Source organism: Euphorbia lathyris, chromosome 5 (genome assembly GCF_963576675.1).
Source record: "Euphorbia lathyris chromosome 5, ddEupLath1.1, whole genome shotgun sequence".
NCBI classification, from domain to species: domain Eukaryota; kingdom Viridiplantae; phylum Streptophyta; class Magnoliopsida; order Malpighiales; family Euphorbiaceae; genus Euphorbia; species Euphorbia lathyris.
The window spans coordinates 6,779,188-6,851,276 of record NC_088914.1 but is presented as its reverse complement, the minus strand read 5'-3'; the positions used below and the strand labels follow the sequence as shown (position 1 = coordinate 6,851,276).

At 33.8% G+C, this 72,089-nt stretch overlaps 2 protein-coding genes across 5 annotated transcripts in view; both read right to left on the bottom strand.

Moving 5' to 3' along the window:
* LOC136229947 (squamosa promoter-binding-like protein 2) overlaps positions 1 to 9,624 on the bottom strand; it is an 11,733-nt gene extending 2,109 nt beyond the window's left edge. Inside the window, exons 1-6 of one of the 4 annotated variants that reach the window (XM_066018808.1) lie at positions 9,381 to 9,624; positions 8,865 to 9,160; positions 6,257 to 6,997; positions 4,234 to 4,370; positions 2,284 to 2,544; positions 1 to 28 (exon numbers count right to left, since the gene is read on the bottom strand). The exon at positions 1 to 28 is cut by the window's left edge and continues 377 nt beyond it. In XM_066018808.1, the coding sequence (XP_065874880.1) occupies positions 1 to 28; positions 2,284 to 2,544; positions 4,234 to 4,370; positions 6,257 to 6,936 (1,106 nt within the window). In that variant the 5' untranslated portion in view covers positions 6,937 to 6,997; positions 8,865 to 9,160; positions 9,381 to 9,624. Of the gene's footprint in view, positions 29 to 2,283; positions 2,545 to 4,233; positions 4,371 to 6,256; positions 7,016 to 8,864; positions 9,361 to 9,380 lie in introns of those variants that run through there. The other 3 variants (XM_066018809.1, XM_066018807.1, XM_066018806.1) reach the window with 3 other exon arrangements.
* Positions 9,625 to 39,658: 30,034 nt separating this feature from the next.
* On the bottom strand, positions 39,659 to 56,841 carry LOC136230508 (4-coumarate--CoA ligase-like 1). Its single transcript, XM_066019591.1, has 6 exons — positions 56,257 to 56,841; positions 53,835 to 54,416; positions 50,852 to 51,050; positions 49,177 to 49,322; positions 43,772 to 43,839; positions 39,659 to 40,156 (listed from the first exon to the last, which is right to left on the bottom strand). The coding sequence occupies exons 1-6, from the start codon at positions 56,839 to 56,841 to the stop codon at positions 39,907 to 39,909; spliced, it is 1,830 nt and encodes a 609-aa protein (XP_065875663.1). The 3' UTR covers positions 39,659 to 39,906.
* Positions 56,842 to 72,089: the final 15,248 nt, after the last annotated feature.

Sequence of the window (72,089 nt, the reverse complement as noted above, 5' to 3'; positions counted from 1 at the left end):
TTGCTCGAGATTATTGATTCTTCTAACCCTGCACCGAAGTTAGAGTAACGGTTAGTTTCTGATACGACAATACGATTTTACAGGTTTTTAAGAGACGGTCTGTTTAACATTATTACACTTAAACTTGTAACTTTTTGTCGTTTGTTTGGCATCTCAAAAATTTAAACTAGTAACGTTTTGCCGTTTGGTACCTTAAATTGTCAATTTTGGGCGTATGACATCTTTATTTACTGATTTGGCACAATTCAAATTTGATCCGGCATACAACGTAGAATTTTTTGAAGTTTGCCAAATCAGCAAATAAAAGTCTCAGTCAAAGAGGCCCAAAATTGACGAGTTCAAGGTGTCAAACGGCAAAAATTTACAAGTTTAAGCGTGTGAAACGTCCAAGTATAAGTACAATGTGCCAAATAGTAAAGTGTTATAAGTTTAAATGCGTAATCATATATTAAGCCGATTTCCTTTGATGTGGATTTCAAAGTTACAACAGTAAGAACTTTTATGCCCCGAAATGAAGTTCGGGAAACCATAATGTTAGTAGAGCTATAGTTCAGGATAAAGTTCAGAAACCATAACAAACCTTGGTTGATAATGAACACACGACCCGATTACACAACACGCAAGTTTAGTGTTTGGGTTTAGGTTAGTAGGTAATATGTCATTTTTGGGTTGACACGAATCTGACACGCAAATTTTTGGGTTGGATTAGGGTTGATACGCTAACCCAAAAACAACACGAAATGACACGAATATTTAAAATTATTGTTATATTCTCACATGTTTTTATATGTCACTTTATTAATAATGATAATAAAATTATAATTATTACTTGCAAATATGATTCGAACCTCTTAAATTGTTATAAATACATTACATGACCACTAACATGATATTAGCGGACTTTTCGATAGTTAGTGTTAACATACTAATCTAAAAATGACATAAATTATTTAAAAATAGTACGATATCTTCTTGTATTTTTAAAAGTTATCATTAATATATATATACATAACAAAATTACATGTAACCCGAAAACATGACACGAAAACGACACTAACCTGAACAGGTTAACATGATTGTGACACAAAAGTTTTTAGGTTGGGTTTGAGTTACTCTTTTTAACACGAACCTGAAAATGACACGACACGAACACGACTCGAACACGATAATTTCCAGGTCTAATGCAATGTAGAATTTTTTGAATTTTGCTAAATCAGTAAAATAAAGGTCTCAGTTATAGACGCCCAAAATTGACAAGTTCAGGACGTCAAACGACAAAAGATTACAAGTTTAGGTGTGTGAAAGGTCCAAGTATAAGTACATGTTGCCAAATAGCAAAGGGTTACAAGTTTAGGTATGTAATTATATATTAAGCCCATTTCCTTTGATTCGGACGTCAACGTATCAAGGGATAAGGTACCAAAATAGCCTCAAGGTTTCTGGAGAAGTGCCAATTTAGCCATAACGTATAAAATAACACAATTTTAGCCTTAATATTTGTGAAATGGTGCAATTATAGTAACGGAACTTGGGGCTAAATTGGTATCATTTCACAAACATTGAGGCATCAAGTTTCGTCATCCAGGGCTAATTGTAGCATTTCACAAACGTTAAGGCTAAAATGGTGCGATTTTATACGTTAGGACTAAATTAACACTTTCCAAAAAACCTTAAGGCTATTTTAATACCTTATACCAAGTTACAATAATGTGAAGTTTTATTCAAGAATTTTTATTTCACGAAATAAAGTTTAGAAACTATAATATTAAGGGTTAATTACAAGTAGATACCATGTGGTTACACGGATTTGCAGATGGGTACCTGCAGTATTTTTCTTTACAAACGCAACCTTGTGTGTTTTGTAAAATTTTGCATTTTCTTTTACTCTGCCAGATAACGACCTCAAAATAAAAAATTTCAAGAATTAAAGTTGTTTTGTATCATATTTATTATAGAACCATATTTTTTATTTTTCAAAATAATCATTTTTTGGAGTTTTCTCTCTCTAAACATTAATTTTCTCTCTCATAAAAAACAACACCTAAACGACCTCAAACCTAAAAAGTTGAAAAATTAAAGTTGCTTAAAATATCATTTAACTCTTGAAAATTTTCATTTCGAGATCGTTATCAGCCAAATTCTGACAAAGTGAACCCAAATGCAAAATTTTGCAAACCACAGGGTTGCGTTTGCAACTACATATCGGCGAAACCACAGAGCATCTATATGTAATTAACCCTAATATTAATAGCGGGCGTTTTATTCACGGAAGGTATAACGAACCTTGGTTGAGAACCTCAGCAGTGTTGACTTTGGGTTTGAATGGCAACAAGCTCTTGGAATCATGATGATGCATCGGAATGGAAGGCGAAAGTTCATTGCAAGGCAAATTCAGTTGACCTATTTTTGCAGGCTTCAGCACGTAATCTTTCGTAATTGTGAATTTCGAACTAGATGATGATCCTTCCATTGTTAAACTTGAATTAGGCCTGGCATGAACAAGCTGAGCCCTATTCCAAACAAGACTCATCCGTTGCCTCTCATCTGCCACGGGAAACAAAAGCCAATTAGTGTCACAATTCGGTTTATCGTGTCAAAATCATGTTCGATATGAGGGTTGTCTATGTAAATCGTGTTAGAAATTGCCACACCTAGTTTCGAGGAATTATAATAACTCAGGTTAGTGCAAATTGTTTTTCCTAATAATGATGGATAAATTACATTCATGGCCCCTGAACTATAACGTTACTAGCATTTTGGCTCTTAAACTTCGTGTCGTGTCACAAAATTCTTGAACTTTACATTCTATATCGTCCAACAACAAAAACCCATTAAAAAAATTAACGAAAATGATGAGGGTAATAAAATAGGTATTTGGCATAATTTTTGGTGACACGGATAAGAAAGAAGTCCGTGATGTAGTCAAACTTGTTTAAATAATCATTTCGTTTATTTTTAATTTATTGTTTTTTGTTGATTTGGACTTCAATGTTAAAGAATGTAAAGTTCAAGATTTTTATATCAGAAAATGCAGTTTAAGGGCCATAATGTTAGTATCGCTATATTTCAGGACAACCATCTTGTGAAAAAATATCAAATGCAGGGCTAAATATATCAAAATTGAGATAAATGTGTCTAAATAACAATTTGTGCTAAATACAGGAGCTAAATGTGCCAAAGTTGGAATAAAGGATCAAAATAATAAATAGTATCAAATATAAGGACCAAATGTGCCAAAACTTGAACATAGAAACCAAACGAACTGTTTGTAAGGTATCATGAACCAATTGACCCGAATTTTTTTACTTTGGCTTTAATTATGTACAACTAGGGTGAGATTGAGTTTGCAAATGGGACGGGGTGGGGACGGGTACTTCTTCTCCCATCCTTGTCCCTATCTAGATGGGGAATTCCCATTCCCGTCCCCGAAGGGGAAAGATTGTCCCCATTTCCATCCCCGCCTCTGGGAAATTTTCCCCCACCCCGTTTGCAACCTAATCAGTTCAGTACAATTCGAGAATTCGAAAATCTCCAGAATTGCACACCTAATGAAAAGTCAAAGGTACAATTCGGTCCAGTCCTAGAGAAAAAGTCAACGATTCAATCAAATTCTGGATCCTTTTATTCGGGTATTCGGTTTGGTTTAAGAATTTCCAATATTCATGCTCAACCCTAAGCGATAAAGAGAAATATCAAGAACTGTACTTAATGAAAGTCAACACAACAATTCGGTTTGATCCTAAAAAAAAGTCAACAGTTCAATCTAATCTTGATCTTTTTATTCGGATACGTGGTCCAATTCAAGAATCTCCAAGATCCGCGTTTAGCCCTATGTACAACATAGGTCCAGTCTACCATGTGTTAAGATTTCGTTAATAAATGGCGTGGCCAAGTTTTGAATCCAAAAGGCCGAAAAGGCTTTGATACTGAATTCTGGAACAAATTGACTGGAAGACTTAAGTTGATCAGTAATGTCAGTTAGTGACCGACGGAAAGGGGTGCACGGTAGGTCCGTGGCGCTCCCGGCCACCCGAATCCACCGTGAGAGGAGTGGTTCTAGGTGACCCGAAAAAGAGTCTGAGATGCTGTAATTGCACCCCAAACCCTCTTCCCTAGCTCCGCCACTAAATTAGTAACGCAAAAAGATTCACAAACTGCATTTTTAAGAGAATATGAGAAATTTATAGGATTCTTCATGATGAACAAAAAAAAATCAGAGTTCAAAATCAGTACCAGAAAACGATGAAGAAAGCCTTGCAGGATTCAATTGGATAGTTTCAGGCTGCGGCTTGCGTCTCCTTGCATTGTGATCGGAAAGACGCCGACGGCAGCTTCGCTTCTTTTCATCAAATTCCGTTAGGCTGTGGAACCTTCATGTGTGTAACCCAAATCATTAAACAAGGAACATTGCTATATAGTTCAATCTTAAATGGAACGGAATTGCCATAGCTCTTAATTAACTAAAAACGCCTCACTATTTGACTTTTGTTAAACAACAAGAGATTTCTTTTTTTTTTTTTTTTGATAATAAACAAGAGATTTCTCGTTAAAAATTAAAGTGTTATGACAATTTTGTTCCATTTCTGATAATACGAGGACTGCAGATGTAATTAACCCTCAATTTAGTCAACCACTTGTAGGGTTACGAATGGGGCGGGAATGATCCGTCCCCGACGCAGCAAAGAATCCCCATTTGCGCTCTATCCCCACCCCACGGAGATCTCCCATCCCCACCATGTCCCTCCGGGGTTTCTCCATGGAGATTCTTAAAATATATGGATCTTTAGATGTTTAATTTTATATTGGTTTTTTTAATACATATATTTGGTAGATTGATGTATTATTACTATGAATTATAATTGTCGTATTCATTTTGTATCAAGTATACTAATGTTTTATAGATTATAGGCAAAAAGCATAATTAAGCCCCTGAACTTTACCTGTTTTAAAGATCAAGCTCCTGATCAATTATTTTTCCACATTGAGCCTCTGATCAATTATTTTGTTATGGATTTGGCCCTTATTTAACTTTTCCTGTCGAGTTTGGGAGAGAAGAAGATCAATTTGGCGATTCTAATGCTGAAAATCAGAAAATGGAAGAGGAGAAAACCAAGTTTGGAAGAACCTACTGGAAATTAATTTTTGTAATTTCTTGTTACTTTTTACTCTCTATCTATCCTAATAAATAAATCCTTATTTTTATTTGTCCACGTAAATAAGCCGAATCGTCCTAACGATGCGTGCCACCCAAACTCAACATAAAAGTTAAATAAGGGTCAAATCCATAACAAAATCAATGATCATGGGCTCATTGTGGAAAAATAATTGATCAGGGACTTGATCCTAAAACAGGTAAAGTTCAAAGACTTAATTATGCTTTTTGCCTAGATTATATTACCTAATTGTATTATACGATAAAATTTTAAATTTCAATCAATAAAATGCTATTTAGAATTTGAGTGATAGGAACAGAAGCGGGGCGGGGCCTGGACAACTTTTTCCCATTTCGTAAATGGTGACGGGGATTCCCTATCTAGACGGGGATGGAGACGGGGGAAGCATCCCCACCTCCACCCCGTCCCATTTGAAACCCTAACCACTTGGCAATTGTGGTCAATTGAGTCCAAAAGTTAAAACCTTCAAGTTGGCTTTTAAAGTCAACTTTTCCACAAAATAAACTTTGTGTATCAGTTTAGCCCTTCAACTTGGCATTTTAGATCAATCAGGTCCAAAATGACATGTCACATAAAAACACCAATTATACACGAAATAAGAGTTTTTGCTCTTGAAATTGGCTAATAGGATCAATTTAGTCCAAATCAAGTTTCGGTATCGATTTTGGCCCTTTAACCTGGCATTTGGGATCAAATTAGTCCAAAATGACACATGTCACCATGAGGAAATGACACGTGTTATTTTGGATTGACTTATCCTAGAAATGTGGAATTGTGAACTAAATTGATAACCAAAGTTCATTTTGGACAGACTGATTTTGTGGATCAAATGAAAGGGCCAAATTGACGCTCAAACTTCATCTTGGATAAATTGTTCCGAGTCGAGCTAAGTTGAAGGATCAAATAGACCAATCTTTAGACAAATAACCACCGTTTTTTATACTATTAGTTTGGTTAGATTGATCCTGTGAGTCAAATTGAAGGGCCAAATTGACACTCAAAGTTCATCCCGGACAAATTGTTCCGAGACGAGCTAAGATGACCAATCTTCAGACAAACAATTTACACTATTAGAGCTTTACCTGCTGCATTGCTGGCAAAACCTGCGTTCCAAACCAGCAACGATAACCTTAGGGCACTTAGAATGACTTTCACAGACTCTATGTTTCCGGTGATAATCTTTAGCGGAAGACAGGTCAAGGTTACACCCTTCAACTTGACAACGAATCACCGGCGAGGCCTGATTACCCGACTTGGTTCGCTTCGTCGGAGAAATTGAACACCCAGGAATCACAGAAAATGATGATGTTTTACCATTGTTTCCTCCACAAACATCCTCAAAATATGTCCTTTTACCGAGCTTTAAACCGAGCAAAGGTTCTGCTGAGCCAAGAGAAGCATCAAATTCAGAAGAAACAGCGACTGGTTTCGCTGTAATTGCAGCTCTTCCACCATTGGAATCTGCTGGAATGGCTTCAGCAGGGAATTTCGAGGTTTTAACTTCCCCGGGCGAGGAAGAATTGTTGGAAACAGACTTTGAGCTCTTCGATAAAGAAGCAAGACCTAAATCAGAGGCAGAACCGCCACTTCCGGATGAATAGAAAGAGCCAGAATCAATCCCTCTTTCTCCCTCAATTTCCCACTCGGGGGCTCTTAGCTTTTTCGGGTTTTCGGCTGTTGTTGAATTGAACATTATAAGGTTTTCCCAGTCCCACTGTATGGGGGATTTCGTATTCCACTCCATCAGTGAGAGGGGACTCATAGATTAACTACACAAATTGCAATCACTCGTCGACAATTTATCATCAAACAGATGCCAGATCCTGCGACAATTGACGAAACTGAAAAAGGTATGAAATGCTGAAGAAAACTGTAAATTTAAGCACGGAAGAATCAACAGATCGAAACAAGTAAAACCGTAAAAGATTTGATACAAATACAAGGAACGTGAAAATGGATTGCCGTGTCATAATCGTGCTATATGATCTACATATTTCACATGATTAAATATGATATAATAAACGGGTTATGTCAAGCGGCTTTGTCTCTGTAAATTGTGTTATCGAGTCAGAAAGTGATATCCCTAACATAAACTAAAAAAAACCAGAAAAATAAAATCAACTTTATATTTCAGTAAATCAAAGGGTCTGCCATATCTGTTTTAAACAACAACAGTAGATAGAGCATAAGAACTAGAAAAACCCGGGAAAGAAAATCGACTCTAGACTTCACTGAATCAAAGGGTATAAAAATCCCAGAAAATTTTCAACTTTAAATTTCAGTGAATCAAAGGGTTTAGAAAACACAATTCAATTTCATATTTCACTGAATCAAGGGCTCCAAAAAACCCAGTAAAACAAAAAATCAAAGGGTCTAAAACACCCAGAAAAATTTCAACTTGAAATTTCAGTGCAAAATGGTCTAAAAACACATAAGAATTCAACTTTACATTTCACAGAATCAAAGGGTCTAAAAAACCCAGAAAGAATTCAGTGAATCAAAGGGTCTGCAATATCTGTTTCAAATTACAACAGTAGATAGACCATATGAACTCAAAAAACCCAGAAAAACCTTAAATTTCACAGAATCAAAGGGGTTTTTTTAGACCTTTAGTTGAAATTCAACCTCAAATTCCACAGAATCAAAGGGTTTTTTTAAATCCTTTAGTTGAATTCAAGAATTCAATAAAGGGTCTAAAAAACCCAGAAAAAATAAACAATTCAAGTTCATATCTCAGTGAATCAAAAGCAATATCTGTTTCAAATTACAACAGTAGATAGAGCATATGAACTCAAAAAAAAAAAAACCCCAGAAAAAACTCAACCTTAAATTTCACAGAATCAAAGGGGTTCTTTTAGACCCTTTAGTTGAAATTCAGCCTTAAATTCCACAGAATCAAAGGGTTTTTTAAAACCCTTTAGTTGAATTCAAGAATTCAACTAAAGGGTCTAAAAAAACCCAGAAAAATAAACAATTCAACTTCATATCTCAGTGAATCAAATGCAATATCTGTTTCAAATTACAACAGTAGATAGAGCATATGAACTCGGAAAAATCAACCTTAAATTTCACAGAATTAAAGGGTTTTTTTAGACCCTTTAGTTGAAAATTCAACCTCAAATTCCACAGAATCAAAGGGTTTTTTTTCAACCCTTTAGTTGAATTCAAGAATTCAACTAAAGGGTCTACAAAAACCCAGAAAAAATAAACAATTCAAGTTCATATCTACCATATCTGTTTCAAATTACAACAGTAGATAGAGCATATGAACTCAAAAAAAAAACCCAGAAAAAACTCAACCTTAAATTTCACAGAATCAAAGGGGTTTTTTAGACCCTTTAGTTGAAATTCAACCTTAAATTCCACAGAATCAAAGGTTTTTTTAGACCCTTTAGTTGAATAAGTTCATACCTCAGTGAATCAAATGCAATATCTGTCTGTTTCAAATTACAACAGTAGATAGAGCATATGAACTCAAAAACCCCAGAAAAAACTCAACCTTAAATTTCACAGAATCAAAGGGTTTTTTTAGACATTTATCTGAAAATCCAACCTGAAATTCCACAGAATCAAAGGGTTTTTTTAGACCCTTTAGTTGAATTCAAGTATTCAACTAAAGGGTCTAAAAAACCCAGAAAAAATAAACAATTCAACAGGAGATAGATAGAACATAAGAACCTAAGAACTCACCTTTATACTTCACTGAATCAAAGGGTCAGTCAGGCATAATTATAATCCTCTTTCTTTGATCTAAAACAGTTGAAATTCAAACAGAGCAGCTAGAAAAAATAGCAGCAGCAGCAGCAAAAAGAGATTCCCTTTCAATCCCAGTAAAGATTTTGCAGACATAAACATCAATTTCAATCTCCATACTCAAATACAGCCCACAAATTTCAATCCAGGTAGAAAAGATTCCTCAATTCTCAGATTCCCCCTCAGATTCCCCAAAATCTCAGAAAAAGCTTCATCTAGACCTGCAAAACACTCTCCACCATAGAAAAAAAAAAGAACAAACTTTTAATCTTTACTAAAACTGTTCCCCAATTTCCTGCAATCACTGTGCCAACAAAATTCTCACAAAGAATTCAATTTTTTTTTTTTTTTTTACCGTTATTTAAAAACCCCATCTAACAAACAAACAGTTCCTCTATCCAATTATTTATATCTAGTAAGAAATAAGTGCAAGTAGAGAGCCAAATGTTTCACCTTTATACTACTATCTATCAAAGTGCGATCCGTACACCCTTGTTGAGGCGAGCTTCAATAATTCGCATTGAATTAGCTTTGGGGCTATATCAGAGAAGTAGGGCCTGAATAAGACCCACATACATTCATCAATAAACAAGAAACAACAAATGGACAATAATTAATCACTTTCTTCAACAACCCATCTTTTCAATTCCACCTCATGGAAATTAATTAAAACACCCCCACATAGAAATTTTGAAAAAGTTTTGTAAATTGTCTTTGTAATTGCCTCACTTGTTATTTATAGGTAATTAGACATACAATCATCAAAGTTTTATGTGGCTCGGGTGACCTGAAGAAGTACATAATTCATTAATAATCGACAGTCGAGAATAAAAAAGTATTGGAAAAGAAATAGAGTTGGAAATAGGGTAGGAATTTCCAGAATTCACTTAGAAGGGTGCTTATCGTGATTAGTTGGAAATAGGGTTGGAATTTCCAGAATTCACTTAGAGGGGTGCTTATCGTGGTTTATAGGAGCTAAATTCATATTATTTTGGTCTTTTTACCAAAAAAATAAAATTAAATAAAATTAAAGCCTCCTTTTCTGACGATCAGTGGGTGCTCAAGCCTTCCTAAACCCACTGGAACCATCCCTACCGTTCGGGGTCCACATTAATGGAGATGGGAGGGTTGAAAAAAATTAATGGTTTATAAGAGGGTCCACCACACTAATGGGGATGCCCTTTATGCCCCATGGGGATTCAAGAGCGCGGACGGAAGGGTGCTTATCGTGATTTATAGGAGCTAAATTCATATTTTTTCGTGTTTTACACAAAATAATAATAATTAGAACCCAGTTCACAACAGGGTTTTTCAGCTATCAATGGGTACTCAAGCCTTCCTAAACCCTCTAGAGCGATCCCTACCGTTCGGGGTCCACATTAATGGAGATGGGAGGGTTCAAAAAATTAATGGTTTATAAGAGGGTCCACACTAATGGGTATAGCCTTTATGCCCTATGGGAATCCAAGAGAGCGAAAAGCGGAGATTTTTTCCTGATTCATATACCGAATTAGAGATGAGGAAGGGAACAACTCCCCATCCCCGAATCTCGTTAAAAGAGTCTCTGAAAAAGTTCTTTACAACGCGGGAATGGAAAATTGTATATTTTTGGAATTGGGACGGGAATGGAGATACCCTTTTGTTTTAATGGGATTCCAATGAAGGGGATGGAGAGATTTTTCCCCGATTCATATACCGAAATATTTAGGACAGGGGAAGGAACAACTCCCCATCCCCGAATCTGATTAAAAGAGTCTCCGAAAAAGTACTCTGTGACGCGGGAATGGAAAATTGTACATCTTCAGAATTGGGACGGGAATGGAGATACTCTTTTGTCTTGATGGGATCCCGGGGGAGATTTTTCCGATCTATATATGAGGATAGAGATTTACCAAAACATTGGGGATAATTATGGATAACCATTCCCCTATGGACGAATCATAAAATAGCCTTCAAACGAAAATAGACACGAAAACGGACACAAAACACATAAAATTACTTGAAGAGAAAGATGAAAGCAATAATTTGAAAAGCTAGCCAATAAAAGAAAAACCTAGTTCATAAAAATCTAAATTGATTTTCAATTTTACCCAAATACGGAACATGAAGAAACAAACAAACAAACAAAAAAAAAAAAAAACTACACACAGAGCTACATTACAGTTGTATCTTTTCTCCGGTCCCCTACCCCATTAATGGTTTTTATATCTTCTGCAGCAGGGATGAAAATAAATAAAATCATCGAATTCGGAAATAGTTTCTTCCAATTTCCACTTTCCCGAGGAAAATTGAAAGCAAAAGCATCTTTTCTTCCACATTTCACACTTAATTAAAACTATACACAAAATGTTATATCAATCACAGCCGCAAAATCCCCATAGTTTCACCATTTTTAGCAAAATAATATTACCTTCCTTTTCCCCCTTTTTTTACACAGTGTAAATAAAAAAAGCCAAGTTTAACAGTAAACATGAAAACCGCAAGAAAAAAAGAAGAGACGAGACTTTTCTCACCGATATGAGTAAAAGAAGCAGGGAAGAAGATGGGGTTTTTTTCTCCATTTTTAATTTATGGAGTGGAGAAGAAGAATTGGGTGTACTGAGTGAGTCTGAGACTGGCTAACAGTTGGCTTTTTTTGGACGGGTTTAAAAGGGGCTCGGTTTTTTTGTGTCAGTGACTCAGTAAAGGAGTGGGAGTGAAGGGGTGAAAAGCTGAGGTGGACTGAGTTGATTCGAGTTGGGGTACGAGTTGACTCAGTTGTGAGGTTGACTGGATGTATTGGTCAACGGGAAAATGAGTAGAACTAGGAGAAAAATAGAGAAAATAATTTTTTTTTTTTTGACAGCCAAAATAGAGAAAATAATTGTTACAAAGATATTTGTCTGATTTAATAATATTGGTAGGTAAATGATTTGTGAGTTAATTTTTTGATAAATGATATTTATGATTCAATTAATTTGTAAAGTCAGTTTTTATATTTAAATAATATATAAAGTTAGTTTTTTTAATTGCTCTGAATCATTTTATTTTGGGGTTAATAGTCACGACAATAATTTTATAACGAAATGATTCTATACAAAGCACATAACTAATGTTTACAAATTTTTAAATCACATGAATTGTTTTTGCAAATCTATCAAACCACACGACATATTTTATACTTTTCTCTAATAAAAATGAAAAAAACATAGAGTATGTTGACCGGTTTGTTATGATGATTTTTTTCCATCATCTTTGTGATGATATTAGTGTTGGTCCCTTATAACAGTGCAAGTATAGTTCCAAGGGGAGGTTAGGAACTATTTAAACTTTTTCTTTATTTTGGGCAAACTTCTTTTCTTAAGAGAAAAGGTTTTAACAGCGGCGCTGAGTGATCAGCAATATACTGGCTTAGTCAACTGGTGACTAGGTCAGTTTCTTGACTTGAGTCAGGAGATAGCACTTAAAGTCTATTCCTGAGCTCAGATGTTCGATGCGCACAACTCAGCTTTACCTTTTTACTTGGTCAGTTTTGGTTATTTAAGCAAGCAATATATATAAGGAGTTTAAGGTAAGAAATACGTTACTCAGCAGATTTATCCAGGTTCGGCTTCTTCTAAGCCTACGTCCTGTCCCCGGAACACGTTCCGAGATTTCAAATCCTCTACTGAGCTCTTTAAAGGTAGAGCCTCAAACCTTTTACAATCTTAGCAACTGAGTATAACAAGAGTACCTTCCTCTATACCTCTACTCAATCCTAAACTCTTGCTGAGTACTATAACCGAGTACTCAGCCTCTCCTTTCTAATCTCTAGAAATGATAAGTGTTTGTCCTAAACAATGATTTGCTAAGACACCTTAGATGATTAAATAATCACTCTAGACTTTTACACAAAAGATATTGAATGTAGTGTAAGATTGCTTTGCTTTTTTGCTTGCAGAACTTTGCGTAGAGATTTGGTCAGCGTAATGGCTTGATCAAGTTTTGTAAGTTGAAAGCTTCTGATGGCACTCTATTTATAGAGACGTCTGGGCATAGGTCATTTCGAATTTCGAAATAACCGGTGGAGGGAAACGGCTTCCTGTCGTTGTCATCCTGACTTGCTCAGAGCTCTCGGCCAATCAGATTTGTGTATCTTCTGTTTTCGGTCAGCTCAGCAGACTGTCTCTCCTTTTATGGTAAAGTCAACTGGACAGCATACTGTGTCGTCTGATCTTTACCCAAAGAGGAAATACTTTGTCTGGAAGTTTTCCTTAGCCAGTTGCTGTCTTGTACGTTTGTCGAGTCTACTCAGCAGCTTCATCTTGAAGTTGTTCCCGAAGGTCTTCTAGATCCTTCTGTCGCTGAGTTGCGTTTTGTCCAAAACGACAACGTTTTGACAAACGCGGGCCGACTTGTACTGAGTTGTTTGACTTGGGCTTTGACACTTGTATTGGGCTTGGGCCTTTTAATTCTTGTGTCTTATAAACAATTTAACTCAACATTGAACAAACACATTAGTAGAATAAATCAAAGCATTTAAACTTAGTGTGTTTAGAATATGTATTTCAATTATACTTAAACAATTTTGTCAAATCAAAATTATATGGAAAGGTGTTTCAACAAACTCCCCCATTTTGATGTTGGCAAAACTATTCAGCGAGGAACTCGGTATTGAGCTCCCTCATGATAGTTGACCTATTATACCTAGCAAACTCCCCCGTAAGGGTTGAGCTACTGACTTAGTTTTACTCTAAACATTTATAGGTTTAATCGAGTAAGTCTAAGGTCAGTTTTCAAATATAGATCAGCTTATATAGCATATCCTATTTACTCAGTATAAAGCTGAAGGTTTAAACATTTAGAGTGCACTGAGTAATTTGTTGTTCAATGAGTTCTTAAAAGACAATGTTTTATGAACACATAGGTCAATGTCAAACATGTTATCAGCATTTGATTCAATCAATAAGTTTTATAAGTGTTAAACATAGCTGATTTAATTGAAGATACATAATGACACAGTACACAACAATATATATCATAACTCAGGAATAGAATGAAGGACGCAGATATGATATATTGATATCGGTAGTCAGTGTTTACAACAAAAACTTAAAGACAAGGCATATAGATTACATCGTACTTAGTCTATACTGAGCTAGCCTATTTCTATTTCCTTTTCTTTTGTTGGGACTGACTAGACCCATGCTGTGTTCTTGCTGGTGTTCTCGCTTGTTCTTTCTCCCCCGTTTTGTCAGCATCGGGAGGAGGAATCCTAAAGCTATCGGTTAAGACAGCCCTGGTCAGTTCGTTGGACAGCGCTTTAAGGCGGTCAGCGCTTTCATTTACACCATCAAAAATGGCAACTCCCTGTCCGGAGACTTCAGCGGGTATATTGAGCTCGGCAGCGCTGATCATACTTACTATGAAGGCTTCAGACTTACCAATCCATATAAGCGCATCAGTCAGTCCAGCAATGACTTGATGGAAGGTTTTAAGTAAATATGTGTCATAGTACTGACGCTGAACGTTGCTGTGACGGATGTGATTGAAGGTTTGCCTTGTGATGGACAGCATCTCGTTTTGTTTCATTTGGTCAGTGTCCATCTCCTGCTTGTTCAGATTTAGCAATCGAACAGCTTCACCAATTTGCTCCACTGAGCACTGAGAGTAAGAGACCATTTGCTCATTGGTCTTGAGTTGCTCAGTGTGAAGCTGAGCAAAGAGCATCTTGACCTCAGCAGAGGTTGCATAGCCTTGGTTCGCAACTGACAAGTTTTTAACCTGTTGTTGTAGAGAATTCAAGTGTTGAACGGTTGTCAGCTGGATCTCAGCCAGCTTGGCGATGGCGTCCTGCTTAGCTTGCTGTGTTTGATAAGTGATGATGACGTTCAGCAAGTCCTTGAATCCCTTAACTTCGTTGAGAAGCTGAGTGACCTGGGAAAGCTGAGTAGTCTCAATAGATGAAGACCCAGCAGCAGGAGGAGTGGATTGTTGAAGGTCTTTGATCAATGCTTGCACTGAGTCGATTATCCTTTTGCCGGACTCAGTGGCATTCAGATAGCTTTGAGAGCCTTCAGTGACATTAGTGTGACCGGTAGGAAGAGGAGTCAAAGGAATGACATGGTCAGTGACTGGAAGTGTTGTTCCAATCTGCACTTGGGATTCTGGTAGAACTGAGGCATCGGCAGATAGATGAGTTGGAGAAGTAGCAACGCGAATACTGTCAGTGCTGACGGGGGCGGATATGTTTGGAGTCAGCACCATGCTTGGAATAATAGCATTTACAGTAATCGGCTCAACTTGACTGGTTGAGTTTGCGGAAGTACTTAAGTCGGCATGTTCCTGTTGAGAAGAGATAGAGGCTTGCTTTTCGATGGATGCTGCAGGCTTTCTACCAACAAATTTGAGTTTTAGGGCAGAAGGGTCTTTCGTTGGTTGTTGAACGGCAAAGGTAGGAAAAGTTGATAGTTCAACGGGAGTCTCACTGACTTCTTTCTGACTTGCCTTGATGAGTTTTCTTCTTCGAGGAGGAGTAGGAGGTTTGTCAGCTTGAATAGACTCTCCTGAGTGAGAAGGAGAGGTTTCTTCCTGATCATGATGAGGGAGATCAGTTTGCTCTTGGACTTGATCAACGTTGTGTTGGTCAAGTTCTTGCTCTTCTCCAACAGCCAACCCAGTATTGGCGTGCTCAGCTGCAACCTCACTGGTTGTCTCCTCATTGTCCTCAGCGTCATCCTGACCGCTGGTCTCGTCTTCTTCGTCTTCTTCTGAACTATCACCATCTAGTTCTTCCTCTACTTGGGAGATGAACTGATCATCCAGTTGTACCTCTTCTTCCTGTTCTTCGGACACAATTCCTAAACACTGTGTGTAGTGAGAGTCACCAGGCACAACAATGTTAGTAGGGATAGCATCGAGGGGAGTCAGTGTGAAGGACTTGTGCTTCTTCTGAGATTGCTCATTAGTGTCATCAGTTTCAGGCTCATCTTGCCTGCTCCTTTTCTCAGCTGACTTAGCAGCTGACTTCTGCCTCTTAGCTGGAGACTCAGCATCTTTTGAAGGAGTCCCAACAGCTTTTCTTTTCCGGGAAGCTGGGGCCTTAGTCCTTCTTCCTTTTTGTGGGACAGCAGTTCCCTCAGCAGCAGCTTTACCCTTCTTCAAAGGCTGACCGAACTTTAACGCTCTTAGCGAAGCCGCTGTGATCTGAGATCCTCTAGCTGTTTCTTCATCGGTCAGGTCTACCTGATGATCAATGAGGATCCTGGTGATGAGCGATCCTAGCCTCAGCGTGCCAGTACTGCGTTGGAAGCCAGCGATAAGGAATACTGGCATGTTGATCGGTTTATACGTCAGCATATGCCAGATAAAGCATTGTTCGAAGTTCGTTGCTGAGGTAGTGCAGTTGATCTTCGAATAGATAAAGTAACTCAGTAGATAATGAGCCATCTTCTGGTGCTGACCCATAGATGAAGCTGAGACTTCTCCTGAGTGGCCCTCAGGTTTCCAGAAATTGACCTCGTACCCAGTACCATCCTGATCTCCAGATCTCCTTAGCCTTGCTCCCTCAGTTTTTAACTTGAGCAAATTTCCTAGGTAGAGAGGGTTGATGAAGATGGTTTTTTTTTTCACCACGGTTACCAGGTAGTCCTGGTTATCATTGGCAACGGGAAGGTTGTGGTAAAACTCCTTTACCAGGTCAGGATAGGTGTGATCCCTAATTGAAAATAGGTCAGTCCATCCATTTTGCGAAATCCACTCACAGAAAGGTTGTTCGGATTGGACGAAAGCTTCAGATACCCATCTTGAGGGTTCAACCTTCCATTCTCGGACGTTTTCGAAGACCTTTGAGTAGGTCCTGACTTTTTCAGGCTTTCCCTTACCAGAGGAGGTTTGGCCAGTTTTTCCCTTGCTCGGCGAGGTGACCCTGGTGGATTCCGGCACAGAGGTTTGCCTGGAAGTTTCATCGGAGATGGGCTTAGTGTGGCCAGCATCGGAGATGTTGAAGGTAACTTTAGTCATAGTTTTGGAGAAGAAGGTATGGAAATCTTAGAGAGAGAGAGTGTTTGGTGAGAAAGCTTTCTTTGCCTTAGTGATTCGATAATCGTAAAGAATAAAAAATGGGGAATTACCCATTATTTATAGAGGTGAGGTGTGGTGTGGATTTTATCGAATCCATGTGTCAGTTTTGCCTTGGGATTGTCAACCGACAAAGATCCTGGCATTTATGACACATACGGCGTATACGTCATCCTAGAGGCTATACACGTGCTATTGCATTTATTCTAACGGATCTAACACTCAGCATTTAGAATACTAAGCGTTTGATATTCTGAGTGGTCAGTATTTCATGAACGGATGATTTCTAAGTTTAAAACTAACTTACTCAGTGTGCGGGTTTACTCAGTATTTGCTGTTCAATTAATTTTAATGAGCACACAGCAAAAACAATCATTCAGCATAGTAATTCACTCAGCATGCATATTCATTTAGTTCAGGAATTTACTGAAGAGGATTAAACATACCAATAGCTTCTCTCAGTATGCTGAACTGCTCACGGGCCAGTGGCTTCGTGAAGATATCCGCAAGCTGCTTGTCCGTTGGGACAAAAGTCAGCTTTATCTCACCTTTGAGTACATGGTCTCTAATGAAGTGATGTCTGATGCTGACATGCTTCATTCTACTGTGTTGAATTGGGTTCTTTGAAAGATCAATTGCACTTTTGTTGTCACATTTGACTTCAATTGTCTTTGTTTGAACACCATAGTCTTCAAGCTGTTGCTTAATCCATAGGACTTGAGCAACACAATGACCAGCAGCAATGTACTCAGCTTCAGTGGTAGACAATGCTACTGACGCCTGCTTTTTGCTGAACCAGGATACAAGATAGCTTTCTAAGAAGTGACATCCTCCAGAGGTGCTTTTACGTTCCAGCTTATCCCGTCCATAGTCAGCGTCAGTGTATCCGATGAGTGTGAAATCATGAGTATTGGGATACCATAAACCTGCGTTCACTGAGCTTTGCAAATATCTAAGGATTCTTTTTACAGCAATGTAATGAGATTCCTTAGGGTTAGATTGATATCTAGCACAGTAGCATACTGAAAACTGAATGTTCGGTCTACTGGCTGTTAAGTAAAGTAGGGAGCCTATCATACCTCGATATAATTTGCTGTCTACTGACTTACCATTCTCGTCAGCGCATAGGACAATGTCAGTGCCCATAGGAGTGGATATTGGCTTGCAATTTTCCAAATCATATTTCTTTAATATCTCCTTGGCATATTTGGCTTGACTGATGAAGATGCCGTTCTTTCCTTATTTAATTTGAAGACCGAGGAAGAAGTTGAGTACTCCCATCATGGACATTTCAAACTCAATCTGCATTTGTTTGCTAAACTCCTTGCACATTGATTCGTTAGTTGCACCAAATATTATATCATCAACATAAATTTGGGCCAGCAGGGTATCTTTACCCTTTCTCTTAATGAATAAGGTTGTGTCAGCTTTGGCCCTGACATAATTTCTAGTCAGCAGAAAACTGGTCAGCCTCTCATACCAAGCACGTGGTGCTTGCTTGAGGCCGTACAGAGCCTTTTTGAGTTTATAAACGTGGTTTGGGAATTTAGGATCCTCAAAACCTGGGGGTTGATTAACAAAAACCTCCTCATTTATAACTCCATTAAGAAATGCACTTTTGACATCCATTTGGAATAATTTAAAGTTCATGTAAGATGCATATGCACATAAGATTCTAATAGCTTCTAGCCTTGCCACTGGGGCAAAGGTCTCACCGTAGTCAATACCTTCTTGCTGACTGTAGCCCTGAGCTACAAGTCTTGCTTTGTTCCTGACTACATTCCCTTGTTCATCCATCTTGTTCCTGAAGACCCATCTTGTTCCAATGGTCTTTTGACTCTTTGGATGAGGCACTAGCTCCCATACATCGTTTCTTATGAATTGATCGAGCTCCTCTTGCATTGCGTTCATCCAGAATTCATCTTCCTCAGCATCAGCGAAGTTCTTAGGTTCCTGTACTGAGGCGAAGGCTACATTGCTGAGGTACTTCCTGAGTTGATTCCTCGTCATCAGGGTATTCCCAGCAGAATCAAGGATTGCACTTTCTGAGTGCCCTCTTGGAATCCTTATCTCTTTAGGTAGATTTATGTCTTGTGCTGTCTGTGTTTCAACAATCTCTGCAGAAGTAGATGGGTCAGTAAAAGTAATCTTAGGTTCACTCTTACTCTTGGTCAGCCTTTTTGTGAACGACTCAGTAGCTGGTTCTTGGTCAGCGGTTACTGAGTGTGGATCATCTTCGGTCAGCGGCTGGTATCTACCTGCAGGGTTAGTTTCGTCGAACTCCACATGTACTGACTCTTCTAGAACTTGAGTTCGCTTATTAAAAACTATGTATGCTTTGCTGTTTGTTGAGTAGCCCAAAAAGATAGCCTCGTCAGCTTTTGAGTCAAACTTTGCTAAGCTATCTTTGGTGTTTAAAATAAAACATTTACAGCCAAAGGCACGAAAGTATCCAATGTTGGGCTTTCGTCCTTTCCAAAGTTCATAGGGGGTTTTCTTTAATATAGGTCTAACTAGAGCCCTATTAAGAATATAGCACGCTGTGTTAACAGCCTCTCCCCAAAAATACTTTGGAAGCCTATGCTCATCCAGCATTGTCCTGGCTATTTCAACCAGAGTTCTGTTCTTCCTTTCAACAACCCCATTTTGTTGAGGTGTTCTAGGAGCAGAAAAATTGTGGTCAATGCCGCTGGCTTCACAGAATTCAACAAACTTTTGGTTTTTGAATTCTCCACCATTATCGCTACGGATGTGAGCTAATTTTAGGTCTTTATCATTTTCAATTTTTCTAACCAAATTTGAAAATGTCTCAAAGGTCTCATCCTTGCTGGTCAGCAAGATGACCCACGTGTACCGAGAGAAGTCATCTATAATGACCAAGGAAAATCTTCTTCCACCCAGACTCAGCGGCTGGACTGGACCGAAGAGATCCAAGTGTAGTAACTCTAACGGACGCTTAGTTGAGACAATATTTTTGCTATGAAAAGATTGTTTGGTTTGTTTTCCAGCTTGGCAAGCGTGGCATAATTGATCTTTTTCAAATTTAAGTTCAGGCAGTCCCTCAACTAATTGCTTTCTTGCTAATTTGGCCAAGAGGTCCATGCTTACATGACCAAGTCTCCTGTGCCATAGCCAGGAATTTTCTTCCTTTGATATTAAGCATACAATTTTTGAAAACTTTTTCTCTAAGTCTAGCATAAAGACATTATCTATACGAGGGGCAGTTAAAATTAACTCATTTGATTCACCCTCGTATATTTTACATCCAGTAGCATCAAATATAACTTTTCTCCCATTGTCACATAGCTGAGCTACGCTGAGTAAGTTATATTTGAGTCCGCTGACTAGGGAGACAGATTCAATAGTAGGATTACCTCCAATGGTTCCTGACCCTACTATCTTACCCTTTTTGTTGTCTCCAAAACTTACACTTCCTCCTCGTTTACGCTCAAACATGATGAACTGAGTTTCATCACCAGTCATATGCCTCGAGCATGCGCTGTCAATATACCACATCTTTGACTTCTCGGCACATCTCAGGCTTACCTGCATTGTAACTAGTTACTTTTAGGTACCCAATTCTTTTTGGGTCCTTGCTTGTTAGGTGCAACAGGTAAAGCATCATATTTTATTTTATGGCGACATAATTGGACAGTATGGCCATTCTTTCCACAGAAGTCACGGCTGACCTTCTGTTTAGGATATTTTACTGACTTGTCAGCACCCCAGTGCTGAGCGTGCCATCACACCTTAGTGGTGTGTCCTTTCTTCCCATAAAAGTCACACTGGACTTTTCGCTGGGGATTCCATCTCTGCTGAGTACCTTGGTACTGAGTTCTCAGAGGAATGTTTCTTTTATTTGGAACCATTAGTTGGTTCTGGATAGTTGTGACGTCCTTTCTCAGTTTCTTTGAAACTGATTGGACTTCAGAGACAGACTCATGTATGATCTTCATGTTATCATGCAGAGTTGAATTGTCCTGAAGAAGGAATCTGAGGTCACTCAGTTTGACCTCTTCCACTTCGTCACAGCGCCTGCTGAGTGCTCTAACTTTCTTATTACACTTCTTGACAAGTGTGTAGAGATCACTCAGGGCATTAACCATATCGTTTCTGAGCTGGGGAAGAGTAATTACCTCATTTGATTGCTCCTTATCATCTGATGCGACGGATAGGTCAGCATGCTCAGAACCACACGGCTCAGCAAGTTCGTCAGCCATGAAGCATATCTTCGCTGACTCGGTGGCCTCAGTTTCTGTAGATGAAGACTCATCACTGTCGCTCCATGTAGCCACCATTTCCTTTTTGCCGCTCTTCTTGTCTTTCCTCAGTGTGGGGCAGCTTGACTTAATATGGCCGGTTTGATGGCACTCAAAGTATGTAATGGGCTTTGAGCTGTCCTTTTTGTATTTGCTGTCGCTTGAGTCAGCCTTATACTTATCAAAATTTCTGTAAGGCTTCTTAGAATATTTGTCATTCTTCCTGAACAGCCTTTTCATCTTCCTTGTGAACATAGCCATCTCCTCATCATCAGTTGAGCTCCCGTTAGTGGAGTCAGCTTTCATGACAAGAGATTTCTGCTTCTTATCTTCAGATTTTTCCTTCACCTCGAAGTTTTTCATAGATATCTCATGGGTCAGCAACGAGCCAATGAGTTCGTCATATTTGTAGGTGGTTAAATCCTGAGCTTCCTCAACAGCTGTCTTCTTTGCTTGCCAGTCTTTAGGAAGACTCCTGAGTATCTTTTTGACTTGTTCTTCCTCAGTGAAGATTTTCCCAAGTCTCTTGAGCTCATTAATGATGTTGGTAAACCTTGCATTCATGTCTGAGATGCCCTCATCATTGTTGATCTCGAACAGCTCGTACAGTCTCATCTGCTGATTCACCTTGGACTCCTTTACTTTATTGGTTCCCTCGTAGGTGACTTCCAGCTTTTTCCAGATCTCTTGCGCCAACTCAAAACCTGAGATTTTATTATATTCTGCAGCATCGAGCGCACAGTGAAGCATATTGATAGCCGAAGCGTGATTTTGAAGCTTCTTAAGATCATCCTCTGTCCATTTGGCCTCAGCTTTTACAACTGTTTGGCCAGCCACAACTTCGACAGGTACAAATGGGCCTTGAACTATAGATAGCCAGGCACTCATGTTTGTAGCCTGAATGAAGTTTTTCATCCTATTCTTCCAGAAGGTATAGTTAGACCCGAAGAATAGAGGAGGCCGAGTGATGGACAGCCCCTCAGGCAGTATCTGAGTTGTTTGGTTTCCTGGGAGAAACCGAGTACTGTTTTCGCCCATGGTAGGGATCAGCTTAAGGTTGTTAGACCTTTTACAAAGAGCTTTTAAGCTCTGATACCACTTGTTGGTCCCTTATAACAGTGCAAGTATAGTTCCAAGGGGAGGTTAGGAACTATTTAAACTTTTTCTTTATTTTGGGCAAACTTCTTTTCTTAAGAGAAAAGGTTTTAACAGCGGCGCTGAGTGATCAGCAATATACTGGCTTAGTCAACTGGTGACTAGGTCAGTTTTTTGACTTGAGTCAGGAGATAGCACTTAAAGTCTATTCCTGAGCTCAGATGTTCGATGCGCACAACTCAGCTTTACCTTTTTACTTGGTCAGTTTTGGTTATTTAAGCAAGCAATATATATAAGGAGTTTAAGGTAAGAAATACGTTACTCAGCAGATTTATCCAGGTTCGGCTTCTTCTAAGCCTACGTCCTATCCCCGGAACACGTTCCGAGATTTCAAATCCTCTACTGAGCTCTTTAAAGGTAGAACCTCAAACCTTTTACAATCTTAGCAACTGAGTATAACAAGAGTACCTTCCTCTATACCTCTACTCAATCCTAAACTCTTGCTGAGTACTATAACCGAGTACTCAGCCTCTCCTTTCTAATCTCTAGAAATGATAAGTGTTTGTCCTAAACAATGATTTGCTAAGACACCTTAGATAATTAAATAATCACTCTAGAATTTTACACAAAAGATATTGTATGTAGTGTAAGATTGCTTTGCTTTTTGCTTACAGAACTTTGCGTAGAGATTTGGTCAGCGTAATGGCTTGATCAAGTTCTGTAAGTTGAAAGCTTCTGATGGCACTCTATTTATAGAGACGTCTGGGCATAGGTCATTTCGAATTTCGAAATAACCGTTGGAGGGAAACGGCTTCCTGTCGTTGTCATCCTGACTTGCTCAGAGCTCTCGGCCAATCAGATTTGTGTATCTTCTGTTTTCGGTCAGCTCAGCAAACTGTCTCTCCTTTTATGGTAAAGTCAACTGGACAGCATACTGTGTCGTCTGATCTTTATCCAAAGAGGAAATACTTTGTCTGGAAGTTTTCCTTAGCCAGCTGCTGTCTTGTACGTTTGTCGAGTCTACTCATCAGCTTCATCTTGAAGTTGTTTCCGAAGGTCTTCTAGATCCTTCTGTCGCTGAGTTGCGTTTTGTCCAAAACGACAACGTTTTGGCAAACGCGGGCCGACTTGTACTGAGTTGTTTGACTTGGGCTTTGACACTTGTATTGGGCTTGGACCTTTTAATTCTTGTGTCTTATAAACAATTTAACTCAACATTGAACAAACACATTAGTAGAATAAATCAAAGCATTTAAACTTAGTGTGTTTAGAATATGTATTTCAATTATACTTAAACAATTTTGTCAAATCAAAATTATGTGGAAAAGTGTTTCAACAATTACAAATATGGGATGAGATAGGCTAAATACGACTTTGATTCAAAAAGTGGTTATATTATTGAACTTGTTTAAAATAATATATTTTTTAATTTTCATAAATCTTTTTTTATTTCGCCACATGAATTTTGAAGGTTAATCATATCACTATAAGTAAGTTCAGAAAATCAACGAGATAATTTATAAATTCAGTGAGTCAATCGATTTTTTTAGCTAAATTTAGAAGACTCTTGATATTTTAAGCACGTAAGGTATGAAAAGCATTCAGTCTCCTTAGTGTAAAATCAATTTTACTTACCGCTACCGGAACCCCAACCTCCTCTCCTATCACTTAAGACTCTAACCTCTCTACCTGAACAGGCACAAAAGGAAAGAGTCACACACACCTGGTGATATTATTCGCTTGGCTTTAGCTCGTCTTTCTTCTCCTTGAGGTTCCGTTTCCGTTCCTAGCGAGCTAACATCAAACAATTCCCTTCCAAACTATCCGGCTATTCAGCAGTTACGTCAATGTCCCTTTGGAAGCTAGAAGGAAGAACTCGGCAGAGAAGAAGGTAAAATCTTGCGGGGCCTGATGTTACAACTCAATCTCACACCATCCTTCTTGAAAGAAGTTCCGATAGAGCTTTCCCAGGACTGAACTAAACTGGATACCCACGAGCCCAGAAGTAGCTGCAAGAACAGGAAGGCCAACCAACCCCCTAAGGCGAAATAGGCACAAGGAAAGAGCAATAGACCGGACCAACCTACAAAAACGAAACGGTCCCTCCGTAACCAGTCATCCATAATATCAAATAAATCATTTTCGTCTTTGGTAAATTTACCAAGGGCTATTATCATCCGTTATCCAACTAGTGATGAACAAAGAAGGTTTAAGCTCAGCCTAAGAGGTCAGTCTCGAGGGAATGGTACCTAAGATAAGAGGTCAAAAATGTAGTATTAAATACTATATTAGCCAAAACGAAAACTAGGGATTATAAAAGAAAATTAAGTTTACTCTTTGATTTTACCATAATATTAATATCACATAGTAATCAACCATGAGACTACTCTCCTATAAGTTATCACTCCACTCACACTTTTAAACATGAATCATAATTCTTTTTAAAGGTAACTACCAGCCTCCATAAGTTATAAATAGTTAGAGCATCTCCAAGAGACTCTTAGTAAACTCTCTAAAAAATAATATAAATAATTGAGTCTTAGTGATTTAAAAGTGACTAAGATATATCATCTCCAACAATATTCTTTATATTCACTCCTTATTTATTATTTTTTAAAAAAAAAATTGTGCGCAATGCACTTACATTAAACAAATGAAGATTACATTAAAGAGAAAGAAAAAAAACCTCAACCCACCCCACCCATGTGATTCGAACCCATGACCTCAACAGTCACAAGTAAGCTCTCAACCAACAGGCTAAGAGTTTCACCACATTTATTATTTTATTATTAAGATTATTATTTATTATTATATTTACCAATAGTGTGAGGAGAGAGACTAATCAATAATAAATTATTAATAAAAAAATGAAATTAAGAGCCACTAAGAGGTGGAGAGAGACTCTCTATTAATAGAGAGGATGAAGAAGCTCTTAGTGATTTGAGGAGCCACTAAGAGGCTGTTGGAGCTGATTTTTTATTCTCCCTTCTCAAATTTTAACTTAAGACCCAATTTAAGAGGCTTTTGGAGGTGCTCTTATAATGGGTTGGATTTCTTTTTAAAGAGAACAAAGCATTTACTAGAGTGTTTGTGGAAAAATATATCATACCCTAACCGTAATAGGTATATTCATCGAGAAAGTTCTAGAAACATCAACCGTCTTCTTCAAAAGAAAAAAACATCACTCATCATTTTAAGATTACTAATCTTAGGATTAAATTCTTCATCCTAAATTATCAAGCATCTTCCCTTTAAAAATCAACTATTGTATTTATGTAAGATTGATGGTTTGTATTCGAGTATAATTGGCGATTGAGTTGCAAAGCTTCGGATTCTGTGAATTCTAGACATCACTATGAAGTCTCGCAGTGTTCTCCGTTTCATTGGTATTATTTGGCAACATCCGTCTGGATCCTCGATGAAAATCAACACGAATGGTTTGAGAGAGGTTCTCCTAAACCCACAAGTGCTGGTGGGGTTTTAAGAAATTCACGTGGTTTTGTTCTTGGCTGGTTTTCCTTCTCAATTGCCTATTCTTTTACGTTCACCACTGAACTTCAAGATATCATTTTCGCTATTAAATTGGCATGAGATCATCATTGGACTCATGTGTGGCTTGAGTGTGACTCTTCTTTGGTTGTTTATTTTCTCCAATCGAGATCAACTAATGTTCTATGGGCAATCAGGCAAGATTAGTTACACGTTCTCCAACTCATTTCTACCATATAATTTCGGGTTTCACACATCTTCAGAGAGGGTAACCAGAGTCTTCTTTACGCTAACCTCCTACCTTCACTCAAAAAAAATGTATTAGTAGAGACTAAATTAGATGTAAACTCATTAAATTCTTCCACCTAGTTAAATCCATAAACAAATATAATTATGACCAACATGAATGGGTTCAATTGTTGAAAATAATTATATTATATTTAAGTAAATTCAACCTAGGATATGTTCAAACTCCAAACACACTAATTAATTAATTAATTTTTGAAAGTGCAACCTTTTGGTGGACAAGAGGTCAAATCATTTTTTTACAAGGAGAATAAAAATTAGCTTAATTATTTTAATCTTCAACTTGATAATATTTAAATTATGAATCCTATGTGGAATTTGAAGTTGGCACCTTTTTAATTAATTTAATTAATTAAAAAATATGTGCTTTCAAATAAATAAATAAAATTGTGAATTCCAAGTGGAAGAAAGATTTTCTCCTTATTCTCCTGATTGACTCAGAGTTGATTCACGTGAGCATGTTTCAATCTTTTATTAATAAATTATTTTATTGTTTTTTATTAATAATTTGTAGGCATTATGCTCATTGGATCCCTAAACTAAAACTTTAAAATCAATTAAAACTCTAAACTATCAAAATTTTCAATTAGGTTCCTGGACTAAGTAAAAATTATCAATTGAGTCTCTATCCTATCATAAAATCGGAAACTATGACTATTTGATATAGACTGTAATAATATTTGTGTTGATTCAAAATGAGTTTGAGAAAGAATGTATGAAATTGTTCAACCGAATGATTTTCGATGAGGCCTCAATTGAAGATTTTTATCTAGAATGAAGACTCAATTGATGATTTTTAGCTAATTAAGGGACATGATTGATGATTTTGATAATTTAAGATCCTAATTGACTTTGAAGCCATGTGTTAAAGATAAAAATGGGTGTTATGCCTAATTTATATATATATATATATTGATTCAAGAAATTATGCGCAAGAACTCCTCAATGTGTTTTTTTATAAGGTAAGATTTTTATATATATTTATTACAGTAGTGTTCACGTAGAACCTGATTACTATTCGTTTTTATGTCCTAATTGGTTTTAAGAATATATATATAAGGATGTAAGAAAGAATATATCTCAGGTAGGACCATTATGATTTGGTGCATACCAATTACAAGCTGCGTATTTCGATGATAACAACTTTGTGAGTTGGTGTGTCTTCTCATTGGTCTATATTTCTCAAATGCATGCTTATTAGTCCACGTGTCATATATATTTGGACAGAATCAAGGGATTTGTCACGGCTGTAGTGAGAGTGAAGGTAAGAAGGTTAGAGCATCTCTAGTGCTTCTAACTTGTTACCACTTTTAGTTACCAATTCTTATTAGTAATGTTTTTAAAATCACAATGATTGTTACCAACCATCGTAGATGCTCTTATAGATTTGGAATCTCCTTTGTATGCATCGCAAGATTGAAGAAGGGATACTTTTTAATTTTGTTTTTTTTTAACTGTATTAAACCACACGGTTTTAATTAAGTGAAAAAAACACAATTTTATTTAAATGAAACATGAAATTAGCTTGACAATTATCGTGTTCGTACCGTTTCATTTTCGAATTCGTAAACACCAACCCAAAAACTTTCATGTCAATCGTGTTGCCATGTTCGGATTAGTGTCGATTCCATGTCATGTTTTCGGGTTACATGTAATTTTGTTATGCATACATATTGATGATAATTTTTAAAAATATAAGAAAATTTTTAAAAATATAAGAAGATATGGTACTATTTTTAAAAACTTTGTCATTTTTACATTACTATGTTAACACTAACCATCGAAAAGTCCGATAATATAATGTTAGAAGTGTCATGTAATGTGTTTATAATAATTTAGGAGGTTCGGATCACATTTGCAAGTAATAATTATAATTTTATTATCTTTATTAATAAAATGACATATAAAAACACGAGAGAATATAAAAAATAATTTTAAATATTCGTGTCATTTTCGAGTTAGAATATCAACCTAACCCAACCCAAAATTTGTGTGTCAGTTTCGTACGAGTTGGACAAAAATATCATACATTTCGCCGAATTTATAAATATTAATCTCTAATTCTATTATTAAATCATAAAAAATATGATTTTTTTTTTAAAACCAACCGATATGTAATTGGTGCAGAATAAAGAATAAAATATCTGTGTTTTATAATAATGTCTGAAATTGACCATACTTGGCAACATTATGGATAAAATTGCTCTTAGATGCTAACGGTGGGGATAAAATTGTATCATTTTAGACGTTAAGGATAAAATTACTCCTACCTGTAAACATTACGGGTATTTTTTTCACCTTATTCCAAATAAATATAATCCACCCATTTGAATTCCTGCCCTCATTTTCTTAAAACAAAATCCATAAACCTTCCGGGAGAAGCAGTAATGAGTGACCACGACCGGACCAGGACCAGGACGTGACCTAGTCACTGTTGCTGTCGCTGCTCAAATGTATACAAGTTAGTTTTATTTATTTCTCTCAACTTTTCTTTTATACATGTTTATGTTTTCCTTTTATCTTTTAATTTCAGACACTATTATAAAATACAGTCATTTTTTTTCTTTATTTTGCACCAATTGAATATCAATTTATTCTAAAAAAAGAATATAATGTTTTTTGTAATTTAATAATAAAATTAGAGATTAATATTTATAAATTCGATGAATTTTTTGAATTTTTTGTCTAATTCGTACAAAAGACAGTATATTTTTTTTATCAACGTTAGGGATAAAATTGCTCTTGACTTCCAACATTAAGGGTAAAATTGCACCATTTTAGACGTTAGGGGTAAAATTGCTCCTCCCTCAAAACGTTAGAGGTATTTTTACACCTTAACCCTAATTTTTACATACTATATTGATGAAAGAAATTATGCACAAGAACTCCTCAACGTGTTTTTTATAAGATATGATTTTTATATATAATGTAGTATTGACATGGAACCTCGTTACCATATGAATTCATTCACCGTTAGAAATTACTGTTAGTTTCTGTGTTCTAGTTGGTTTAAGGATATAAACGTAAGAAAGAATATATCTCAGGTGGGACCATTACGATTTGGTGCATACCAATTACAAACTACAACTTTGTGAGTTGGTGTGTCTTCTCATTGGTCCATATTTCTCAAATGCATGTTTATTAGTCCACGTGTCTTGTCCATGTATATATATATATATATATATATATATATATATGGACAGAATCAAGGGATTTGCCACGGAGGGTGAAGGTAAGAAGGTTAGAGCACCTCTAGTGCTTCTAACTTGTTACCAGTTTTAATTACAATCAAATTAATCTTCCCTCAATCCAAAATCTGCTCTGTTTGAACTACACGAAGGGCACGACAAGCGCCTGATCTGGCGCGTGCATTACACGCGCTTGATCAGGTGAATGAGGTGCCCTCTCCATCCAAAAGCAATTCTGCTTTTTGATATAGTTTAATTACCAATTTGGTCCACGAATAATCACAGGTTTGGTTTCTATATATAAAATTAATATTTTTTTTATCTCACAAAATTTTAAATAACAACTACTCTCTAATGGGATGTTACCAATTCTTATTACTAATGTCTCCAAAATCACAATAGTTATTACCAACCATTGTAGATGCTCTTATAGATTTGGAATCTCCTTTGTATGCATCGTAAGATTGATGAAGGGGTACTTTTTTTTTTTTTTTCTCTATTAAACCACGCGGTTTTAATTAAGTGAAAAAAACACCGTTTTATCAAAAAAACACTATTTTATTTTAATGAAACATGAAATTAGACCTGATAATTATTGTGTTCGAATCGTGTTCGTACCATTTTATTTTTGGATTCGTGTTAAAAAGAGTAAACCTAAATATTAACACTAACCATCGAAAAGTCCGATAATATAATGTTAGTAGGAGAAGGGTGTGCAAAGAGTTCTACAGCACAGTGCCCCCAAATTTAAAGGCCTAATTTTTTTATTATACAATATTTAACTAATTTTTTTATTATTATTTATTATGTTCAAAATTAAGTAAATGTTACTTATTCAGGAAGTATCTAAAGTCTAATGGTTTAAGAGTTTTAAAGTGTCCAGTTTTTATTATTATTATTATATAATATCTAATTAAATTATTTTTGCTATATTTATTATGTCAAAAAATAAAGTTAAAGTATTGTTGTGTTTTATTTTGTAGAAACATTATTGCTATGTGTGAATGTATTAATTTTTTCTAATAAATAAGGTCTAATTTTTTCATTTAGCACAGGGCCCCGTAAATGTTTAAGACGACTCTTAGAAGTGTCATGTAATGTGTTTATAACAATTTAGGAGGTTCGGATCACATTTGCAAGTAATAATTATAATTTGATTATCTTTATTAATAAAGTGACATATAAAAACACGAGAGAATATAAAAAATAATTTTAAATATTCGTGTCGTTTTCGGGTTAGAATATCAACCTAACCCAACCCAAAATTTGTGTGTCAGTCTTGCGTCAACCTAAAAATGACATATTACCTACTAAGCTAAATACAAACACTAAAATTGCGTGTCGATTTCGTATCGTGTAATCGGGTCGTATGTATTTTTACCACTTCCATATGAAATAAATTAAAATAAATAGGGATAAAGTGCAAAAATACCCCCAACGTCTAGAATGGTTCAACTTTACCCCTAATATTGGCAGCCAAGTTCAATTTTACTCATAACGTTGACAAGTTGGGTTAATTTGAGAAATAATTCATCAAACTGTCTTCTCGGTCATGAATCTTATCATCTATACTTCACATGTGTGCAGGGGCGGAACCAGGGGGGTTGGGGAGGGGGGCTCGAGCCCCGGCAGGCGGCCAGAGAATTGAGAAAAAAAATTAGTAATGGTGTCTAGTAATATTTTGGAGAAAATTATATTGACTCTATGTAGTATTATTTTAATGTTTAAAGGTAGATGAGATGGTTAAAGATGCTTACTTCTATTTGAAAGGTCATATGTTCAACTCTTTTCAACCTCATTTTCTTTTAAAATGTTTTTATTTATTTTAATTTTATTTTTTAATAATTATAAAAACATGTTACCATTATTAATTAATTTAAATGGATTCTTTATTTTTATTTTGATAACACTTTTGAATTCATTTTTAATATGTCTTTACCATATTATGAATGTTAATAAACCTTATAATTTGTACTGAAATTTAAGTAGGGTATTATAATTTAGGGTACAAAAACACCGCTAACCTTGATATTAATGAGCAATTTTATCCCTAACGTATAGAATGGTGCAGTTTTACCCTCTAATATTGACAAGTTGGGGTTTTAGACATCATTATGGAACTGTCTTCTAAGTCATAAATTTTGTTATCTCCACTACCCGTCTACATCATTTTATCATTCATCAGTAATAAATCACCTACATATTTATACACATGATTTAAAAAAAATATATACTTTGTTGGAGACAAAAAAAAATCGAAATATTCTATCTCCAAATCTAATCTAGAATTCTAAAAAACACAAAATGTATTTTTTTTAGAAACAACTAATATACAATTAGTGCAGAATAGTATTTTTTAATGATGCATGAAATTGACTTAATTTACTAACAATACGAGTAAAATTGTTCTATTGTACTATTTTAAATATTATGGTAAAATTATCCTTGACTGCCAATATTAGTTGCCCTGAGAAAGTAAATCATACCCTACTTTCAAGTTGATTCATGTTTTGAAGGATACAAAGTATGTAATATTAGTTATATACTTTTTGGATATAATTTTTTTTTATTGAAATTATGAAATTTTGTTACTAAACATTTGAGCTCTGGGTGATATGGAATCCTAATTCTTTCCCCGCATATTTGTATGTATTACAATAGTTTTTTTTAGAGGTATTATATTTTAGTTTTAAGTGTTTCCTCGATTCCTTTTTCATGCGGTTATTACTCTCTGAATACGGTTAGAGCTCAACGAGGTTTTTGTTGTATTCTAGGAGACAATAGTCAAGTACGACTAAATCTATCTTAAGGGGACTGGTTGGATCATGCTTCAGAATCACTCCATCTCTGCTTTTTCCATTCATCTAAAAGGTGTGGAAGTGATAGAAATGCTCGTGATTCTCTTCTTCTATCGAACGCCCTCTATCGACTCCTCAACATTTAGAGAATGTACTATGACAGCTGTGGATATGCCTGTTACATGCGTTGCACACCAAGAAAAAGTAAAGATGTTGTCTTGTAAGCATTTAAAGACATCAGCCTTTATTATCTCGGGAAGATATACAGCTAGTTGGACAGGTTTGCCTTCAGCCAACCATACTGTCCCTATAGGCTCGGCCCTTTCCCAAACTTCTTCATTTCGATCCTCTACTTGTGGCCTCATGCCAAGGGAAGCCACATATCTTTGGTGGGACACCATCTAGTTGCCTTGTGCCACCACTATGCCTTCCTCGGTAGGGATCTGCTATGCTAGATGTCGAATGGGCAATGCTCCGGCCGAACTAGGTAATAAAGGTCTACCTATTATGGCGTTGTATGGCAAGGTTGTGTCTACTACTAAGAATTTAGCCTTATTTTCCACTTCGGCTCCGAATCCCCGACCTCTACACCGAGGTGAATGTTGCTCAAAAATAGGACCGCGTGTCCACTAATTCCTATTAGTGGGGCCGTATTGTAGATCAGCCGGCTATGACTGATCAATAGGCTCTTGAATACCTTCCTGGTGATGATGTTGATCGAAGTTTCGATATCTACAAAAAAGCTTCATACCTTAAAGTCTGTGATGATCATTTCGATAGTCAAAGCGTCTTCGTGCCATTAGTCTGGCTTGTTAAAGGTTACCAAAGTGGAAATTCGACCGTGTCTCCCTTACTTTTTCCAGATTTTCCACTTTTCGCTTTCTTTTGGGACCCCACCCTCCTATAATGACATTGATGACACCTTTTGGTGTCCTCCATTTGGCTTTATTTTCTTTAACAGATCGATCCGTCTCCATATTTTTTGAGGAAGTGGTCAAGCTTATTGTCTTCTACCATTTTCTGTAATTCTGCCATCAGCTACCTACAATCCTCAGTATTGTGACCCTTGCTCTTGTGGGAATCACAGAATTTTCCGTTGTTTCTCCTAAAGGCCTTCTTGGGTGCTGAGGGGTATTAGATGTGTAGCTTGTTATCTTCCACCCAATCTAGGACCTCTTTCTTGGGAGCGTTGAAAAGGTTAGAAGACTTACTCTTCTGCTCCCGATGTTTTTGCTGTTTATTTTCCTTGTGGTTCCGCTCTTTTTTCTCTTTTGAATACTTCTTGTCATTCGTAGGACCGAGTCGATCCTTCAGCAGGGGGTTTAGTTTTTGCTCTTCCCAACATGTGTAGATTCTTTCTCTTTTCATGAGATTCTGAAAGTCTTGAGGTTTTGATGTTATAATGCTCTACTGCGGTAATTTCCTGCCGTAGAATTTATGGCACCCCTACATTGAACTTCTTGATGTGGATAACCAAGGCCTGAAATATCTCTATAAATTAGACCAACATCTCTCCTCCCGCTTGGTCATTTGGTTAAAGTCTCAAGTGGATCTCGGAATGAGCTACTCATACCAAAATGTTGTGGAGTCTTTAGGGTTGGTTGGGAAAAGGTGACATAGAACAACATCGGTGGCCGTTGTAGCTTCTATAATGCATCTGAATTTTTTCACGTGGGTTGTTCGATCCTCCATACCCCCATATTCTTTTAACAAAGGGATAAAAAATCCCATAGGTATCAGATGATGCCTAATTTATACAGAGAGGGGGGTGCATATGTCTATTAACCTTAATGGGCCTTCCTTTTCCTCCTTTGCCTCTTTAGCTTCTCATAGCTCTCTTCATATGATTTTATACATTTCTCTCTCACTGATAGGTCGATTGTCATCCTCATTTCGTGGCTATTATCTTGCTCCTAATCGCTCTCTAACTCGCCGCCACCTTCGGGGCTTCTCAACGTCCTCAGCATCCCTATTGTGAGGATTGTGCCTCGACTCTAGTATTCGCTCTTTCTATCTTTTCCATCTGAATAGACCTTTATGGCAACAAGTCTTTGTAGCGGTCGTCCTATAGCCTAAGTATTGAACCATTTCATGATCCATTTAGCTCTCATAAGATGGGTGGACTGCACCAACCTCGACCTTTGACTTTGAGGTGACAGACTTTGCTCATATCGTACCGCTGGTCTATGGGGATGTTGAACTGGAGCATATATGTTTTTACGGTTTCTATAGTGTATAACTTCATCCGCCACTCTGAGTTTATCTTTCATTTCTACCATTTCTGCCTCGTGCTCCACCCTGACGATATCCATCTCTCTATGGACTTGGTTAAGGTTCTGGGTAAACTGCCAACTTATTTCGTCAATGAGTCGCTAGTGATGGAGGGTATATAGGCGGCTCTTCATGGCGTTGGTCATTAGAGACCCCTCGAGAATCCGACTGAGATTCTGCCATACTTTCTTCCTAAATAACTGGTCCTAGAGGTCTACTAGATGTATCTCCATATGTGAACTTCTTTGAGGGAATCAGTGTTTCTGAAGATGGTTGATAGTTTGATCCATGTTCATTGCACCAGTGATATTTTTGCTTCTGAGTAGTCTTCTAGATCCCTTTCTCGTTAGCCTGAGATAAAAATAACAGACGGGTAGAGAGGGGATGGCATTCGACGAACCCGCTTCGATGTCAAAGTTAGCAAAAGTTTGTAGAAGGATTGAAGATATTCAAAGTATTGATACTATTTGTGTAATTCACGTACCTTGTCTATGCCATTACCTTTTTTATTTATAGTTGTTGTCAAGAGTATTCATTGTCATTCTGATAATGTACCTTGTTGAGTCACTTGACACCTGCCAGCCTTCGATTGGTTCTACCATACTCGGTCTGTGATGTTGTCAGTTAGTGCACCCTATCATGTTGCACACGCCATGCCAAGTGATAGGGTTTTATTGGGCATGCGGCCTTCAGATACCCGATGTGTAAGACGATGCACATTATTCCTTATCCTTTGTTCTTTACATAACCGTTTTCCATAATCCAACGACTGCTCTTCTAGGACCGTACGACTACATGGATGGATGATAGAGATCTCCCTATATGGCCGAACGGTTCCATTCGCATCATAGGAGAATATTCTCTCCTTGGATCGAATGGTTCTTGTGCGTCTTTCAGATCGAGGGGTGGATTTGACCCACATGTCCAAGGTATCTCTATGAAATATTTCTAGGGTGTCAGACATAAATATGAATGACGTATTAAACCCATTACTTTAAGGTTTGAGGTTTGATAAGATACCAAGTCCATAAATAATTCTTCACGGAATGATTTTACTATACGTCTGACGCATCACGTCATTCGTACGTTAGGTCAATAACTTAATGACATGTGACACATTAACTAATTAAATATTCACATATTTAACTAATTAATTAAAAAATCAAAACATTTATTTATATAAAATTTTAAACTCTATAATAAAAAGTTAAACTCTAAACTCTAAAATTTTAAACTCTATACTATTTATTTAGTTTTTCTCTTGAATGAAACCTTAGCTTAAAATTGCAACTACTATAAATTATATTACTTGATAGCTAATTATTACCACAAAGACATTGAAACCAATATTGTACTTTTAGCATATTGTGTAGTCAATTTTATGTGTTTAAAAATCATTTTAAAAAAAAATTAATAAAAGGACTTAGGATTTGATTATTAGATGATTGGACCACTAAATTTCCATAATGCTGGCAATTTTTGAACCTTAATTTTGTGGGCCTTTTGAAGGATTAGGCTTTATGGATGAAAGTAGGAAGGACACTATTAATAAACCAATACCTTTTTGTATCATTAGATCCACAATAAATAAACCATAGACCATTTAATTACTCCTTAATCAAGCTTAATTTAGGACACATGCCTTTTAATCCATGGTTAATTAAATTAAATATTTTCAAACAGATATTTTCTTTTGGAAATCAAGCTTTATTAATGCGCCTCAACCGGGTAAGAATGTAAAATTACGGCTTAATACATCATTTATCAACTTGTCCAAAAAATTTTATTGACCACCTGAACTATCAAAGTGTCCCGATAACCTCCTCAACTTGCATCAAGTGTCCAGTTAGCTTATTGAACTTGCGTAAAATGTAATCAATTAATCACTCAATTGTAAAAAAGTAAGTTAAATACGGAAATTGGATTGGACGCGTCTTGGAAAAAAGTAAAACGACCAAGGTCATGGTATGAGATTCTAATATTAGAGAAGATAAGTTTTATAAAGGAGCAAGTAAGGACTTCCTCTTTAATCTATTCTATGAATTATGTAATAACATTCTAAGGTGCGTGCAACACATCTTCCGCAGCTTACTTTTTTTTTTGCAACCGAATGATTAATTGATTATGTTTTACGGAAATAGTTTATGCATGTTGAGAGGTTACCGAGATACTTTAAAAGTTCAGAGGACGAATCAAGCTTTTTGAACAAGTTTAGAGGGAAAATAATGTATTAAGCCTAAAATTACATTGGTAACAAAACTCGGAACATTCGAGAAAAACATAGGATAAAGATATAAACGACCTGACTGAGGAACAGTATGAGCCGCCTCATTAGCTTATCACTGAACTCCGACTGATATTCATTACTAGAATAAGTAGCATCGACAATAATCTTGGCATCGGTCTCAAAAATAACTGTTGGTACCTTTGATCCGATATCCACTCCATTGCTTGAATCAATGCCAAAACCTCACATTCTTTTACTTCTAGCAAACTTGAAAGGATTGTCGACCGAGCAACGATGAGACCTCCTTGGGCATCACAGAGAATAGCTCCCAAACCCACTTCAACAGACATTGCAAAAACTGCAGCGTCAGTATTGCACTTGTAAAAGGCGAAGGAGGAGGATACCAAACTTGGCATCCCGTAACATGTTATGCAAATGAGTGCAACTGCTGAATTTGTTTCGCTCGAAACCAAGAACAAAGTGTATCCATGACCACGAATTTAATTTGTTCCAGCGATGTGGAGATATGATTCCAGTTGTTATTCTGAAATCTATTCAGACAATTATTTAATCATATACAAAACTCGAATTTGAGACTTTTCAAAAGAATTTTCTTACCACTTTTAACTAGTTTATTGATAAATTAAACATTTTTATTGTAGTATTCGAAAAATTAGTTATACCTAAATGGATGTAACGTTTAATTTATATCGATTTAAATTTTGTTTTGGGTAGATAATTTATTAATCCCTTATTTTTATCTAACACACTGTTTGGTCTTCTTATTTTGAAGAAATTTTGAAAAACAAATTACATAAGGTCCATATTCTTTATCACTGTTAACCCTTTAACCATTTTGTTTATGTTTTTTAGAATTTAACTGTTATATTTGGCATAAACAGACAACAAAAAAATAACAGAGTAAAATGGTTATTTTATATTGTATTATGACTATCCTGAAAGCTAAGATATGCTCGGTTAAAAAACTAAAAGAAATAGACAAAATGGTCATTTATAGAAATTGTAGGAAATATTAGGTTTGGGTCGAATATTATTCTACCCGTGACTTAAATGGCCGAATCTATGTTTAGGTGGATAATTAGGGTTTTCCTCGATTACGAGCTATATAAGGATAGCTAAACCATCTAAACTAAACCATAGCCTTGTTGAAACCCAATTTTAATGAAATTTTTTATTATGAAAAAAAGTTAAAGTTAATGAATTAGATCCGCAAGGTGTTAAAATTCAGAATTAATTATTTGTGTTTATGTGCTAACAATTTATTTTAAGTGTCTGAATTGATTAGAAGCAAAATACACAAGTAAGCCAAAAAGGTCTTAATGAAAATAAAGGCCTAGCCGAAATAAACCCAAAATCCATAGCCAGAAGCCCACACCGAAAGTGAATAGAAGAGTTTCCCTTTTTCCGCAAAATATCAGAAGACAGAAGACTCTGTCGAAAATTCATCTCTCTTGTCATCACAAATCAGGAAATATGCAGTCTACAAGTCTGCGAGTTTAGAATTCAGAAGAAGATCATTGGACGAGATTTTCAACAGTCAATAGTCCTTTGAATTCAGAAACAACTATTTCCTTAATTGCAAAATGGGCATTGTGGTCAGAAGCTACAGAGAATAATATAAGCTGCTTCTTCCCAACAACTCTCTTCTGATTCAAACGATTAGTTTGAAAGCTCCACCTACAAAAGCCAAGTCCAAGCTCCATTTTCACAACCGATCACCAAGCTTAAAGAGATGCATTGCAAAAATGAAAAACAAGAGCAAAGAGCAAATACAAAAATCATTTTCATATTCATGTAATCATATATAGAGAGAAATTAGTTGATATTAATTTTCTATCAGAACCTTTCTATTGTAAAATCAGAAGCTCTGTTGTTGTTCGGTTATAGGCATCAGCGAATGTGATAATTGAGTGTTGTAGTAAAGGACGACACTTTACTCAAGCTTAGTCTATTGTATAAAAAGTTTGTAGATTCGAAAGATTTCTTTAATGGATTAAGCTCATAAAAAGATATTCTGAGGACTGGACATGGGTAGAAGGCTGGATCAGTATAAATTTATTGAGTAACTTCTTTCCCTTGTACCGCCTTTTACTGCTTCTGAATATTGCATGCTCTAAGTATTTATCTCACGTTCATCACTCTAGATATTCTGGGCATAACATATATCATCTATCTAAGAGATCTTCAGAGCCTCAGTTAAAAGAGCTTTTCTCTGGGTGCAAGTTTCATGAACAGAATCAATCTTAGTAGACTGAGATTGCCTCTGATTCCGAGAATTGCCATTGTGTTGCAATTGATTTAAAAAGAGAAATTTTTTTAAAGGTTTTAATTATCCATTAGTTCTATTCACCCCTTTAGAACTTATCTGCGATATTAGGGACCAATAAACCTCACAATACATTAGTGAGATAAAACATAATCGGTATGTTTCATATTCAGATTTAAAATTCTATTAATTTTTCATCTTGTACACAAAATCGTTGATTTGTCATCTTTGACAAATGAGGTGGTATACATAACGAACTCACGCACTTTTCTTTTTTTTCTATAGCACGCACATGCCACCTCATCTGTCAAAGATGACAGATCAATAATTTTATATGCAGGAGGTCCGAATGAGCCAACCATAGATGTGTGATAGTTTTTAAAGTCAATTATAGATGTGTGATAGTTTATTTTAAAAGTTCAGAGTGAAAATAGACAAAACTCGCCAAATTTAAGAGTGTAAATATACATTAAACCTTAATATATTTAATGAATTGTTCGCGAGTGAAGTTAATGAACTTAATTAACGAGCTACTCGTAAGCAAAACTCGCAAACAACTCACGAACAAAATGTTAAACTTGAACTCGAACTCATTAATTTTTTGACGAACCGAGCTTGAAACAGACCAAAACTCGATTCGGCTCGATTATATCCCAGTAATATCAAAGATGATAACATAGTTGCCTCCAAAATTAATATAGCCAAGAAAGACAAAGGATAATCATTGCTAACAAAGAAACATTAATTCATAAATAAATACCTTAATAATAATAATAATAGTCAAATTGACTTATTGTCCAAAGATTTTAACTTTTGAAGTCATTTTCAACTAAAAGAAAAAAAAACCCAAACAATTACCTAACATCAACCAAAGTACTCCAAGAGATGATAGTCTTATCAAGGAAAAACAAAAAGCTAAAGGGAATCATCATAATCATAATCATCATCATAGTGACTTAAAGTAAAAGCACTAAACATAATTATTAGACATTAATTAATTAAAATTAATTAAAATCCCCAAATTATGATGATGATGATGAATTAGGGTTCTTCATCTTCATCTTCTCAATCATTTTGTCTTTAAGAAGCCTTCTCATGATTTTGCCTGAGGGTGATTTTGGAATTGAATCCACAAATTGAACAACTCTTATTTTCTTGTAAGTAGCAACATTTTTTGCCACAAAATTCATTACATCTTCTTCACTTAGTTTTGCTTTTTTGTTTATTACAACACAGGCTGCTGGAATCTCCCCTGCTTCTTCATCTGGTAGCCTGTCATTTCCATATAACCATATTATTAGTTAATTAATGGTATATACCACAATTACGGGTGAATACGGTTCAGTACAATTCGAGATTTAAAAATCTCAAAAATTGAGATTTGACCTTAAAAAAAGAGTCAATTAAAGAAATTATTCCCAACCTAGTAATGGATGGTAAATAATTCCTTTAAAGGGTTGTTTTTAACTTTTAATTTTGTGGTTAAAAATAGTCCCATTACGGTGGATCCACCGCCATAATGGTATCATTACGGTGGTGGGATCATTGTAATGGTACAAAAGACGAAGCAACTTTTATGTCTTTTGTACCGTTACAGCGATCCCACCGCCGTAATGAGGCTATTTTTAACTACAAAATTTAAAACAACCCCTTAAGAGAATTATTTCTCAACCATTATTGGGTTGAGAATAATTTTCATAAATAACTCATTTTTGGGGTTTAACCTCAATGGTACAATTCGATTCGGTACTAAAGAAAAAATCAAAGGTTCAATCCAGTTCTAGATCCATTTTTTGGAAATTCAACCTGGTTGCAGAACCTCCAATATTAATATTAGGAATTTAAAAATCCCAAGAAGTGTATCTAATTAAGTCAATGGTATAATTTGATTCGGTCTTAAAGAAAAAGTCAACAGTTCAATTCAATTTTGGATCTTTTTATTCGGATGTTCGGTTCGGTTCAAGAATCTTCAAAATCCATGTTCAGCCCTAGCCGCAATATTGCGGCAAAGAATTTGACACAACAAAGGCAGTGTTACTAAACTATCCCTTCAAACTCAAAAAGGATGCACAAATAGGATGGGTTGACTATGAAAGTGTTACTATTGCGTCAAAATTCAGTGTCCTTTTATATATGCGTAAATTCAAATAATTTAATCCCATTCAGGTAGTGGCATAACTAAAGAAGAGGGTCATGGACTACAATTGCAGCAACCCCAAAACCTTCTTCCTATATGGAAGGCCACGTGTAATCACTTCTCTGAAAGTTGATTTTGATGACTACTACAGATTAGACATGTTCATGGACTCGATTGGAGTTGACTTGGATCAGATCTGAACAGTGTTGATACATAAATACTTTATCCAAATCCACCCTGGTTCCCCTACTTATACATCGGGTTCAGACTAGGCTAGACGATGCTAAAGAAACCGATTTCAAACCCATCCCAACTATGCTAATATAATCATATCATAGTTATTTAATTAATTTATCATAAATTTTATATACGATAATGACCCTGCCGCAATGTTGCGACAAAGAATTTGACACAATAAAAACAGTTTTACTAAATTATTCCTTCAAACTCAAAAAGATTTGGATGGATGGAATGGTCCGACTGTGCTTTATTTTTACAAAAATGCCTCTGTTGTGTCAAAAAAATTGACGCAACTTGCGTCAAAAATCAGTGTACTTTTATATATGCATAAAATCAAATAATTTAATTCAATTCAACCCACTAACAAAATTAAAGAAGAGAGTCTTGGAGTACAATTACAGTAACCCTGTAACCTTCTTTCGATTTGGAAGGCCATCTGTAACCACTTCTCTGAAAGTAGATTTTGATGACTGTTAGGGATTAGATTTGTTCATGGACTGGGTTGAAGTGGACTCGGAGCGGATCTAACAGGGGTTGATACATAAATACTTTGTTCAAGTCCACCACAATTCGCACTACTTTTAAATCGGGCTAGGCCGGGCTGAGTTACGTTAAGGAAACTAATTCACAAATAATTTAAAATTAAACTATGATTATGAATTGAACGATTTTTTACTGTCAAACTAAAATTTAGTTAGTTAATTTAATAAAACTTGTCAAATATAATCTTAAATAAAAAACATTTAAAAATAATAACTCAAAATCATATATATATATATATATATATATATACATAAAATAAGGGCGGGTAGGGTTGATTTGAGCTTTTGAGACAAATCTCAAAGCCAACTCATTTTATGTGTGAACTAGAAGGAACCTGAGATAAATATCAAATATGCATATGCAAGTTCAACCTGTGAAGGTCGGGCTTGGCCAGGCTGGCCGAACGGGTTAAGGGGTCAATGAATAGGTCTAACAGGGACGAATCCAAATGGAAGTTAAAGGGGGTTTGAGCATACATTGGTCGCCAGAAAATGTAAAAAGTCCATACAAGCTAGGGTTGTAATCGAGCTAAGTCGAGCTTTGACCCGTTGTTAGAAAATTGACGAGCTCGAGCTCAACATCTTGTTCGCGAGCTGCTCACGAGCTTTGCTAACGTGCAATTCACTAATTTTCTTCATGAATGAATTTCGTTTTCGAACAACTCATTAATTATGTTTATTTGATTTTTGGGTAAATTACACTCATGGCTACTGAACTTTACCCATTTTCATATTATGGCCACTGAACTTCATTTCTTTCCGGTATGACCACTGAACTTTACACTTTTTAACACCGGTGGCCACTCAACGCCTCAAAACGACCGTTGGTGGCTAAAAATAAAAAATCCAAAGTGTTAATAATATTCTAAGGAACTTTAATTCTTGAAATTTTTTGTTTTGAGGTATTTAGGTGTTGTTTGGTTAGGAGAGAGAAAGTGAATTTTTAGAGAGAGAAAGCTCCAAAAAATGTGATTTTTGAAAATAAAAAATGTGGGTTCATGGTAAATGTCGTTCTGAACAACTTTAATTCTTGAATATTTTCATTTTGAGGTCGTTAACGGTTATTTTAAGAAGTTAGTTAAAATTGAGTAGTCACCGGTGTTAAAAAATGTAAAGTTCAGTGACCATACTGAGAAGAAATGAAGTTCAGTGGCCATAATGTGAAAATGGGTAAAGTTCAGTGGCCATGGGTGTAATTTACCCTTTGATTTTTTTAATACAAAACTACGTAATTTTTGAAACTTACAAAACTAAAGTTTACACAAAATTACATTATTTACATTTTCCCCTTTATAGAAATACTATTATTAAAAGAAAATCGAACCATGTTTACTCACGAGCAACATTATAACCAAGCTTATTCATGAACCTATAATTAAATATGCTCGCAAGCTTTTGAACCGAATTTCTTCGAGCTCAAAGTCGGCTTATTTATAAATCAAGCCAAACATTGTAAAAATTTTATCGAACCAAATATTAAACTACTAATAAGCGGTTCGACTCATTTACAACTACTTATTACGAGTGGATTCCAAATCCATCTAATGACTAGAGGTGTAATGAATCCAAAGTACACCAAGTTTAATCATAGAAAACGATTTTATTTTAGGTTCAAGTAACTTTCGCACTAAAAAATTTAGGTAGTAGAGTAGGTTTTTTTTTTTTAAATAATGTTTTATTTTGAAGGAAATTCTTTAAATAACACCCAATTTAAAGATTCGGGTTTTATATTCCGTCTAGATTATCAGAATACGTATAAAATTAGTATTCAAAATACGGATGTTGGAAGCAAAAAAACCCGATATTATTATCAGATTCGATGTTAAATGCTACTACAACTGAAAATATTAATGTAATTGTGTTAATATTAATAGTAAATCAGTATTTAAAAATACTGATTTTGTATGTTTTCGGATTTCGCAAGAGTAAAAATCCGCAAAATAATGAATAGTATTGTATGATACTTACGGTACAACAGCAGCATCTTCAACAGAAGAATGACTAAGGAGGATAGCCTCTAGCTCGGCAGGAGCGACCTGCATTCATATATAAAAGTATTTAGATATATCCATGAGTCGGAACACACCAGTTTTTACGATCGTATAATTAAAAATACTTAACACTAGTCCAAATTAGCTTGCTATTAATTTAATTGGGCTTGTACCGGACCGAACTTCAGTTTGAAAATCAAATTCAGAATCTAGTCTGAACAGATTTACCTCCTTAATATATATATATATATATATATATATATAAGCCGTACATATTTGCCTTAATTTTATGAATTTCGAGTCTGGAATAGAAATAAGCGAGCTTAGCGACCTGGGTCGAGCTAGGTTAATATCATTATTCTCCATTTAAATCCGACTGATTGAACACTGGGTTTAGACAATATTTATTCAAGTCCGGCTCATTGAATACGGGTTTAGACAGTATTTAAGCTCATGAATAAATCTAATCAATATATGTTATATAATTATATCTTACTAATTTAATCACATTTATGAATGAACAAATTAATAGCTAAACCTTATATTAGATCAAATTAATCATACAATATTATAAGCAAAAAAACACAGTCATTTCCTAATCGCAAACGAAAATCTCAATTCTCGTTTGACTAATTTTTTTTTTTTACAGATACTAGTATACAAAAAGCGAAATCGCAAAGTCTTTTTTTTTTAGAATTTACTCAAATTATAATTAATTACTGAATGATGACATTTATAGTATTTCACACTTGCGTTTTTCTTGACTTTTCTCATCTTTTCTCTTTCCTTTTTTTTGTTTGTTCTCCTTCCTATTCTCTTGTTCAAACACTCACTTTTTTCTTTTATTAATATATTGCGGGGTTGACAGTTCTTGGGTCATGGATGCTCACCTCGCCCAAGTTCTGTCTCGTCCTAATTTCTATCAAAAAAAAAAATTAATTACTGAAATTATTATTATTATTATTTATTTTTAAGAAAAGAAAAAGAAATAGAAGGTTATGTCATAGTGGAAAAAGTAATTGATAAAAAAGATAGCTAGTTGGTCCAATATATAATTGTGGGCAAAAAACCATTAATTAGGGTAGGTAGGTGTAATAGCTATATAGGTTTTAAAGGCTAACTCCAACCTAAATGAGGACAAAATATTAAAAACCCTAAACATAGTTATTTAGACTCTAATTTATTTAGGGCCTTCATTTAGATATTTATAGGTAGATATTAGTTTTTTTTTATATATAAATTGCAATAAGATTACTGAAATTTGGAATCTATTTTATAAAAAATAAGGGTAAATTACACCCATGGTCATTGAACTTTACCTATTTAACATTATAACCACTGAACTTTACCCTTTTTTAACACTGGTGGCCACTCAACACCTTAAAACGACAGTTGACGGTCTAAAAATAAAAAATCCAAAGTGTTAATGATATTTTAAGGAACTTTAATTCTAAAATTTTCGTTTGGAGATCATTTAGATGTTGTTTTGTTAGGAGAGAGAGTGAATGTTTAGAGAGAGAAAACTCTAAAAAATGTGATTTTTGAAAAATAAAAAATGTGGTTTCATGGTAAATGTCGTTCTGAACAATTTTAATTCTTGAATATTTTCATTTTGAGGTCGTTAACGGTCACTTTGAGGAGTTAGTTAAAATTGAGTGGTCACCGGTGTTAAAAAGTGCAAAATTCAGTGGTCATACCGTTAAGAATTGAAGTTCAGTGGCCACAATGTTAAAATGGGTAAAGTTGAATGGCCATGGGTGTAATTTACCCTAAAAAATAAGGTGTAAAAGTACCGTAATCTTTATAGAGTAATTTTACCTCTAACATCTAAAAGGTGTAGTTTACACCTAACGTTGGTAAACAAGAGTAAGTTAACTTCTAATGTTAACAAATTTGGTCAATTTCACACATTATTATGAAACACATTTTTTTTCTTATTCGTACCAATTGCATATATGTTGGTTCTAAAAAAAGATTTTTTTATGATTTAATAATAGAATTTGAGGTTAATAATTTTAAATTCGGTGAAATATTTGAATTTTTCTGTCCAATTCGTATAAAATATAATATATATTTTACTTCTAATCATATGTTTGTGATCTGTTACTAATTAGTGATAAAATGATGCACACGTGAAGTGTAGATGAGAATATTCATGACCGGCAAGACAATTTGACGAATTATTTTTCAAATTGACTCAACTTATCAATGTTAGATGTAAAATTGCTCTTTCCTACCAATATTAAGGGTAAAATATACAATTTTAGACGTTAGGGGTAAAATTGTTTCTGACTGTAAATGTTAGGGTATTTTTGCACTTTATCCCTTATAAAAATTATTCTCTCTTGTTCATATTATTTGTCACATACATTATACCAAATCACATATATTAAAAAAAATGATTGATTTGTATTAAATTTCTAGAAAATAGATTAAAATATTTTTTTATTAATAATCTTTATTTTTCGCAATATTCATTAAATTATACCTCTTAATTGAAAACTTAAAATCACAAAAAAAAAATTAATATTAAACTCATGTAAAATAAATAAAAATTATTTTAAAAACTTTTTTTATTTTTATATTGAAAATCTAAAGCGATAAATGATATGAATCAATAATTTTTTTATCTCTCTACCAAATAATATAAACAGCGAGCACTATTGAATTTCGGTAAAGGCTATGGTTACAAACTTTCCACAAACTTGTATTACATTTGATTTTAATTAGACAATCAATTTGTATAAAAACTCGGGTAAATTATATCCATGATCCTTGAACTTCGTTTTTATAGCCCTTGAATTTCAAAATTGAACATTATGACTTTTAAACTTTATACTTTGCTAACATTATGATCAATTTTACCGTTAAACAAGATGATCACTTTAATACCAGACAACCCTTTATTGTAAAAATGATAGAAATGTTATTCTAAACAACTTTAATTCTTAATTATTATTTTTGAGTTTGAGGTAATTTGAGATTCTTTGATTAAGAGAAAAAGATATTGTTTACAGAGAGAAAAATTCAAAAATTATCATTGAAAAGCGGTGGTACCACTTGAAATGTGGTTGTTTAACAACTTCTTAGATTTTACTTCAACTGAAAAATGACCATTATATTAGTAAAGTGCAAAGTTCAGAAACTATAATGTTCACTTTTATAGTTCAATGGTCATAATGAAAATAATAGCAAAGTTTAGGGCCTGTAGATATAATTTACCCATAAAATATCATTGAAATATTACATGACGCGGTAGGCCGTTGATTATATGCCAACTAAACGCCCGTCAGCCAATGAAGTGGTTTTTTAAAACAATTATGCTTTTAGGATGTTTTACTTGGCTGCCACGTCAGCCAAACAATCAGACATATTCGACATGACACTTAGTTATTATTAATATATAATCAAGCGTTTTATGTATCATATCAATGTTTAGAATTCTTATATTAAGCATTCGATCTTCCATATTTGGAGGACCCTTAAATCATATTTGGACATGTGTATTGTGACCCCACTGAATAAATAAAATAGTGAAATCTCTTATAATATGTGTTGGTTCATATTACACGTGACAAAATATGTATGGAAAGTCCTCTATTTAACATAGAAAACCGGATGCTTATAATAATTTTCTCCAATATTTGAGTGAATTTTTATACATAAATGAGTTTTAAAATTAAATTTGAAGTTTGGTGATTTTATTAAAATAAAATGAAATTTATAAAATTTCAATAACTTTTGGTGCATTTTATTCATAATGTTACTTATAAAATTGTTGCAATAGTTGATTTTAAATATTAACCAAATAATTTATATTTACTGTTTGGTTTAAATATTTAAGAAATAGATAAAAAATTAAATATACATTTAATTTTCAAAAAATTGAATCCTTAATAATAATTGTAAAAATGGTTCAGAAATTATTCAATCAAAAATTATTGATCAAAGTATTCTTGCAGTTCAATTATTAAGATCACTATTACAATTATTACTATTATTAGAAGATTTTAGGGTAAATTACATCCATGGCCACTAAACTTCTAAACGCAATATAAAAGTCACTCGATTTTATACTTTCTTAACTTTATGACCATTAAACGTCAATCAATACCTCAAAATGACGGTTGACGGTCTCAAAATTTTTAAAAAAAGAATTAAGGATATTCTAAACAACTTTAATTCTTTAAATTTTTTATTTTGAGGTAATTTAGGTGTTTGGTTAGGAGAGAGAAAATAAATTTTTAGAGAGAGAAAAATCCAGATATGGTGATTTTGGAAGATAAAAAATATGATTTCATGGTAAATATCGTTATAAATAATTTTAATTCTTAAACCTTTTCATTTTGAGATCGTTAAAGGTAATTATGTGGCATTAGTTAAAGTTTGGTAGTCAAAATGTTAAAAAGTGTAAACTTTAGTTTTATGTTATATTTCAAAATTTAGTGGCTATAACGTAAAATAAGTTCAATGGCCATGGATGTAATTTACCCGAAGATTTTACTGCTCCATAAAATGGAAGTATAGCTGTATAAAATCAGCACAACCAAAGCTGAATAATTTTTTTTTAACCCTCTCATCTCATCTTTCAAACTAGAAAAGCTGAAGTAAACCCAACAGTATAATTTTTTAATAATGGAAAGATAATTTAACCGAGTCGAAACCGACTCAGGGTTTGAAAAATCAAATCTCGAGCCCAACTCAAACAAGTCCACCTTTTTATATATTTTTTACTTTTAAATTATAGAGTAAATAATGTATTAGTCCCCTAGTTTTTACCTAATACATTATTTAGTTCTTCTATTTTGAAAAACACATTATAAGGTCCCTAACTTTTGCCAATATTAACCATTTGGTCCTTTTATCTAGTTTTTTTAGACTTGTAACCGCTATATTTTAGCATAAATAGACATATATAAAATAACAGAGTAACATGGTCAACTTGTATTGTATTGTGGTTGTCCTAAAAACTAAGATATGTTCGGTTAAAAATATAAAAAAATAGATAAAAGGACCACAGTGTTAATATTGGTAAAAGATAGAGACCTTAAAATATATTTTTCAAAATAGAAAGACTAATCAGTGTGTTAGGTAAAAACTAGAGGATTAATAAATTATTTACCCTAAATTATATATATCGAGTCGGACCGAGTAGTGTCTATTTCTATTAATGTCCAACCTAACATAAAAATAGACTCAAGCGTATTTGGATTTGTTCACACCTAATATCATTTTGGGAAATTTACATAGAAATTCACTTCTGAAAAACTATTTACAATTGTGTCTTTCTTCTGTCTAAGACAACCTATTAGATGCGGACTTAGACGGACCGGATAAATAGCCGAGCGAGTGAAAAATGAATAAAAAATTTGAAAAACTTACTTGAAAGCCTTTGAACTTGATAAGTTCTTTGATGCGATCAACAATGAAGATATCTCCTTCATCATCAATGTAACCAATATCACCGGTATGCAACCATCCATCTATATCAATTGTCCTTGCGGTTTCTTCTTCGTTCTTGTAGTAACCTACAATTAGAGTATTCAAAACCTTTAATTAATCAGTTCGAGATTAATCAAATATTTTATTAAGGCTTTTTTTTTTCTGTCAAATCAGCTCTGATATGTTATAGAACCAATTGAACTAAAAACTCAAATTGATAGTTAAAAGTCAACTTCATATTAATATCTGACCATCATAAAGTTTTTTTTTGAATAATTTTTCTTTTAATATCCGACCTTAATTAGTATTAAATCATTAAAATTAACTAATTAATGAAAAAACAAAAGATAAATCATTCAAGTGGTGAAGCTCTTAACCTAGTGGTTGAGAGCTTACCTATGCCTTGGAAGGTCATGGGTTCGAATCACATCCGGGTCTGGTGGGGATTTTTCTTTCTTATTTAATGTAAGCGCATTGCGCAAATTTTAAAAAAAAGATAAATCATTCAAAATTAAATATGTTTCATGGATTGGATTAAGGCGGGCCGAGTTTTAAATGTGGTTAGTTTGGGCTTAACCCAATCAATTACTTAGGCCTCTTTTTTATTTTTTCATATTTTTTACATTTATTTTCAAGTATACATTTTAATTTTTATTATTAAAAAATATTTTTTAAAGTTAGATTTTATACGGACAAGATTTGAAATTTGGTTTCAAGCTCGAATCCACCTAAATTAATAGCGGGTCGGATTGAACTTGACTTGAGCATTTTTAGATTTAAACTTGAGACGATTTGTTCCAATTCGACCAGAGGCGGAGACAGAGGTCTGGAGGGGCCGCCTCCCGACCGTCAGAACCACCCTACTATGGATAGTTTCAGACCCCTTGTTTCCGACAAATTAAGGTTGTGGATGATTAATTAGCTCATTGAATTTGTATTTAGTTATAAAATCCAACTCGATTAATATATGATAGACAATAAATTTCTATCGGTTTATTTAAAACGACCCAATCTTACTTTTATATAACTTAATTTTGAGAAGTTTTACAATAGTACGAAAAATATTAATTCTAGACCACTCAGATGATAATATATATACATACATAAAAAAATTGAGCAAGTTCGATTTATCAGTGAAAAAAAAACTAAACGATTTCGATTCAACAAAAGATTTGTTTTTTATGCACAAATGTGTAAAATTGGCTTTCCCAAAAGGCTAATCATGTATTCGCCAGTGAATCTGACCAATGTACAAATTTATGTTAAGCTTTATTAACAGGCAGGCCTGGTACTGATGTTTTACGGGCGTAGACGAAATAATAGAAATTTGGACCCATTTTAGATCTAAAATTCATATTATTTGGTCTATTTTTAGATCTGAACGGATATTATAACTATATTTATAACAAAAAAAAATACAATATACTCAATAAAATTAAAAAAATTTGGGTCCCTTTTAGCCTTGGACCCTGGATGGTCGCACTTCAGGCCTATGCCCAGGGCTGGCCCTGTTGACAGTACGACTGATAATACATTTAGTAACATGCCACGAAAATCAAAGTCAACGATTCAACGCGTATCGGTAACAAAATATACACATTAAAGAAGATTGTACCTTGCATAACACATTGACTTCTAACACAAAGTTCACCATGAGTGTTAACAGGGAGAGATTTGTTGGTTTCAGGATGAACAAACTTGATTTCTAAATTAGGAAGAATGTATCCAACTGAGTTTTTCTTTGAATTTCCATGTCCTTTGCTTGGATCTCCATGGCTCAGTGTTATGCAGCTGTGCTCTGTCAATCCATATGCCTATCCAAAATTTAAGATGTCAAAATAAATTAGCGGTAACGCTTGTTCGGGTCGGGAACATTTTGACACGTTTGACCCGTAAAATAAACGGGGGCATATCATAATTAACTCGTTATGACCCGTATACTTTTTTTACGAGTCGGCATGTTATGATAACACGACCTGTTTAATCCATTTAACCTTAAATATATTTGGGTTGTAAATCGAAAAGAGATTCCCTGTCCCTGCCGGGGATCCGCCTCGATGGGATGGGGAATCTCCGAAAAAGCTCTCCATGGAGGCGGGGATGAAGAATTTTTTATCCCTAAAATACAAATTGGGACATGGATGGAGAATGCCCTCCTTGCCTCGTGAGTGTCAGGTCCCCGAAATTAATAATAAAATTATGTATATTTTGTAAATATTAATGTTTGTTATTATACTTAATAAATTTAATTACAACAATGTTTAGAGAAATTATGCATATTATTTGTATTTAATTAAAGTGTTGAATTATTATAGTTTTTTTTTTATTTGATGTTTTATTAATGTAAATTTAGTTTTTAATTAGTATTTAAAATCAAAATTAAAAAAGAACAGAAAATCTCCATGGGGATCCCCGTGGAGCGGAGATAGGGAAAGATTCTTTCCCGATTCATATACGAGAATGAGGATGGAAAGTTTTCGAAATATGCAAGAACGGGGATGGGGAACCATTCCTCGTCTCCATCTCGCCCCATTTACAATTCTAATTTGACGGTAGTGTATATATTTGTTTTAGCATTCTAGTATGTATATAAACTTTTCTTATTTAGAAATTCTAATTTATTAATTGAATTTGACTCATATTCAATTCGTTTAATTAATCGTGTCAACTGTTCAATTTTCGTGTCATATTAGCCCATTTACTAAATGAGTTCTATCAGGGTTCACTTTTATTTGACACCTCTACTAATTAACACTTAACCACCATAAATTATTTACCCATTTTATATTCGATGATGACCTGTACCGCAACATTGCGACAGAGAACTTGACGCAACATGAGCAATTTTACTAAATTGCCCTTTCAAATTTAAGAAGGTTGTATGGATAGAATGGTCCAATTGTGCTTTATATTTACGAAAATATCACCATTGCGTTAAAAAAATTGGCGCAACATTACACCAAAAAGCAGTGTCGTTTTATATCGTACCATCTTTTGTATTTCTTTCTCAAAATAATACCTACTCCAATATTCTGAGAATTATCCAAAGATAATGCTTAAATTAAAGAATCCGGTGATCCAATCATCGAGTTCAGTATAAATGTAACATGCTTAATATATTTTTAGCCTCTTATACTTGTCCAAAAAAATCAATTGCCCCCTTTACTTTAAAAGAAAGTTCTATTTATCCCACAAACTTGCTTAAACCTACCAATTGACTCTGTAAAAAGTTCATATTAACCCCCTAAACTTTCTTAAACTGGTCTATTATCTCCGAAAACTTGCTTAAAGGTACACATGTCAACTTTTCCAAAATCTCTCCTTACTCCATGTGAGTTTTAGGGGGTTACTGTCCACTTTAAAAAAATATAAAGGGTCAATAAAATAATTTTAAAGTTCATGAGTCAGTTAATGTTTCAGATATTAAGTCAATCTAACACTTGACACTGGTGTCAGATATCAGAACCGAACTTTACTAGTACTTACAGGATTCAAACCGGGAAAGCCTCTCAAAGTGAAAAAAACATACATAAAACAGAATTAAAATCACATAAAATCATATAATTATATCAATGTAAAGAACCGAACATATATAAATGTCAGATATCAAATCTAACACCTCACATCGGTATATCATATCTAACATAGTAATATCTGATACCGGTGTTTATACAACATTAGAATTAGAAGTTTCTTATTATCGAACTTTACTAGTATTTACTGAAATCGAGCTGGTAAAGCCTCTCACATTTCAATAACTACCGGTGCAATTAACCCGAGTAAATCATCATCTATTTACTGGATTCGAGCCGGGAAAGCCTCCCAAAGTGAAAAAACTTACACAAAATCAATCATAGAATTATATCAATGTATAGAACAGGGTGATCTAATCACTGGTTCAGTATAAACGTCAGATATCAAATCTAACACCACGCACCCACGTCAGATATCAAATCTGATATAGTGATATCCGATACCGGTGTTTATACAACATTAGAATTAGAATCTTTTTAACCGAAATTACCGAATTCGAGCCGGAAAAGCCTCTCAAAGTGAAAAAACTTACATAAAATCATAGAATTATATCAATGTAAAGAACCGAGTGATCTAATCACTGGGGTTCAATATAAATGTCAAATATCAAATCTAACACCTGGCACTGATGTCAGATATCAGATCTGAGATAGTGATATCCAATACCGTTGTTTATACAACATTAGAATTAGAACTTTTTTAACCGAAATTTACCGAATTCGAGCCGGGAAAGCCTCTCAAAGTGAAAAAACTAACATAAAACATAAACAAAATCACATAAAAATTATAGGATATTGTTAACCATGTCAGAGGGACATAGAAACAGATTTAAAACATCGGTTTTCAATGTAAAGAACCCGGTTATCCAATCATCGGATTCAATATAAACGTCAAATATCAAATCTAACACCTGACACCGGTGTCAGATATCAGATCAGATACAGTGATATCTGAAACCGGACCAAAATTTACCGAATTCGAGCCGAAAAAGCCTCTCAAAGTGAAAAAACATACATAAAACACAAACAAAATCACATAAAATCATAGAATTAGATGACACTAACCTCTTGAACTTGAACCCCAGGGAACTTAACTTCAAAAGCAGTAAGCAAATCAGGAGCCAGTGGAGCAGCAGCAGTCATAACAGCTCTCAATTTCAGCTTAGAAAGATCAAACTCCTCCACAATTGGATTCTTCACCAAAGCTAATATAATCGGAGGAACAATTGGGGCAAAATTGATTTCATGTGTAATCAAAGCATTCATAAATAACCTTAATTCAAACCTATTCATCACCACCACTTTCCCTTTATTCCTAAGTGTTGCAAAACATATCCCAGTGATCCCATAGATGTGGAAAAATGGAATTAGCCCTAATGTTGTCACTTGCCCTATCATTTCAGGGCCAACGCTGAAGAGAGTTGAGCATAGGTTGGCTACTAGGTTTCTGTGGGTTAGTTTTACTCCTTTTGAGAGTCCTGTGGTGCCTGAAGAGAATGGGAGGGCGCAGAGGTCGGTTTGCTCGATTTTTTCTGACGGGTAGTTGTCGGTTGATCGGTCGGCGGCGTTGAGGAGTTCGGTCCAGTTCATTGCGTTTCCGTTGCATGTTTCGCCTAGGACGATTACTGGGAGTTCTATGGCTTTTACCTGCACGGGATTGGAAATCGCGGTAAGGTTAGTTCGTTGTAATGGTTAGTAATAACGTTTAGGGACTGAATTGCGACTGAAATTTCGATCTCTAAGTATTGATTTTCTTGTAGTGTAAGGACTCGGGCGACTGGGTTTCTACTCGAGTCGAGTGAGACTTGTCGGAGATAATAATAAAAGTTATTTTTTTTTTTGTTGAATTAGTTGTTTGACATTGTATCAGATTTGAGGGTTCGAATCCTGCAAAACCCATTTATTGATTGACTTTCAACACATGGTAGGATGGACATGCGTTGTACACCCTTTAACTCCAGGGAAATTCACAAGGATGTTTTTCAGAGATAATAATAAAAATTATTTTTTTTAGACCTTGGAATTTCCTATATTTTTTTGGTTTTTTAGGGTGGGTAAATTTTAATCATAACCAAAACCGAATCAGAAAATTTCTTCGCTTACTTTAATTTTTTTTAGCATTTTATGATATTATCCGTTTTGATTTTAGTAAGAAAATCGGTTAAAACCGACCAAACCAAAATTTATATTTTTTTTACCAAAATTAACTATTTATTCATAAATTTTGATTTTAGTGAAAAAAATAAGAAAAACGCATTTTAAGGTCACTAATCTTTTCTATTTTTGTTGATATTTGTTAATCTTTCGATTTGATATATTAAACCTTTGATTAATTATCATTGTATATATTAAGTTTTTTTTTGTGATGAGAAAACTCAGCTTTGAATATAAAACATGATTAACAAGACGTTATTCATTTTAATCTGAATTTGAAATTTTACCTATTCAACATTTCGAAAACTGTTTTTTTTTTTTTTATGTTTGAAGTGTCGATAGAAAAAATGTAAAACCTTATTTCAAACTATAAAAAATACAATTTTAGACGTATATAAAACAAGCATTGATTTTTATGTATACGATTATAATTCATCAAGCGCTCAGTGTTTCCCATGGTTAAATATCAGGGACTCAATCAACAAAAACCGAAAAATCAAGGGTCTAAAAATATTTCCACCCCCCAAAAATAAAGGTAATATATATATTTGAGTCCTGATCAATTTATTTTTTAATGATTACACCCTTAATCTTTCAAATAAATACATTAAACTTTTAATAAATTATTTTTAAACATATTAAGCCCTTGATTTTTTAAATTGATATACCGTTATTTTTTAACATATTAAGCCCCTATTAATTTGATACGCAATAATTCAAACTCCGTTTAGCATGCGTACACTGTAAGGATATCGTTGTTCTTCCAAAGTAAAATAGTTAATAAATTATTCATCGTGACAATCTATATGCCAATTTACGTGTTAAAACATTGATACTCTGTGCTAAATGAAGTTTGAATCACACACGTAACTAGATCATCTAATGTGTTCAAATATAAATAACGAATGACCTAATGTCTCGAGGTTTAATGTGTTGCAAAATAATCGTACAGAATCGATAGCTTAATTAATAAAAATTAAATTGATCACGGGTTTAAATACGTGTTTATCCAAAAATAAAAAGGGAAAATTACACAGAAATTCATCTTTTTAAAAATTATTTACAACCATGTCAATTTATAATTTTGGATTATGTCAAACTAGTAAAATCAGTAGTTTTAATATATTTTAAGAACTAGAATTTATAAATTAGAAGTCTAGAATATATTTTCTAGGGTTTATGATTTATGAATTGGAGTATAAATTTTTTAAATTATGGTGGAAAATCATAATATATAAAAAATAATGACATATTAAGAATTAAGTTTGATGATATGACTTAGTTGTAATTTTGTACATGATATCGTATTTCACCCAAATAAAAACATATATACCTTTCCATAATGAGTATCATCCGTGACAATAAGCTTAGCATCAGCAGCTTCAGCTTGTTTCTTAATTTCAGAAACATGACCTGCCGGATTAGTACCGGAAAAAACACCACCGGCGGCCATAATTCCCAAAGCAACAATCGCATACTCCGCAATATTCGGAAGAGCAACCACCACAACATGCCCTTTCCTCAATCCAATAGACCTCAAAGCCTTAGCAAATCTCTTAGTTTCTCTAGTAAATTCACCATAAGTGTAAGATTTTCCGGTCAAAGAATCCACAAAAGCCACATTGTTTGCATACAATTCAGCATTTTCAAGCACAAATTGAGGAATTGTGACGTTTTCCGGCACCAGAACGGGCGGATATCGGCTCCGGAAAATGTGTTCTTGTTCTTGTGGGGTGTGGATTGAGGAAATTAGGGGGGATGTTGCCATTTTGGGGGGAATTTGGGGGTGTGAAAGAAGGGGGAGATTGAGGTGTGATTTAAAGGAAGAAGAAGAAGAAGGGATTTGAATATTGTGATCATGTTTATGGCATGGAATTGGGAAGTTGTGGAAAGATAAGTAAGGGAGTAAGATTGCCATGGATGTTTAGTTGGTGAGGATTTGGTTGATCATGTTGTAGATATTAATCTATTTAATTTACAAATCACAAGGATTAAGAGGTTTACTTAGTTGATTTTCATTTTCATTGTTGGTTTTTGCTTTTAAAGTAGAAAGGGTATAAAAAAGAGAAATTCTATTGTGGATCGGGATCAGTAGTGGTCGTCCCACTCAAGTGATGTGACATCAGTAGTTGAGATAATGTGGCATTATCTGAGTGGGAGGATTATTAGTGGTCTCAGATCATAGTAGAATTTTTCTATAATAAAAGTGTTTGATTAAGATTCTGATGATATTTATTTCGAAAGAAAAAAACCGTTCAAATTTGATCCTAAAGTTGTTAGTGAAGTACAGATTTAGCTATAACGTATGAAATAGTTCAAATATATTCATAATGTTTTCAATCAAGATAGATTTTAGCCATAAAATTTAAAAATATTGGTTTCACTGTTATTTAACTGGCAAATCAGACCTTCTAATTATCCATTATATCTAATATATTTAATGTGTCCCTAAAGTTACAAAAAAAAAAAAACATGTTAAAATGCTAACAATTAAGTGTCCTACATACAAATTAATCACAATTTTTTTTTTTTTGTCAATGTGTCTAAAATGTTTACTCCGTTACTAATATAGTTACAAATAACTAATAAAAAAATATACAAAACTGCTTTAGTTTTCAACAAACTTATTTGGAAGGTTTGCTGTGACAGTTAACGAACAGTCAAACCAGCTTTTTCAAATTTCATTAACGTAAGGTTAAAATTGATTTTGCTTGAAACATAAAGCTAAATGCGCACAATTTCATATTTTAGGAATAAATCTGCACTTCTTCAAAAAATGTTAAGGAAAAATTTGATCCTCGTCTCTAATTTCTATCAACTACTAACAACAATAAACAGTAAACAACTAACAAAAATAGTAAATAGTAGATATAAAGAGTTCAACCAAAGATATCGATTCGATTGAATTTATACGATAATGCTCAGACAATGACGGGAACTACTTCTAATTTCTATCAGTAATTATACTTTGATGTCTAAGTTAGCAGAGTTTAGGATGAAAACATTAAACAATTGAGTAAAAATTGCAATAGATGTATGTATATAACTTGATTGTTAAGTCGTATCCTATTTATAAGGTTTCGGGAGCAAATCTGATAGTCGGTGAAGTTGTTGGCCCTAACTTCCTTACAGAAAATATATCAGCTTAAGGGTGGTGAATGCATTTTAGATAGTTAGTAATATACTTGAATTGAGATTCCTTAATCTTAGGCGTGAATCAGGGTCCTCGTCCGAAGAGGATTTAGAGTGCATTTTATTTGTTCACGTATACTATAGATTATTTATTCCAATACAGTATGATCTGAAAGTCCCTAATGCTTCACACGTTCTTGTTAACTCGAGATGAGGACACGTGTATCATGGTAGTATTTATAAAATATCATATTCTCTTAATTTTTATATATATGTGTGTGTGTAAATTAGAGCACGAATGAATCAATTTAAGAATAAATTGCACCTACGATCATTAAAATTTGTCGTTTCAATAAAATCATTGAATTTCACATTTGACTTCAATATAACTATTCTGGTCACTTTGGTGAGAACTTTGCTAATAAAAACTCACCAGAATGTTGACGTGACACAGAAGATAGTTAACTATATCCCAATAAAGCATCATGTTAGACAAAGATGTGATTAATTTTTTTAATATATAGTTTATCTGATACTCAGTCCGAAACTCGTCAAACACCCTTTTAGATGTATCATTTTTCAATTAAACTTTATTGCGTACGCTAAGACTGGAATTCGAGATTTCTAGCTTAAGTAACATTAATTGGTATAAGGATGTGATGTTATACTTTTTATTTTTGGTGCATTAGGATGTTTCATGTGGAAAACGTGTGGTTGTCATTTCAACAGTAAATTGCACCTACGATCATTACAATTTGGCGTTTAAATAAAATCACTGAAAATTTCACATTTGACTTCAATATAGTTATTCTTATCACTTTGCTAATAAAAAAACTCACCAGAATGTTGACGTGACATAGAAGACACTTAACTATATCCTAATAAAGCATCATGCTAGACGAAGATGTGATTTTTTTAATATATAGTTCATCCTATACTCGGTCTGAGACTCATCAGATACCTTTTAGATGACTCATCTTTCAATTAAAGTTTACTGCGTACGCTAAGACTCGATTCGATATTTCCAGCTTAAGTAACTTTAAATGGTATAAGGATGTGGCGTTATATTTTGATTTTTTATGCATTAGGATGTGTCGTGTGGAAAACGCGTGGTTGTCATTTCAACAGTAAAAGTCAGATATGTCCCACATGAAATTTAAACTGGCATGTAGTCAACTGTCTTTTATACTAGATGTTTGGGTTTTTTTTATTTAAATGCGGGTGTGTGAGAGAATTATAGTATTTTCGAACTGTGAAATTGATTTGAGTACGCCTTCTTACTTCTAAGTATCAAAAGATTGTAAGAAATAAAAATCTGTGTACTTGCTGAATCCAATATTATACCAATTCATGTCAATTTAAAATGTAATGAAATATTATCCATCAAAAAAAAATGTAATGAAATACAAAGTGAATGACATCTTCTTGTTGCATATATTAGACATGTTAATGGGCCTAGTATCCCTCGGCCCACCTTGGCCCAAGTCTGATGGATAAGATTTGGATAAAGGAGCCCAAATTTACCAAAACCTCCCTATTTTCTATATTTGGATTTGGGATTTATAAAAAAATAGGGCTTAAAACCAACTGACTTGATCCAATCTAAAATAATTTATTTATTTATTATTATTATTTTCAAATATAATTTTTAAATTATAAAAAGAAAAAGAAAAAACATGAAAGAGACTGAAGAAAAGGGTATACTTTTAAAAATGGTAAAAATTTCTCATTTTCTTTATATTTTTTCAATTAACTAACATAATATTTTTTGTTGAAACATTAAAAAAATTCAGACAATATTTTTCAACAAATAAAATGATTTTAGAGTAAATTGGATACATCTATCTATTATATATATAAAGTGCGGAACAAAAGTAACACTTGACGCAATTTAAAAACTTAAGTTGATTGATGTGGCAAAATGTGAAGAGTTTTGCTGATGTGTCAATTTTTAAGCTTTTCAGATATTTTTAAATTGTTTTTATCAATACTAAATGCTAAACGTAGAGAAGGAATTGTTTGACATAAACTTAAACACTCCAGTCCTAGCTAAACCCAATTTATACGCAAAGATAATTTGAAATTTAAAATCCAACAATCTTTAGCCTATAATTGATATTAACTCAAACTGAACTTCTTAAGGGCTACGCTTCCCTAAATTATAATATTGATAGCAGATAAACTCAGCCGATTTCTAAGAATAAAAGCATTGGGATGGTGGCTGATGCAGGTGGGTTCACTTGGATTGGCTTCAGTATGGTTCATTTCCTTATGCACATATTCTTAAGAACTTTGTGCTTTATTCAAATTTCCTATATCTTTTAATGTCAATTTCTGCCGTTATTTTTTGAATTACATAGTCTATTTTGATTGGGTTTACATATTCTTCTGCAGGTGCTTTTCAATTGGGTTTGTTTACATCTTCCATTGATGTCATCAATGATTCATGACCGAGAAGACAGTTTGATGAATTATTTCTCAAATTGACCCAATTTATTAACGTTAGGGGTAAAATTGCTCTTGTCTTCCAACATTAAGAGTAAAATTGCTCTTGTCTTCCAACATTAAGGGTAAAATTGCACCATTTTAGACGTTAAGGATAAAATTGCTCCTGCCCCAAAACGTTAGGGGTATTTTTGCACCTTAACCCATATAATTATTAACATGAAATGTAATACTTAAAATCACTTTTACTATTCAACAAATTATCTCATTAAAACAATTAAGGTAATTCTTCCAATGTTTAAAATATCTTAATTGTTGTGGGTTTAATTTGTTTCAGTGCAAATTGGTACAAATCAGTTCTACGACTAAAATTGAATTCAACACTCATCATGAAACTAGGTAAAAGTCAGATATATTGTGGAGGGCATGTTAGTTATTTTATAGTTTTTTGAGTTATTTTATACTCCCTCCGTTTCATATTACATGACGTTTTAGAGAATTGTATAGAAATTAAGGATATTGCAAAAAAAGACATTGTTATCCCTTATTTATTGATTCCAGTATTTATTCATTCTATAATAAGTCCATTATTCTAATTAATTTCCGCAACTCGCGTTTTATAGTAAAGAAAAAGATGACTTAACTTGTACTGGTCATAGAAAACGACATGTAATATGAAACAAAAAAGAATCTCTAGAAATATATTTAATATGAAACAGAAGTAGTAATTTATAAGGAAAATATTTTCTATTAATTGATGCAAAAAGAAAAAAATGAGTTGGAATAAAAAAAATCTACACTTTTTTTTCACAGAATTTAGACTAAACAATAAAATAATACATTTACACTATTTATACTTAATTTAGAATAAACAATTATACATTTATAGGTTCAAATTTTCCTCTATCATTTTGTGTCGATAATATGTCTCGATAATAGGATAATAATAAAACTATTATAAAAAAACTAAATTATTTATCTATAGTATATTGTTACAGTATATTTTTATTAACGGTAATAATAAAAATAATTTTATAATTATTTAATTAGAATATAAAATTTATAAAAATATTACAGTTTTATTAATAGAATAGAATATAAAAAAAATCATGTAATCCGTGCATTGCACGGGTCAAAATCTAGTATGGTCATATATCTTAACTCATCTTTAGGATTATCAATAGGAAGAGATGTTCCGTCATCGAATATTTCAGAGAATCTCCATCATCGTCCTTGTATGTGTAAATAGAGCAAAAAATTTCGACATCAGAGAATTTATATTTATTTTTGTATATTAAATACTGATTAAAAATTATATTTATAGGTTTTTTCAGGAAAACCGTCCAACTTCCTCCTCTCTCCTCCTAGTTTCTTCTCGTCTCTTTCCCCTCTTTTCTCAAACCCTCGTCATCTATTAAATACACAACTTTTCCTATTTTGTGAATCTACTTTGAAGAGGAAGAGGGAAGTTTATCTTCTTCTTCCTCCTTCCACCGGTTAGATTTACTGTACTTTTTTTTTGTTTTTTTTTTGTCTGTGTTTATATACTTCATCTGATCTCTTTATTCATCTGAATTGTATCGTCTTTCCATTATTCTTCCGTTTATACCTTTTTCAAATTTAGCACGAGTGGAAACGGTTTATCTTGTTCGTAGATCAATAGATCTACGTGGTTGCAACAAAAGAAAGGATTTACATCCGAATGTTCAGATCGGCTTAAATGATGATGACTGGTTTGCGGGTGCTTTTCTATGGATTTGGGATTACGAGAAGTATATATTTTCTTGTTCTTTTATGTTTTTAATACATTTTATGGTTATTTTTGCTCTTTGTAATCGTTTTAATGCCTTTATGGTTCTTGTAAGGTTTCATTTCTTGTGTTTTTCTTGCTGTACTTGCTTGTTCATCTATTAAAAATATAAGTGTTTCTATCAAAAAAAAATTATATTTATATAAATTAAGACATCAAATTAATAAAAGAAATAGCTATAATATTTAATATTTTAATGAAATATAAATAATATGTATACTTTTTATTATTATTATTACATCTTTGAGAAGTTGGATGCATTTAGAATGGAAAATGGGCTTAGGATAAATGGACCATGCAAAATCCTTGGCCCATTACACAACTACTGAAAAGCCCAAGAGGTTTGACCTTTTAGGGAAAATTACACAGAAATTCAACTTTTAAAAACTATTTACAATTACGTCAAATCGTAATTTTGGATTATGTCAAACTAGTAAAATTAGTACTTTTAATATATTTTAAGGATTAGAATTTATAAATTAGAGTCTAGAATATATTTTTTAGAGTTTATGATTTATGAATTGGAGTCTAATTTTTTAAAATTATAGTGTAAAATCATAATATATAAAGAATAATGACATATTAAAAATTAAGTTTGGTGATATGATTTAGTTGTAATTTTGTATATTCATGTATTTGACCCCAGCTTTTACTACCTTTACTTCAACCCATACCTTGAGGAAATAATGAAATAAATACAGGTAATGTCTTTTCCATACTTCTACTCTTTATATTTTGAATTATGTATCCCGTACTATTATTCCTAACAGGTAGACAATTATGATCTCATTCTCGTCTCATATAATTTACGGTTACTTGCACATATTCTTATCCATTTAAATATATAATTTTTTTTATAGTTGTTTAAATATATAAATTAGATAATATACAAATAAATCATAAATTTTATATAAAAAAATGCATAAACTTTTTTTTTTTTTGAAGAGAAAAAAAATGCATAAATTTAATCCTGCATGAATTTAACAAAAAAAAAAAATCAAATACCTAAAATTCTAAACAACATAATATATGTTTTCAAAAAAAAAAATAACATAATATATAATTCAATAACAAATAAACATCATCCAATATTTAATATTAACATTTTTCATTATTTATTTTTTTTAGTATGATTCATTAATCTTTAAGAGAGTAAAAAGATTAATAAATAGTAATCCTTATCTTTTTCTCTCTTCTCTTCCTTTCTCTGTAAAATAACTGTTTTCTTAGACAAAAACCCACCGGCCATCTTTCTCCTCCCTTTCTTCTCTTCTATTTCTTTTCTTTTATTTGTCTTCAAGCCTTCATCTCTTTTGTGGATCTACTTTGAGGAGGAGGAAGGAAATTCCTTCTTCCTCCTCTCAACGGGTTAGGTTTACTGATTTTTTTATTGTATTTTTTTAATCAGTGTTTATATATTTTATTGGATTTCTTTTATCCGTTTGAATTGTATCTTCTCTCAATTATTCTGCTATTTATACCTTTTTCGGATTTAACAAGAGCGGAAACGATTTATTTTATACGTGGATCAATATATCTACGTGGTTGCAATAAAAGAAAGGACTCAGATCCGAATGTTCGGAAGGGCCTAAATTGTGAAGATTCGATTGCAGTTGCTTTTCTACGGATTTTGATTTCCATGAAGTATATGTATTTTTGTTTTTCTGTGTGTTTTATACCTTTTATGGCTTTTTATGCTCTTTGTAGTCGTTTTATTCCCATTGTGGATTTTGTAAGGTTTTTTACCTTTTTCATTTCTTGTTGTAATTGTTCTTTTCGTATCTAATGAAGTTATAAGCATTTTCATAAAAAAAAAAAAAAGATTAATAAATACATGGCATGTAAAAGGTAACCTCGGGTACTCCCATTATCGTCCTATACCTACAAGTATTTTTTAAAATTCAATTCCTATCTCAAATTTTTTTAATAGAATTCCAATAATCCAATTAAGATCGGGTAGTATTAAGTACTCGCAAAACCTGTACTTATTGTCATCTCAACTATAACGTGTGCGGTGATTAACAACTTAATGCTTGTAAAACATATTGGATCATATTAACCATGATCTGCGGTATGTAAGGATGTAAACAGGACGAGGCATGGATTACATTCCTCATCCATGTTCTCTGATCTATTAAGGATTCTTCTTTCCTTTCTCCAAATTCTAAATAGAGAAAAATTTGTAACCATTTCACAGGGATCCCGATTTTTCATTTTGTTTATATATATATATATAATTTTTAATTTTTTTTTTGTATTTTCTTGGCATTTGACATAGTATAGAAACAAAAAAAAAATTGAGTTTTAATTGATTGACGAAAAGAAAAAATAAAATTGATTCCCACATGGTGGAAATACCTATCCACATCCCTATCGCGTCCCTATTTGCGGAGGACAAAATAATTCTCATTCCCGTCTCATGAGAATTATGATCAGGGATTCCTCAGATGGGGACGACAAATCTCCACCCCAATTACAACCCTAACAATATGTCAAATAAGATGACTTAACTATACGAAAGGGTTTAGAAATATTATTGGTCCACGTGGATGGCGGGCCATAAAGAAGACAAATTGTCTTGTTTTCATATACATATTGAAAAAGAAGATTTATCCTTTTGATTTTAGGTTAGCACCTAATAATATGATGTAGAATAATAGGCAATGAATAGGGTAGGAGATTGTTGTGGTTTTATGGAGGAATTCTTTCAAGAATTGGAATTTCTAAGTTGATGATTGTTTTCAAGAATGGTAAATGAAAAAGGGTATCATATTCAAAGAGGCAATGAAAGAGATGCACACGTAAAAGAAGAGAATCCATCATCATTATCATCATTACCCATAATGGATATTTTACCCACAATTTAAATTAAAATAATTACACTATTTTATTTTCTTTTATAAAAATTAGAGTTAGGAATGATGGAAGAAAATACGTTGTCTTCAATTCTCGATCCATTTTTCTATTACTCTGTTCGTAAAATATATTATTGGGTAAAGTTTAAATAAAACTCTTATGGTTTCATTAATTTTCAGATAAAAGGATTGTGGTTTACTTTTTATCAAAACAAGGATTGAGATTTCAAACTTGGATTAATGCTATTAAAACCATCTTTAACGACCTGAAAATGAAAATTTTCAAGAATTAAAGTTGTCCAATGTCATATTTTCTATGGAACTACATTTTCGATTTTCGAAAATCATCTTTTTTGAAACTTTCTCTCTCTAAACATTAACTTTCTCTCTCTTTACCAAACATCATCTGAACAATCTCAAAATAAAAAAAAGTTGAAGAATTAAAGTTGCTTAGAATATTAGTAGTTCTTAAAATATGTTATTTTTGAATTCGTTAAATGTGATATTAATAGTATCAATCGAAAAAAGTCCTTATTTTGTTAAGGTTAAAAACCTCAATCCTCGTTTTGATAAAAAGTAAATCACAGTCCTTTATCTGAAAATTAGTGAAATCACAGGGGTTTTATTTGAACTTTACCCTATATTATTTTAATTAAGTGAAAACTATTTTAAATGTAAAAGAGAGGAAGAAACAAAGTATTTAAAACAGTATATTTTCTCTTAGGATATCTTAAAACCGGAGCTATAGGAAGTTTTAAGTTATAAAATGATTTGCAAGAAGTCTTAGATATTGCTCCATTGTAGAGATTCAACAACAACAACGATCAAATCTAGGTGTAGTGGCGGATCCAGAGAGGGAATGAGAGATTTGAGCACTCATTGATCATCAGAAAACATCCAAAACTTCAGGTAAACTATGCATGAGATTTAATTTTTTATATATATAAAACATCCAAAATATCAATTTAGCACTCATAAATTATGAAAGGTCACCACAAACATCTCATATCAGTAAACCCATGATCCTTCACTGTTTGATGAGATGCCACGAGAGTAAAGCATCCTAGGTTTAATACATCGGGTGATCCTAAACTTAGGATCCGTTTGTTTTACTTATTGTTAGTTGTTTACTGTTACGGTTTGCTATTTGCTACAGTAAAACCTCTATAAATGCATGTCCTCGGGACTGGAAAAAAATATTCATTAAGCGAGATTATTTATTTATCGATAAATGAATAAATTATTCATTTATCGATAAATTAATAAATTATTCATTTATCGATAAATATTCATTAGATATGTAAATTGTTTAGGAAATATATTATTTGATTTTCATTTATCGATAAATTAATAAATTATTCATTTATCGATAAATATTCATTAGATATGTAATTATCTTGTTTAGGAAATGTATTATTTGATTGATTTGTATTTATCATAGCATAATTACAAATCAATCAAATAATTATAGGCATAATTATAGGTCTTGTTTTTTTGTAAACTCTTGGATATATATATATATATATATATATATATATATATATATATTGTGTAATTTAATAATTATTACTTTATATTTTCATTGGACCCTTAAAAATTTAAATATTTTTTATTACTTAATGTATTTAGCGAGATTATTACTTTAGTCTATTGGCCCAAGTCGGGACCGGAAGAATTTATTATATAATCGAGGTTATTACTTTATCGAATATTCATTTATCGAGGCTTAACTGTATTGGAAAATTTTGTTTTTTCAAAAAACAAAAATTCTCTTTTTTTTTTTTTTGTAAAATGCTACTTTTCAGGTGTAAAAGATAAATAACACCTAAAACTCTTAATTTTGAAATGAACAGCCAAACACCCTCTTAGCTTCAAAATATTGTTGAACCTTTTAAACTTATAAAGTGTCTCGTTAACCGTAAAACTTATTTAAAATTACTTAACGACCTCTTTGAACTTATTTACTTACACCTCTTTATAAATTTGATTAAAAAAAAAAAAAAAAAGGGCGGCCCGGTCGCATTACGCGTCCCCGCTGAGCGAGGGTCCAGAGAGTGGCAAGAGGCCGCACCTAAGACTCGAACCCGTGACCTCTGGTCACACGACAACAACGTTTTACCGTTGCGCCAAGGCTCATAAATTTGATTAAAGTAATATAAATTTCAATTTATTTAAAAAATTTCTAAATTTAACCATATCGTTTTAAATAAGTTTTCATATCGTTTTAAATAAGTTCAGACAATTAACAATACGAGAAAGTAATTGATTAATATATAAAAGAAAATAAAAGGAGGGAAAAAGAAAAGGTTATTATTATCTTCCCTAGACAAGGAAGAAATGATTACCCACCGCATTCTATGCTCTTGGTATTGAGAAACCTAATCATAAAACTTGCCAATTACCTTAACTTTAGACTCTATCCCATCATCATTACTTTCTTCCTTTACTTTCAAAACCCTCTCATTTTCCTTCTTTCTTTTTTAAAAATATTTTATTTTATTTTCAACCAACAAAATAATTCAATTTTTTGAATTTTAATTAGCTCAATAATATACTCTAAATATTTTATAGGCAAAAAGCATTATTAGGCCCCTAATCTTTTATTTTTTGATTCATTAAACCATTGATCTTTTATTTGGATACATTAACCCCTGATCATTTATTTTTTATCTTATTAAGCCCTTGATGACCAAAAAAATGTAAAATTAACCATAAAATTCAGTTGTTATTCATTGCATCTGGATTCGAAATTTGCATTTTTTCACTATTTGAAAGCAATTTTGGATGTTTAAAGTGGTTATAGGAAAACTATAAATTTTTTAATTCAAACTGTAAAAAATATATTTTTTAATAATTTCAAATACAAATGAAGTTAATAACGTCATTTTAATAGAATTACATATTCACAACTTACTAATTTGGTCATCAATGACTTAATTATACCAAAAATAAATGATCAGGGACTTAATGTATCCAAATAAAAGATCAAGGGCTTAATGAACCAAAAAATAAAAGATCAAGAGCCTAATGATGCTTTTTGTCTATTTTATATTATCAATTCCCATAAAAAAATCATAAAAATTAAAACAAATAATCATAAAAATAATTCTTATAATCCTAAAAAATTATTATCCTCAAATTGAATATTTATTTTTTGGCGTATAATTTCGGTTTAATGGTCAGAAATGATAGAGGGGTTGTGGTAGGGGTCAGTAAAATAACCGATTACCGATAACCGAACCGAAGTTTTAGTTTGGTTCGATTATTTTAACATTTTAGTTCGGTTCGGTTTTAATTTTAACTTAGTTTAATAATCGGCTATGGGTTCGGTTACTGAAAAAATATATCGGTACAACCGAACCGAACTTAGTTTGATAATCGGCTATGGGTTTGATTACCAATCTTATTTGGTTCGGTTCGGTTCTGTTATGGAAATAGTACAAACTTCGGTCCGGTTAATCGAAAATTGTAGTGATTTTTTATATACAAGTTACTTCAATGACTTGAATACAAATCAAATGTTAATTTCAGTGATTTTATATTGGAGTAAATTACACCCATGACCACTGAACTTTACATATTTTAATATTGTGGCTACTGAATTTCAATTCTTAACATTATAGTCACTGAACTTTACAATTTTTAACACTGATGGTCACTCAACGCCTCAAAACGACCGTTGACAGTCTCAAAATAAAAAATCTGAAGAGTAATAATATTCTAAGGAACTTTAATTCTTGAAGTTTTTTGTTTTGATGTCATTTAGGTGTTGTTTGGTTTTGAGAGAGAGTAAATTTTTAGAGAGAGAACTCTACAAAATATGTGATTTTGGAAAATAAAAATTGTCGTTTCATGATAAATGTCGTTCTGAACAACTTTAATTCTTGAATATTTTCATTTTGAGGTTGTTAACGGGCATTTTGAGAGTTAGTTAAAGTTGAGTGACCACCGTTGTTAAAAAATGCAAAGTTCAGTGCCATACTGTTAAAAATTAAAATTCAGCGACCATAATGTTAAAATGGGTAAAATTCAATGGCCAAAGACGTAATTTACCCATTTATATTGATGAAAAAAAGTTTTGTAATTTTTACAAAAGAGACTCTAAATTTTTAGTTCTTGAAACTTCATATATATTAATTTGTTTCTTTTAGAATATATATTAATTTTTAATATATTAAATATTATTGATTTTTATTTTATGGGTATGCAATTAATAGTTGTACCAAAAATTAGATGTAAAGAAACATAACCAAACTAGTAGGAGAACCAATGGTTGAAGTGCATTATTCAAGCATAAGCAATATGTACATGCAATATCTTGTCTTATATGCTTTTTTGTATACATATTTAAATATTCTAGTTGTTACAATATTTTTAAGGTGGTTGATAATATTTTGCTTGTAATTGTCAAGATTTTCCAATGAACTTATTTATTTTGATTTTGCTTTTCTATGCATTTTATTATAATTTTTAGATAATATATGAAAGAACTTATCCACGAAGAATAAAATCCGAATATAAACCTTTTTTTTTGCCGTGAAGTGAAATTGTATCGTATGTTAGTTAGAGAGGTTGGTGAACCTGTCAACACTTTATCGCAATGCCGAAAGGTAGGATGAAAGGTCTTTTTCCCAAGCTATGAATCTTTATCAATGGCATAGTCATAAGAGACAAAGAAATTTTGTATTTGATTTCCATCCGCAAAAACGACGAAAAAGGTAGCCGAACCACCTCCCTCAAGTGCTAGCGTACAAGAAGGAGCTTTCAGCAGTGAATCACATGTTGAACTAAATGTGGAATCATCGAAATTTGTGTTTGGTCTTTCGCCTACGGGAATGTCTTTGTTGAATCTGAATTGGATAAGTAACCAAGCAAAAAAGGAGACGAAAACAAAGATTGAAAAACTGGAGTTTCGACATCAATGGTTTAGCCCTCAAGCAATCCAAGATCAATCCCGACAGTTCACCTCTTTACTCTTAAGTGTGTTAAGCGAGTTATTGAATTATTTTTTGTAGTATAGATTGATTACAATAGAAGAACGAAAACCACGATCTCGTATTATCAGTCACGTTTCAACTACACTGATATTAATCAGGAGAAGAAGAGATAATCCACAAATTAAGAGTAGTCGTTTGAGAGAGAAGGGGCGATGATTTAGGGAGATAGGGAAAGGCTCTTGATAACATCGGGATATTATCGCAAGGACCAAAAGAAATAATCGCCTCAGGTATGCCATGAGGCATAGGAAGCCGCCCGGCGGATCCCCCTGGGTTAGCTCTAAGAGATCCGCTGGCGGATCTCTAAGGCGAATCTCTCAATTTACTTAAGTAACGGCTAACCGTCAACTGGGCCATAATGATCATTAAATGAATCATTAATAGTCTTAACCCGCCAGGTTAAGAGTAACTTGTAACCGCCATTAAATGAGCATTAATGGAGACTCTCTAGTTACCTAGAAGTTACAAACCCATCTACTATAAATAGCCTACGTCTAGGCTATCAAGGTACATGAACTCATACTTACTCTTCGCTAAGCTTTGTCCATTCAGTTTATTCTCCTTATTCGTTACTGACTTTGGCATCGGAGTGTTCCCGGCCGATCCCAACGGCGCCTCTCAGGGACGTGATCCGATCGGAAGTTTCTCCAGTGTTATCAATTGGTGCGGTGAACGTGGAATCCTTGGTTAAATAAAGGATTTTTTGTTCACACTGAAACATCATGACGGAAGAAAGACGAAATTCCTCCTCTGAGATTAAATCACTGATAATTACACCGCCAAGTGCTGGTCGCACAGATACGACCACTCCTGAGAATTGTTATAAATGTCACAAGGAAAATAGCTACGCGGATGCTCGCTGGGGGTTGACTCGAAAAACCAAACGACTTGGTGGACAAGGTAAATTAGATCGATTTATCCAAATAGAAGGAAGAGAAGATGATAGACTCAAGGAGGACTCGACGAAAAGGAAGAGAAAAAACATAATTAACGTCATAGCTGGCGGACCTGGTTATCAGCCAACGGCAAAGAAGGCAAGGATGACCACCCTTGAGAGAATGTCATTAAACCGCCCTTTTTCAGATACAGGTCAGAAGATTGCACCCCATGCGGACGCACTGGTTGTCACCATGAGGGTTGAAGGTTGGGAAATAAGGCGAGTAATGATTGATACGGGAAGTTCATGTAACATCATTACACGAGGAGCATTCGCCAAACTCAAAATTGATCCTGTCCGGGTAGAACCAACTGTGGTCGATATTTTAGGAGTAACTGGTCATACCATTCAGACGAAAGGTCAGGTTACTTTGGACTGCGAGCTTACTGGGGATGATCAAGTTTGGAGAGAAGATTTGGAGTTTTCGATCTTAGATGGACAATTAGCTTACAATATTATCCTTGGACGACCTTTTATCTCTGAAGTTGCAGCTCTTATCTCCATTCGCCATTTAACACTCTACATTCCCACGACCAAGGGATGCATGATGGTCAAAGGTTGTCAAAAAGTGGCCCAAGAGACATATTCTGCATCCTTAATGATTCGCCCTCAATCTAAGGAGGAGGATGAGGAGGAACGCGTCACAATGGCTTTGGGGGAAACCGAAATGTACCCTGTGGCGGATGGGAAGCAGGTGCGGATAGCTAAAAGTCTACAAGGTGAGATCAGAGACGCAATCACCAAAGTACTTGGCGAAACTGAAGATGTTTTCGCGTGGAAAGATGAAGTACTCCCCGGGATTAGCCCAGACATGATCACCCATAAACTCAACATTGACAAAAACGCGGTTCCTGTGGCTCAGAAGAGGAGAAACCATGGTCCGGAAAGGCAAAAGTGATTGAGGATGAAATCGCCAAGCTTCAAAAGGCGGATGCCATCGAGGAGGTGCTTTATACCCAGTGGTTGGCGAACGTCGTACTAGTCAAGAAA

Bases quoted from the DNA above. Each gene is read 5' to 3' on its own strand.
- LOC136230508 (XM_066019591.1), bottom strand. From the start codon at position 56,841: ATGGCAATCTTACTCCCTTACTTATCTTTCCACAACTTCCCAATTCCA. The intron at 43,840-49,176 runs GTAAGTTTTTCA...ATATGAATGCAG, and splicing joins TCAAGTTCAAAGGCTTTCAA to GTCGCTCCTGCCGAGCTAGA. The intron at 40,157-43,771 runs GTAAGTATCATA...TGGAAATGACAG, and splicing joins GAAGATGCTGCTGTTGTACC to GCTACCAGATGAAGAAGCAG.